Raw genomic sequence first — 71,408 nt, 5'->3', positions numbered from 1 at the left:
AAATTGCCAGGCTGGATTTGCGGGAGATGATGCTCCAAGGGCTGTGTTCCCTAGTATTGTAGGTCGCCCTCGTCACACTGGTGTGATGGTTGGTATGGGCCAAAAGGATGCCTATGTTGGGGATGAGGCACAATCAAAGAGAGGTATTTTGACATTGAAATACCCAATTGAGCATGGTATTGTTAGCAATTGGGATGACATGGAGAAGATCTGGCATCACACCTTCTACAATGAACTTCGTGTGGCTCCAGAAGAGCATCCAGTTCTTCTCACAGAAGCACCTCTCAACCCAAAGGCCAATCGTGAGAAAATGACTCAGATTATGTTTGAGACATTCAACACTCCAGCTATGTATGTCGCTATCCAGGCTGTCCTTTCCCTTTATGCTAGTGGACGTACAACTGGTGAGCAATTAGCATCAGTTATCTAACTGCTTTTTTGGTTAATGTGATAATATTACACTTAAAATTTAGAGAGACAAAAAATAGAAACTCTTGGTAAAAGGAAATATTTGATAATGGATATTTTACAGTATGACAATTTAGAGAGACAAAAATAAATATTTGCCTCTCATGATAAATTTTTTTTCCTGAAATTGATTTGAGAAACAAAATCATTCATGAAAAGAACTTATGTTTTATTGCAATGTGATGTGCCTTATTTTCATATCATGAGCAAGTGCTTTTAGGAATGCATCATGCAATCTTTGGTTTGTACAGAATAGTGAAATCTTGCAAACTTGCTATGAAATTGATACTATGTGTTAATCTGTTTTATGTTTTGCTTGTTGTCTTTTAGGTATTGTTCTGGACTCAGGAGATGGTGTAAGTCACACAGTTCCCATCTATGAAGGTTATGCCCTCCCACATGCCATCCTGCGTTTGGACCTGGCTGGCCGTGATCTCACAGATGCTCTTATGAAAATCTTGACTGAGCGTGGTTACTCTTTCACCACTACTGCCGAGCGTGAAATTGTGAGGGACATGAAGGAGAAACTAGCCTATATTGCCCTGGACTATGAACAAGAGCTAGAGACGGCAAAGACCAGCTCAGCTGTGGAGAAGAGCTATGAGTTACCTGATGGACAGGTGATTACCATTGGTGCTGAACGATTCCGCTGTCCAGAAGTACTCTTCCAGCCGTCCATGATTGGGATGGAATCTGCTGGCATACATGAAACCACATACAATTCTATCATGAAATGTGACGTCGATATTAGGAAGGATCTCTATGGTAATATTGTCCTCAGTGGTGGTTCCACTATGTTCCCAGGCATTGCTGATAGGATGAGCAAGGAGATTACAGCATTAGCTCCAAGTAGTATGAAAATTAAAGTGGTTGCCCCACCAGAGAGGAAGTACAGTGTCTGGATTGGAGGCTCCATTTTGGCATCTCTCAGCACCTTCCAACAGGTAATGTGCTATACAAGGCCATTGCTTTGTGAATGATTATGACTATATAATATAAGTATGAGACAATTTATTATAACTTATTAATAACTTGTTTAGAAAACAAAATATAAATTTATTACAACACAACAGCACAAATTTTGTGTTAAGCTATGACTGCTTGTTAAAAGTAGCAATTTGCCTCACCCAACAAGCCATTGCTGTGGTATTTGGCTGCTTGCTAACATGATAGTTTTGGTAAATTCTAAAATGATTGAAGTATTTCTGACTAAAAAAACCCTTCTTCTGCATGCAGATGTGGATTGCTAAGGCTGAGTACGACGAATCCGGACCATCAATTGTTCACAGGAAATGCTTCTAGTCTTGCAAAGAAAGGGTTGGGCAAAGAATTTACCGGATACATATATTACAGAGAGGCTTCTAATCAAGTGGTTGAAGGATTCCCTTTTTATTTCTTTCCCCCTTTTTTTTCATTCATGTTTGTTTCTCTGTGTTTTTCTTTTGTTTTGCTGGGACAGTGAACATGGAGGCAAGCAAATTAAGTTCAAGATTCAAATTTTTCCTTACTATGTTGTAGAAGAGTTGTGTATTGTTACTGATTTGGTTTGGGTTGAAACGGAAATTCTTTTCATTATAATTTATTTGAGGGCTCTTTTTATAAATTAGAATGACCTATATTCCTTTTTATGTGGGCTGTTTTCTGCAACTTTATATTGTCACAATATCTGATTAAGTATGTAGTCCACGTGGATGGAAATCTATTGGAACAAAAGCAACAATTATTTACAGCATCAGAAGTGTGTAACGCTGGATGAAGTTAAAAACCATGCATTCAGCACACAAAAAAAAGGGTAAAAAACCATGCACACATATCTCTAGATTTTAAAGGTACAGCATGAAAAGCCCGATAATTTGGTCACCATTGTACGGATCTGACAAAGCAAACTAAATAAGCACATAGTCTGAGATTTTAACTAATAACTTGGTTGAGATTCTGATCAAATGCGCAGGCTACACAAATCGGAGTAGTAGTATGTTATGTTTAAAAACAAACAAAAACAAAAAAAAAAAAAAAAAAAAAAAAAAACTTGGATTTCTTGACAAAGCTACGAGTGAAAGCATGGGTTTAGAACTAGTTTATGTGAAGTATCCCATGTACGTAGGGGAAACAAACCAGCTCATGCATTATCACGATACGCCTAGCACACAAACAATTTGTGTGCATTGATAGTATTGGGCTCATTTTCCGATTCGTCATGTCACGTATCTGAACTTGATTGGACTTTTTCGTTGATCTGAGTGTAGATCAAGGATGTAAATCCACCACTCTCATCTGCACAAATGGTATAAAAAAACTAGTCGTGTCTCGGTGCTACGTAGCACTCAATAAACCTGCAAAATGAGGGAAGAATGCTATGACCAGCTTACACAACATAAAATCTTGATGTTAGTTTCAGAATAAAGGATAATCTATATATAAGTTTCCTCACACCCAATCAATTATTAACAATGTTACTAGAGAATTCTCATCCCCAAGTGCTTCTCCAACATTAAAATTGCTACCCCAGTGCAAAAAGTTGAACTGACTGATGCACCTGTTTCTACATCTACTAAAACTGTTAAACCCTCTGCTAAGCCTAGAAAAAAGGGTTCTCCTTTGGATGAGATTTGCAAGGACCCTGATGCTTTATATGCCCTCATCAAGATGATATCAAAGGAAAAAGAAGCTGCTGATTCAGAAGATGAACAGTCCTCTGAAGCTTCTATTACAAAAGACCCTTACTACCCCTACAATCAGGAGTGGTTTGGTCATGATGAAGAAGAAACTCATGATTTAGCAAAAGATTGATTCCCCTATTTGTTTGGCCTGCACAATGGCCAAAATGGTACAATGTTTACCCCTGGTGAAGTTCCCACTATTGTTTCACACCACTGCCCCATGCAAATGATGATGTTTTGAAAAAGAGATTCTTCATGCTTTTAGTCATTTCAAGCTTACTTTCGGCAAGTCTTGGTTCTTTGGATTGAAGAATCATGCTTTTAGTCATTTCAAGCTTACTTTTGGCAAGTTTTGGTTCTTTGGATTGAAGAATCAAACAAGGCCTCGCTGCTAGTGATTTGAGACAAAAAGTAAAAATCACTATTCACTGATTACTGTTCACTTTTTACTATTCATCGATACTGTTCACTATGCTTTTCATGCCTATTTAAGGGGGGATGTCGCTTATGTTAAACCAAGTTTTGCTCTAGAGCCAGAATTCTCTTTAGGACTACTTCTCTCCTTTAGAACATCTCTCTAGAATTTCCACTATTACCACTATTTCCCTACAAAGCCTTGTAACTAGAACTAGTTCAAGCCATGTAACTGTTAAACTGTTGAGATCTTGTAACTACTACTGTAAGTTCTGTTACTTATTTTCAATATTAACTACTTTCAGCTTTCAGTTTGTTCTATACTTTAAATTGTTTTGATCTATACTACTTGGCCGGTTCTACCGCCTTACTATTGTTTTAAATTACTTTGATTATATCTGCAATACCGCCTTCTTAGCTGGTTCTACTTTGCTTACTGTATTTATTTTCAGTATATTATACTGTGCTTTTAGAAACATTTTTCTTTTTAGCATAGAAATCATTGGGTTTAACAAAGTTGGTTTTGTATTTTTTATATTTTTTATGGCTATAATTTTTGTGACTTTTATCATGTTTTTTACCCTTTTTCTTGGAAGGAGTAATAGGGGGCAAACCATATTGTTCACAAAAATTACTCATTTCATACTTAACTTTTCTTTTATTCTTTAATTGGTATTTTAACAATTTTTCATCATTACACATATTAATACCATGTTTTTTAATAGTGCTTAAAATATCACCATAAGTTAAATTATCATAATCAATGGAATCATTTTTACCAATTAACTCTTATTTTACCTTATGAGCAAAGAGAGGAGGCAAACCGTCAATAAACTTTTCTTTCCAATAAGGCTTGTCGCAATCTTTCCAGAGCATTACTCTGGAAATGAAAACATCTTCGTACCATCTGTAATCAAACATAGTAGGACATCTCAAATTGTTCAAATAATCAGAAATTCGAGACGAAATATTAGATGGAGTACCAACAAAATGTTTGAGAATAGTATAGACCAAAGCATTGACACCGTCAAGTATACCTTTGCCAATACTTTCATCAAAAATAGGCAGACCTTCGTCATTCTTTTTAACAGCATGCTTAATAGATTCTCTGGAATCTTTTGTGAGACATGAATCCTACCATCCACGAAGAGTACTAGAAAAACCAATAGCAAGGAGGTCAACAATTTCAAGGTGATCAAGATTATGGTTATTAATATAAGCAATTCCAACCATAGACATATGACCCATTTTATTAATTATTTCTGTTCAAAAAAACCATCAATATTCCATTCATAAATTTTATCAGCGAAAACAGAAAATTGTGTTTGAAAAGATCTTTCTTCAAACTGCATATCAAGAGGAGTAGGTTTTGAATACCAATTTTTTTGTAAAAGACATGGGTTTGGAGTTTCCAACAAATCTTTTAATTTCTAGTAAATCATCATCAAAAACCTTTTTTGCAGAAATAGAAGATAATGAATCAGAATCTGTGTTTTCATCAGAAACAATTTCTTTTTCATTTCTTGAAATAGTACAAGCAGCACTTGTAGAAGTACCCTCAGTTTTTACTTTTAAATCAGAAAGCATTTTCTCAACAATGTCAAGAGTTTTAGCTTGAGAAGTTTTAAACTTCAATTTTCCATCTTGACTGGGAAATCAATCAAGGGTTTCTCAGTTTTTGAAACAGGGGTTTTTTCAACAATTTTTTCTTCAATACGGTCAAGTTGTTGACCAATAATATGCAAGGATTCATTAGTAAAATTGTTTTGTTCAATAATAATAGTAATAGGAGTTTGATCATCAGCAATTTTGAAATGAGAGACCTTAACATCAATCTTCTTACAAGTTATCAAAACTGTCTCAAGAGGCGGATGACTAGACCTGACAATGGTTTTATCTTCTTTAACAAAATTTGATTCTTTTATCACATTCAAATGATTTTTTGAAACTTCATCTTTTGGAACATAATAGTTTTCAAGAAAATCAAAAAAAAAAATATGTTTTTTCAATTGATTCATCTTTTCTTTCCATTTCCTTTTAACACGGTCTTTTTCAGACTGAGTAAAAGTACTTTGGTAATATTTCCTTTTATCTCTGTTTTTAGCAGAAATAAATTCATTAAACAGGGAAACCATATCAATTTCAAAACTTTCATTTAAAACATTCAAAACTCTTAATTGACTTTGGAAAGCAAGGTTTTCAATAGGAGGAAAATCAGAACCAGATGGGGACACAAATCTAGTATCATCTTTTTCTTCATTAGCAGTTCTGCCATATGGAGAGAAAGTTTCAGGTTTAGTAGAATAGAAAATAGTGCTAACTTGGGAGTTACCACTTGAAACTCCTTTTAGCCTCAAATCAAGTTTTTCAAAATTCTTTTGCAAAAATTCATTGAGATCTTGGCTACTCTCACATTAAATTACGTCAACAGCTATGTCATTCTTATCCTCTTTTCTAAATTTTTCCTACAATTTTAAAATAGTTTTTATCAATTTTAAATTACTAATAAAATTAAAATAATTTCCAGCCTATCTCTACCATAAAGCCCACTTCTTATAAATTTAATTCCACCATAAAGCCCAAACTCAAGACTTTTCAACCAAAAACCCTTTGAAAGTCACGGCTATAGCTTTCTGTATTTCCACCGAAAACCCTTTGAAAATCACGATTACAACTTTCTGTATTTCCTTCCCTTTTGTTGCACGGTTTAAAATTCTAGTCTCCCCACGTTTTTTTTCATTTTGTTAGATTTAGTTCCTTCCCCTTCCCCACCTTCTAACAGCAACCTCTCTGTCTTCCTTCCTCCTCTCCTCACAATATATAAATACTGACAAAAGCTGGATGATTCAGTTGAGGTATCTCTAAATCCCAGTTTGTTTTGTGTTCTATTCTTTTGCTTGATGTTTTTTATTCCCTTTTTACATTTTGTTACTGCCTCTTTCATGCTGTGGTGTAGACGGTTTTTAATTGGAGCTTTACCACTTTATGGTTTGTTCATCTTGAGTTTTTGGAATGAGTCTTATCCTGTGTGACTCCAACGACTTTAGTGCGACTTAGATTAATTCGTGTGGTGAGTGAAAAATAGGGCAATGTTATATAAATCAATATTGTTGCAGCTGAAGAAATTTTCCAAATTCCCTTTGTGATAGTGGAATGAGAAATCTGTGTATGTATTACAATGCCAAATATTTGTGTCAGTGTAATTTGATACCCAAGGTAATTCAATTAGGGTTTTCAATATTGTAGCAACTTTCCTTTGTGATAGTGGGATGAGAAATCTATGTATGTATTACAATGCCAAATATTTGTATCAAATTTTATGTGTCAGCGTAGATTGATACCCAAGGTAATTGGATTAGAGTTTTGACTTTGTTGTTTGTCTCCACTTCTATCAAATGTTCTGTGTCAGCGTAGATTGATACCCACAATAATTGGATTAGAGTTTTGACTTTGTTGTTTGTCTCCACTTCTATCAAATGTTCAATTAGCCCTATGTAGTTATATTTCTCTTGCAAAGTTCCCTCAAAAGGTGCCTTGAGCAGTAACACTAGAGAAGGACTAAGCGCATCTCTGTTGCTATGCTCATGGCATTTTTGTTTCATACTTTCCAAGCCAACAATATTGATCTCATTCAAAGGGAAGGTGTTAACTGCAATTATAATAGTTGGAAAATCAATTGTGGAGCAATAAGTTATTTAATGAAATTTCAACTCAAATTCACACGACTAATTAAAATTTCAGACTATCTAATTCCACCATATATTCTAGAAAAAAAAAGTATACAAACCAACTAAAAAGTACAAAAGTCTTTTTTCCCTGCAACAAACCACTATACTAACACTATGAACTACTTAGTTTGCATTCCTTTTCATCAAACAAAAGAACAATTATCAAACTCCTTCGCCAATACCCAAACCTATCCTTTAGCTCTTATAGCATCAATATATACCTTAAGGGCCTACCATGGTGATAAACTTTTGTAACGCACAATAAATAATTGAAGTACATTAGCCATGTGTCTCCTTGGTCCACAAGTGTCAGGGATAGATTCAGAGCTATTACCACTATGGAGGCAGCAATAGCAGTACTTCTTGACAAAAAACAAATATACAAGCAGTCAGAGCTTGATACAGTTGCACATACTCTAAACAGTTTATGTAACCAAAAGAATTAACCAAAAGAAATAGGGCATTGTTGAATGAAATCCCATTGTAAATAAATCTGGATTGTTTAAAAGAATTAACCAAAAGAAATAGGGCATTGTTGAATGAAATCCCATTGTAAATAAATCTGGATTGTTTCTTCAAGTATGTCAAACTCTCAATTATGAATAAAATGAAAATGTTATGCTCAAATATTTTTATATTCTCTTTTGGTACACTAAAATGATTTTAATATTATGTTTTGGTTGTGTAGGCTATTCAGTTTTTCTACCAATTTATTATGGATTATCTATTAAATTACAAGTACAAAAGTTGGAATATTTCTTTAGGTATCTAAATGTCAGTTGTAAATAAATTTGAATGTTTTGCTAAAATAGTCCTCATATTATTTTTGGTAGTGTAGACCGTTCAAATTATCCACCAGTTATTTGAAATGATTTTTAGGTGGGTGTAATCAAATGTCTTTCTATAATTTGACTGAGAAATGAGAATTAAGACAAAACATTTCATGAAGAGATACTCTACTTCTGGAATTGTTTCAAAGAAACCAATTAGAGCTTGAATTTCTAGGAGGTTGAATAATGTCATTGATCAATTAAATGGACAGCTTAGGAGAGAGTAAAAGTTAAAGGGAATAAAATAGTGCAAAATATAAGGGTCCTCAAGTTGTCTTTCTTGGGTTCATAATTTTTGAATTGTAAAAGAAAGAAAAAAAAAAAGCATATAGAGTGTGTAGGTGAGAATTCGAGGCAATTATAAAATAGGCAGTGGAAGCTTTTAATACAAAGTGAAAGAGTAGAAATAGAGGGAGATTAAAAAAAAGGAGGTTGGTCTAAAAAACAAGGTTGGTTTAAGTATTTTCATTTAACACTGTTTTGATTACTATTTTACCCACCAATTGCTCATAAGTTACCTATTAATTTCCATGTTTTAAGCTGGATTGTTTCTTCAAGTATGTGTAACTCTCAAATATAAATAAAATGAAAAGGTCATGCTAAAATATTTTTATATTATCTTTTGGTTGTGTAGGTTGCTCATATTTTCTACCAATTGATTATGGATTATCTATTAAATTGCAAGTTCAAAAGCTGGATTGTTTCGTCAAGTATGTCCAACTTTCAATTAATGAAAAGGCTATTCTAAAATATTTTTATATTATCTTTTGGTGTGGTAAAATAATTTTTGTAAGGGCGGCGTTTTGGATCCTAAGCCCAAAAGGTAGAAGGATTCAGGCCCAAAGAGCCCAACACAATGAATTTGTAGAGAGTAGGCTTAAAAACTAGGTTTCAATGGATCAAGCAACGCACACAGCAGATTAAAGATAGTAAGAAAGAAAAGAAAGACAAACTCTGTGCAAAGAAATCCTTCCTCGGCGAAGTCCAAGGAGAGTGGTTCTTGAATATATTTCTTTTAGACTTGGATACAATTTCGGTTCTTCTTGCTACAGTCTTTTCTTTATAGATTTCACGATCCCCTAATCCCTTTAGGATCTCTCACATTATATATGCTCATTTCACTGATCCTGGCCTTCCATCTGTTGATTATGCAGGTCACTGCTTGAGTGCTTGTCCCATCAGACACCCTTCCCAGTGTTCTATGAGTTGCAGCTACTAAGACAGCAATGTTCAGGGGTCTTCTGCACATAAATGTAGCCAGAGGGTTTGGTGAGGTCCAATCAATGTGGTGGCAACTACCATCCCTCCAATCACGTCAGGGCTAACCCCCTCTTTGAAACTCTTCCTCTACAGTGTGGCCCCCCCTCTGGTAATGTGCCCTTGATGTGGCAATGGCTCACCTCTCCGACTTTACGGTCCAAGCATATGGGCTCCTTGGAACTATACTGGCCTCTTCGGCCTTGGGTATGACACGTGGCATTATCACCTTATTAAATTTTTGTACCCCACAATTTTTATATTATCTTTTGATTTCTACCAAATTATAACGGATTATCTATTAAATTGCAAGTTCACACAAGCTAGAATATTTCTTCAGGTCTCTCTAAAATGAAATGTTTTGCTAAAATAGTCCTTTCTCTCTCTCTTCCCTCCTTTGTCTCTTCCTCTCCTTATATAAGTTAATCACTCCTTCATACCTCCTCTCTATCTCCCCTTTTTTTGCTCTTCATGTCTTTCACGATTTCAAAACTTCAAAATTATTAATACTGATAGAAATAGCTGAAACAATCATAAAACAAATAACCACTTCTTCCTTCTTACTCTATACATATGGTCTTTGAGAAAATTTTCTCCATACAAACTTTGGCTTTTTCACTAAGAAATACTTAGGAACCAAGTCCTTCACTTTACGGCAAGCACTCAATCTTACACATTCAACCAAATGGGGGTTTTGTATGATTATATTTAGATGATTCTGCAATGTCATGATGAATGGGTTGGCCTTATTTTACCATATAATACAAGTAATCATGTAATTTATGAATTAAAAGGGATATATATTGTGGGATTATTTCATACGTTGTAGTTTAAAAAATAATTTGAAATAACACACTGACTTTTTAAAAATATGTAATCTATAATATATTAATTCAATAATAACTATATCAATGCGTGGGTCTGCGACTAGTTTAGTGTAAAAATTAGATTTCAATTAGAGTTTAATTTTAAGCCACATGTCCTATCGAATCTTTTTTTTTTTAAAAAAAAAAATTTGTGCCAAGTGAATTAATTCAGTATAGAAAACGATGAGTCCAATATAAATAAACCTAGGTAATATATACATATATATATATATATATATAGGGTTGAATTCAAGTTACACATGGTGTAACTCTAAGCAATGTTACCCCACTTAATAATTTATTATTGAATTCATATTTTGAAAATCCAATGGTTGAATTACATGTTCTATATGTTCTTAATATATATGCCAAATTTCATGCCACCAGATGTAATTTACCATTTGATCCATAAACTAATCTACTATGCATTATTTCAAACTACAAAAATTTGAATTTAAACAATCGATTAATCACATGGCTATTGATCTTTGATCACTTTGAAATTTTGCAAGCATAGAGAATATATGAAGACAATTTAATCAAACAGTGAATTTGTCAAAATTTGCATCCAATTAAAAACTATTGGTTGATATAACATTGCTAACATTGCTTAAAGTTACACCAGGTATAACTCAAAGTAGTGTTACACTACTCAATAATTTATTATTGAATTCATATTTTGAAAATCCAACTATTGAATTACATGTTCTATATGTTCTTAACATACATGCGAAATTTCATGCCAATTAGATGTAATTTACGATTTGATCACTAATCTTCTATGCATTATTTCAAACTACAAAAACTTGAATTTAAACAATCGATTGATGACATGGCTATTGGTCTTTGACTTTGCCAAGTATGGAGAATATACGAAGATAATTTAATCTAACGATAGATTTGTCAAAATTTACATCAGGTGTAACTCTCTCTCTCTCTCTCTCTCTCTCTCTCTCTCTATATATATATATATATAACCAAAGCTTAGAGAATATTTGATTAGAATCAAAACTAGATTTTTGCTGTTATTTTTTTTTTCTAAACTAATAAGTATATTTTTTATACTGTTTCTATTTAGATATTTTGTATGTGAAGATTTTGAACGTAACAAACTGTAATTGAGTTAAACAATCTCATGCACCTGTCCCCATTCAATTTAGGAGACACATTTGCACCAATTTATTCTTTTATTTTGTGTTCTATTTAGGGTCTATTTAGATACCACTTATTGCTGAAAACTGAAAACACTGTAGCAAAATAATTTTAAATGTGTGAATAGTGCCGTGGAATCCATTTTTAATGAAAATTTTTCTGAAAAAAGAGGTTTGAAAGTCTCATGAACAATGCATTTTTCAATCTTGGGCATGATTTTTGGCTACTGTAGCCATGGGGCCCATGGACTATGGATGCCAAATGCAGACATTGCTTTGAAATGCTGTATCCAAACGTTACCTTAGTAGAATTTCATGTATAATGATAGTGAATTAATATTTGTATATATAGCATCCAACGGTGATTTTCAAAATTATATACTTAACACTAGTGTAATGAGAAACTTGGCTTAACCATTATCATTAAAATTGCAAAAGAAAATCATTTTAGTACCTCCAAATGTCCTGGTCAAACTAATGTCCTATATAATTGTTCGGGGGCCTTTTTTGGTTGCCTAGCCACATGGGGTCCGTTAGAGAGATGACCTTACTAGGCCCGGGTTCTTTTTGGGGAGTTACCTCCAGAACTCAACATTGGGCCACATGGACCAATGGCTACCGGCGTATTTTCAAGCCTACAAAACTATTAAAACCAAAAGTCTAAGAATCACGATAATGGTCAAATAAATATACAATATGCGTTTGATATTATAGATTTGATTAGTAGTTGTAATAATAGTTGAGATAGTATTTATTTAGAGGTAAAGTAATCATGTACTCAATGATGTAAATTTAAAGATATGGAAGCAGAGTCCCTTATATTTGTATGGTTTATAGCTCCAGCTGTGTAGCATCAGTGAGCTGATAGGATTCCACCAGAATGCCAACAGTAGAGGCTAGTTAAGTTTGCCCCTCTTATCATGCATTTAAATGAGTTTAAGCCAATAGTTGTAATAGTAGTTGGAATAAAATAAAATATATTTAAATGTGAAGTAATCATGTACTCAATGATGTAAATTTAAAGATATGGAAGCAAAGTCACTTATCTCTGATGGTTTGCAGCCCCAGTAGTGTAGCATCAATGAGTAAACAGCATCCCAGCAGAATGACTCCAACAGTAGAGGGGCAATTTGCCATGATAACTTCAAGATTGAAGGGGGAAAATGGGTGCAACTGGAGGGAGAGAAAGTATGCCCAGCTGTGTGTAGGGGCTGGTTAAGTTTGTCTGTCTTATCATGCACTTAAATGAGTTTTCCCCTTTAACAATGCTCTTTTAGTTGTTGTAAAGTTATGAACAGCGTTGCCTTCCATGAGAAGGGCTTTTGTATGGAGTACTTGTGCCTTTTAAGAGAAGGGTTTTATGTAAGATAGATTTGTACCTTCCGTGAGAAGGGCTTTGATATGAGATCTTGGTGCCTTCTAGGAGAAGGGCTTCAATATTAGAAGTTTGTGCCTTCCATGAGAAGGGCTTTTATAAGATAGGTGGAGCAGAGTATTGAGATGTGTTTATAGGTAACAAAACAGTAGAATTTCAAAGTGAGAGATTATGAGAGTGAAACTTAAAAGAGTTGTAGTGTGTTATATGTAATGGTGTAATAAGTGTGTATGAGATTGTGTAAGAAAAGTGAAGAAAGAGATGTTTAGAGATATAAGCAGCAAGATATATGTATTTTCAAAATATGGAGAGTGAGATAATGAGTATAAGAGAGTAATAGTATTGTAGTGTGTTTAGCAAAGCCACTGGGATTTATTGCTGGAGGATGTATAAGGGCTTATGAAGGGCATTCATGGGTTAAGGGCTGGAGAGTTTAGTTTCTAATTTGGGAACTAAAAAACTTAGAAATTCATTAAGAGCTTAAGAAGATTATTAGAGGAAGAGAGAATAGAGAAGTTTCATGAGAGAGTTGTTCTTCTCCATTGGTGTCCCCCCTTTTGAGGTGTTGATAGGGGGGGTTCTATTTTAAGCTGAGCTTAAGGGGGTATTTATCAAATAATCTCAGCCAAAATCTGTTCCAACTAGCAATGAATCTTCAGAGAATCCATCCTAAGATTTGGCCAAAAATGGTATGTTTAGGTTTAAGGTGTTCTTGTTGTTTTGGGTAAGAGCTACTGGGGAAAGATTAGCTGAAAGGGAAGGTATTTTGGCAAGAAAAAGATAGTTACTTTAGTTGGTTTTGGTTTTAGCCAAATGTGGAAATTCAACAATGCTAAGGCTGCTGGGTCAGCTGTTACATCTGTTCTGAAAAAAGTTGTCATAGTTGTCATAAGACAGCTGTTACTTTGGGCAAAAGCAGCTGAGATCAACTAGGTGATTTCAAATTGCTAGAGAGGACATTTAGTATTATTTTTTCATGGATTTGGCTGAAAATTGTAAGATCTCTTTCAAGGGTATCTTGCTATTTTGGGTATAGCAACTGGTTGCTAGGATTTAAGCATTAAATGGCTAATTATATCACTTCCAGCCAAGTTTCAAGTGTTGAATACACTGCTAAGGTTCTGTTGGAAATGTTTTCTTTTTTGGGTGTTTGTATTTTTGGTCCAAGGTTCTATTACAAAACATTTTTAGCAAGTAATAGAAGGATTGGTTGAAAGTTAATGAAACTTTAGAGATTTAGTCAAGATCTCATTGTGTTGTGACATAATTTTGATGAGCAAGAAGAGTATTTAATGCTCTGCTCTGACAGCTGGCAGAGAAATATATGGTCTAATTATGGCAAATAGTAGCTGGATATTAGAGATATCATGAATATTTTATATATAGTTGGAGATTAAAGATAGCCAATCAAATTAGGCCATGTGTTTGAGTTGGATTTTAGCTAAAAGTAGTAATAGTAAGATTTATGTAGAATAATATAATGAAGTTTCTAAGTTTGTATAGCAACAGTTGGGGTTTGAATGAATAGTTATTTTCTCAGCAATTAGATGGCTGGAGATATTGAGTATTTGTCACATGATGAATATTAAGTTTTAGGAAAAGAGCAACGGGGAATTTTATCATTTTAAGTGCTATGTGATAAGAGATGCTTACCATATGTTACCCGCTACACACGGACTTGTTAGAGTTCAGGGAGTTGGAGAAGACACACCAAGCAACATGTCTCTTTTATCAACTTTAAATCTCTGGAACTTTACTAAACATACCTCTTGGCCCTCCAAACCACGACTTCCAAAGTTTCCCCAAAGAGACTTATGAGCTTAGATCATAAGCCGAAGATGAGATGACGTACCTCAAGTTTTGTTGTCATTTTATGTAAATATGGGCTCTTGCTAAAGAAGCCGCTTGTCATGAATATGAGAGAGGTAATATGGACCGTGAGTTTTGATTCATTGTGTAAGCCCAATCCATATGTTGATGTTGATGATATCATGGGTTATGATCCCAATTGATGAAAAGGAAATGTGGGCCATGAATCTGCCTCTTGAAGTAAGGATCTCACAAGCCATGTGAGCCTAATCCATGCAATTAAATGAAATATGAGCTTATTTTGGGCTTTAAATAAATTTACCCAAAAAATCAATAATATGTTGATGTGGCATGGGTTGCCATTGAAGTAGTGCCACGTGGGGCAAAAAAAGAGTCCTCAACGATAATTAATAATTTAAATTAATATCAATAGCACCACTATAATTCATTATTTCTGTGCTTAAACACATGTTACATACTAGTTATAAGCAAGGTTTTGAAACCTGGACCAGACCATACGGTCCAACTGGGAAAACCTCGAACTGGTCATTTTTGCTGTTCTTTTAGTCTCAAGAACAGCTCTATGGGAAAAAAGCAAGGACCTGTACGAACCATGGTCGAACCTCACGGTTCTGAGAACCGTGATCAGACCGCTTCTCACAGTTCCCTGCTTCCCTTTGAATTTGAACCTTAAAAAAAAAAAAAAAAAAAAAAAAAAAACACAGAAAATCAAAAGATAAAGAAACACAATTGTTGGGAATCTAGAAAGCACGGGTGCGGCTCTAGGGCCACCGCACCCGCATCGGACTCACGGCAACGCTCCTCCGATGCGCCAACTCGCCATTTTTTTTTTTTTTTTTTTTGATCCTGAAAGCCACTGTCTCTCCTTTAGCTTTATCCTTGTCTCTGAAAGTTTTTGGAAAAGAGATTAGCTTAAGCATTTCTTGAAGAGAATTTTGCAGCACAAGTAAAGGCACTCTTTGAAGCTACTATAACGGGAGAGCTACTATCAGGAAGAAGAGAGAGTTTAGACTGTTTAGAGAATTAAAAAACTAAAAAGAAGAAACGAACTTGAAAGAAAATTTTGAATACACGGCTGAGATGGGATTTGGGAATTGGGATGTGGGAATATTGGGATTTGGTAGAGATAGGACAAAAAAGAAGATAAGGGAATACGTAAGAAAGAGAAGATAGAGAAATAAAAGAATCTGTAGGTGGGGCCGATTTTAGAGTGGAATGACAAAAGAGGGAATAATATTTTTTTTGGTAGAAATAATATATATATATATATATAAATTCTCTGTCAAGTCTTGTTATGAGTAATGATTTGTTATGAAAGTATTGCTAAAAATATTGCAGACTTCTTCACTGCTTCTGAAGACTTCTTCTTTGCTGCTGCGTGCTTTAGTGTCAACTACTAACATGTAATGCTTGCTTGCTGTCAAGCACTTCCTTCTTGGGTTTTGTTATTTATTTAACTTTAACAATTTTTAAATGCATGGACATCTTCAAATCTAGTTTTTGATTTTTTTTTTTTTAATTCATAATAAATGTTGAACAGTGACTATTCAAATGGGCTTGGGAAAAAAAATGATTGGCAGTCAAATGGGCTTGGCCATGAGCAAATAAACTAATTTGTCTCTTAACTATTTTACTGGGTTTTATAAAATAAAAATTATTTGATACTAAAGTGTGCTTTGTCATGACTTAAAAATAATTTAGAAACTCAATAGCTATTTATGTTTTTTTAGAATTTAATAATTTTTATTTGTATTATGAAAGTTATGTTATAAAAAATACTATCTATATTTGTTTTGGACTATTTTAGTTCATTTTTCTATTTTTTTATTAATTTAATGTTTATATATATATATATATATATTTAAATTAATTATGACGTTATCACAGTTCGACCTCAAAAACCTTGAACCTCTCTCTTTTACGGTTCAATGAACAGTCCGGATCTAAAAACCTTGGTTATAAGTAATAAGATGCACAAGAAAGAGAAACTCCTATTTAGTTAACTCAGAAAATATTAGTATTGATATTAGTATGCACTGGCTTTAATTAGTGAAAATTTTCAGAAAGGGCAAACTGATTATTATACCCCCAAAATTGAGTAACCAAATTGACCAGAGGCCTCGAAAACTACTTCCCTAAAGGGAATGGGAAAATTATTAGGTACTCCGGGAGTACCATAAATGTGTACTCCCTCATTTCACATGAATAGTGGGTCCCACCATGAATTTAATTAGTGGGACCCACCATTTATGTGAGAAGAGGGAGTACGCATTTATGATACTCCGGGAGTACACAATAATTTCCCAAGGAAATGTGCCCTAATTTGCCAAATTTGAGGAATCCAGACAAATAACAGTAAATGATGATTGAATCTTTAGAATATGCGTCGGGTGAAGACTGAAGGGTGTATAGTCAGCAGACATGGTGTTCTTCCATGAGCTATGGTGTTTTGCGCATTGAATCCAGCATAGGCCCATTTGTCTCACTAGTGTTCAAAGCCCAATGAAAAGGCAATTTAGAGAGCCCAAACTGGTTGAAAAAGACTCTTTTGCCCTCTAATAGAGAGCCCATTTGTTGGTTTCTCTTCCACAGGTGGGCCTATCCGCACAGTAAAACGGAAGAGATTTTAGTAACTTGGTTTAGTCCAGAGGAAAAATTTTAAATACTTTTAGAGTACGGAAAAATGGTACCCTCTAGTCCCTCCTCTCACATTTATGGTGAATCTCACCATTAATTTAATGAATGAACCCCACCATAAATACGAGAGAATGGAATATTATTCTCTATGCACCGAAAGTATCTAAATATTACTCTAGTTGAAAATCCCCCGTTGACATTGATGGTCGACCTTGTGGGCTTGTCGTGTCTCAACCAATGATTTCTAGGGCATGAGTTTCTTTCTGGGTTCAAAATTTCAAAATGAGCCAAATTCATAAGGGCCTGTTTGGTTAATTGACAAAAGTAGTTTATTTTGTTTTCATTTTCAATGGGATCCATTATAAAAAAAACTTGTTTGGTTTAAGAACTTATATTCAGTTTTCATTTTCAGTATCCTAAAAGCTGAATTTGAATACAAAAAATGAAAACACATTTTTAGTGTTTTCATTTTCATAGAAAACGAATACAGAGACAATTTTGTAAATATTGTAAAAATGCAAAGGACCCCACGTGATTGATGTGAGTTTGTAAGTGAAAAAAAAATATATAAAAAAAATAAAAAAGTAACTTTAAAAAAAATAAATATAGGAAACAATACCAAACCATGTATTCAAAATAACTTACTCAACACCCTCAAATGTAAAAATAGGTCATCTTTTCTATATTCAATTTTTTGAATTTGAATACAGAAAAGAGAAAATGAAAATGAAAAGTGAATACACCGGTTTTAAGACGCAAACAACCTAGCATTTCACGAGCTATTTCGGGCTTCAATTTACTGGCACATGAAGCTTGTGGGCCTTGAGGCTTTATTATTTTTTATTTGTTGTCCAAAAAATGCCGTTAGCAGTTAGAAGAGTCACCTGAGATTCTAGTGAGCTTTTAACTTTGGATTTACTCCAAACAAATAGAACCAAATTCTTCTCTCTTTTCTAAATTTTCTAAAAATGGTTGAAATTACAGTTAAGTACAGCACAATAGCAAAAATACATTTGTTTCATCATGTTACACAAAATACCAAATGCTCAATACTTTATGGCAAATACATAGTTATTTCACTTCTAGAATTCTCCACTCTAATTCTCTTTAATTTTTAATTAGATGTAAGACGTGCAATATTCAAAATTCAAATATATACCATATGTTGCGCATCCTTTGAAAATGGGAGGAAATTGAAGATTCAATTGGAGGAATCCTTTCCCATGACAGCTTCCAAAATAATCAAACCTAAGTATAGGTAGCGCATCCCGCTCTCCCTTGTTTGATTCATTTGTTGCATCTCTACCATCGTTGTCTTTCTTGTATTGTTTTTCTTCTTCAACTTTACAAATCAATGAATTAGGTTTGGGTATATATTTATGTGTGGGAAACGTGTTAAGGTGCCCCAAAACATTATTTTATTCATATCCTTACTCATCGAAAAGAGACATCAGTTTAGTAAAAGTTATTTTAATTATCCAATAAATTCTAGCAATCTATAAGGAATTTATTGATTAAATAGTTTTTAAAAAGCTTGCTAAGGAATCAACGATGGAATCAATTACTCTAGCTTTAGCATAGTCCCGTAACATCTAGCTTTTATTCAGAAGCTAAAGAATAGAAAACTACATTGTTTTAAAAGCAGTGGAAACTGGGCAGACAAATCACAACATGGTATGAAATTTTTAAGGATGAAATTGAACAAAATTAAACAGTAGGAAGCAGATTGAAGATAACCAAAGCTTAAGGATTACAAAATGTAACTTGCCTATTATCAATTTCACAGATACATCCTTGGTTCACCCAGAATCATGACACACTGATCTACTATTATGCTGAAAAATATAAAAGGGTAGCCCAACAACATCTACAAAACTTAATTAAGATATGTTCAAGAAGGAAAAATTTATTCAAACAAATTGTACAATTGCACAACGTTTGAGTGTATACAGACTCCCAACATAGAACCCCAAAAAAGCTTTCCTTGTAAGGATTAATCAGTTTCAAACTTTGCCGTAAAAAACTTGGAAAGGAGAAAATGAAGGCTGAAAGAATCAACAATGAGATGTAGCAAAAAATGTTAAAATGATCTGAACCTGTCTTCTTATACCAGCCCAAGCCATTCCAGTTATCGGGTACTTATTTAAGATAAAGGACCTGACATTCATGTCATTCCTTGAAGAAGACTGAAATTTGATGGTCCAACTGTATCCATGAACCCTCTTACCGAAATCTCTGGTACAGATTGCGTTTTACTCAGCAACTCATGGTCTATAAAGATAACGACAACTGTAATATCATCATGAAAGAACCGCCTGATCCCCTTTTCAACCTTCTTAAGGTCATCATATCTCATCTCCCTTTTCCTAGCTGCTACATTTAAAGCTGATTTGAGAAGTCTTCTTGCAATTCCCTGATAATTCAGGATAAAGTAAGAGCAAATTTATAAGTCTTTCACAGATAAAAGAGCAAAATATAATAAAAGAGGTTCGTTAAAAGATAGAGCATACTTGTCTTGGGTTATTATGCACAATCTCAGCAGCTTCCTGATTTGTCATGTGTTCCCAAAGCCCGTCAGATGCAAATATGATAAATTTATCATTGGGTTGTAAAACTCTAGCACATATAGATGGTTCTGCTGTCAGCACAGGTCGACGGATGGGTTCAGGAAGGTGGAATTTTGGAAATGAAGGATCAAGACAAAACTCTGGCCTTTTCAAGTATGCATCACCTATAGATCTAGATACCTGATACCAACGCAAGGGATGAAACAAGTTGAATAGTTACAAGCATAGTAATTGTCACCGGTCAAAATTGCAGTCAAACAGCTGAAAAATGACCACCAATCTATGAAATTGTACAAATTCTCTTTATGCATACAAGTGAATATTAGCACCAGATGTCACATAGCTTGCATCATATTTAAAACAAAGAAAAAAAAAGGAATCTTAATTGGGGAGTAGAGAGATGTTATGGGGCACAAGAGTCAACCGAGTCCAACAAAACCCTGTAGTGTCATATACTTAACTGATGGCTCCAATAACCACAGAATCTATTTGGAATAAGCTCAGGATTTGGAAAATCTAAAAAAACCATCCATGTATGACCAAGTGTCATGGTAATATAGAGCTATAAAAGAGAAATTATTTGTCATTAAAAAAAATAATGATAGCAATAAAACCTACTAATAGCCTTTCAGAAATCCATAGAATGTAGAAATACTATAATATGGTAGAAAAGATTTTCCTGTAAGCCTAGTTCAATTTGACATTTACATTAACTGATGAATGTCCCTTGCTATAGTGTCAATATGGTTTTCATAAAATCTGAACATAACCTTTCAAATAAATAAACAAATAAAATTTTCACCCCAAATGGAATAAATCCTGAGCGCAATTTCATGTTGTGAAGCTAAAACACAAGTATAACTACATGATTACAGTTTATTTCTTAAAGGGAATGGCATAATTATTGTGCTGGGAACTTTGACTCCTCATCATGTGACACAAGAGTCAATGTTAAGGCTTGGTTTTGTGGATGTGAATATTAATGTTCATCCACATGCACATACATGCATGTTATAGGGTCATGTGCATGAGTGGTAAACAACTACAATATTAAGAATGCAAACAGTTTGGCAAAGTGATCGGGAAAAAAACTGCCTTAAAAAATATATAATTGCAGTAATTTAGAAAAACATGAATCCTTTCAAAATAATATCTTAAAAAACAACAATTAATGTAAATTGATTAAGGCAAAAAGAATTTACATAAGGAGGAGAAGACTAAAACAAGAGCACACCTGAATGATGCCTTTGATACGCCAAACTCCATGCTTCATGACTACAATATGTGAATCATCAGGATGCCTGGACTTGAGTTCTTGTCTAACCTCCTCCATACTTGCATTGTGATCTCTAGTCAACTGCTCAGCAATTATCTCATTATTTCTACCTACAGAACCAATAACAGCTCGAGAATCACCCAAATTGGCAACATATAATGTTCCCCTCCAGATGACCCCAACCAGGCAACAAGACCCAATTGCTGCAATCAGTGGTTTTATTCCCCAGGACCTACGAACAAGAGTAAGAAACCCCTCCTCAGTTGCTGAAAAAGCACTCCTAAGTTCATCTTCAGATATGGTTCCATTTTCTCTAGCATGCCCTGTAAAACAATAAATCAGATTCACCACTAAACATTCAGAACTACCTAAAATCAATAAAGAAACAAAGGGTGACAAGCAGAAAATATGACAGAATGAACACTTAATGCGATCTAAGGTTTCAGATAGAGAACACAGGGACACAATTTTGAAAACATTTCTATTGAGTTAAAGTGAACTCCTTAATGCGTTGAAGTAATACCAGGTGGAGTGGTGGTTACTATCATTAGTTCAGATATACCAACGAAAAATGAAAATCTTGCAAATACAACTTTGTAAAACCACATCAATCAAGATCCTAGCTGAAAGCCTTGTAACTCAGTGGCATTGTCTGGTCTCCATCCACAGGGAAACCTGGGTTCAAATCCTCCATCCCCATCTTGTAACAATTTTCTTGTAAAAAAAAAAAAACAAAAAAATAAATCCAAATCTTATAGTCAAACAAATATGAACACAAGCTCCATGCCTCTGTTAGATATGCTAACGTCAAGAAGGTAGAAACCTCAGGGAAGAGCAAAATGCAATACCATCTTTCTATTCCAAACAACCTGTTATGATTTTCAAATAAGAAATTATATCTAAGCTTTTGATAACAGAAAAAATCCTCAATAAAATCTTACAGAGAGATACACAATGTCAGGCTGAAAAACTGGATGAGAAAAAGACACAAAACATCCAAATTTGCTCTCATTAAGAATGACAAGATAAAATAATGTGAGTGATAAACATTATCATTTTTCATCTCGTCCAGTTGCTTTTGGTTCTCCTTTATACTGACAAAGTGAAAAGAAACAATCACAAGAAATGAAAACAGCTTCTTGCTTCACCTTTTTTTTTTATGGTTAAGTTACACACACACCATGCAGTTTAACCTACAATCTTGCCCTCCACCTTACTCTTATAAGAGAAGCAGGTGTCAATTCATTTGAACAAGAACTCATCGGCACTTCTTACTTCACAATTTTTAGCATTCTCTTTACTTTTCCAAGTAAAAAAGTGTGTTAGCTTGCACATAATTTGAAATTAAGGCCTAAAACCACAATCCTATCTTCCAAATCTGCCTATAGTCACTTCAAGAAATCTTAATAAAATTTCAGATTGAACTACATTTTTGTCTCTGTGGACCAATCAGCATAGGGTCTCAGAATTAAATACAAAACACCCCTAATACACTGCTACAAATCTACACCAAAAAACAAGATAGATCATCCTAATTTAGCAAAACAGAAGACCCAATTACAATAACTGAATTATCAACCCAAAAAAAGAAACCCTCTTTCACAATCACAAAACTGAGTCTCTTAGAAGCAAGACAAGCAAAGACCCACATGGAAATTCATCATAACAAGTAGTATAAATTGGTTTTTAGTAAAAACCAGTACTAAAAAAACCATTAAAACCCATTTGACCTACAACAAAAGCTGAAGTATAATAAAAAGAGCGAAGAGGATCAAAGACTCACTAACTAGATGAAGAAAGAGATGGTCACAGATATAACGAGAGGCATCAGGGCCACCATGGCCATCATAAACGCCAACAAAGGTGGCATTAGGAGCGGTCTCAACTTGGCTCTGATCTTCAATAACCTCATTGGCTTGAACAATAGCGAAAGAGTATTCACCTAAAGAGTGTTTGTGAAGGTCACGGCACCAAATAAGCGAGTCAGCGAGTGAAGAATCGAAATCATCGTCATCATTGCTAGTTCTGTTGCTGCTATTATTATCCTTGCTCATACGGGCATATCTCCTTACTGGTTTCCAACACGCCCAAGCCATCCTTGCCAACCACGACAACATCCCTCATTTCCCAAACTGTAGTTCGATTTCAAGTTTTGAAAGAAAGCAGAGAAAGACCCCAAAAAAAAATGTTTTCTTTTTAGTGTTTTTGGTTTCTTGGTTTGGAATATGGAAGTGGGTTCAGATTAAAGATTGCAAATTTTGATCAGAGAAAGAAAGACTGAAAGAAAATGTGAGAGTTTGGACTAGAGTGAACACTGAAGTGAGAGAGAGAGAGTGCGTGTTTGTGTTTGTGTTTCTGTAGTGTGAGAGGGAAAGTGGGAATTTCTCTGCGTTTTCAGATTTTAGAGAGAGAGAGATATATGAGAGAGAGAAGTTTTACAGTTTTTACAGAGAGAGAGATGTAAGGAAGAAAAGAAAAGAAGAGTAGTGAAGAGAGAAAGGAAGGGAAAGTTGACGAAACCGTGTGCTTTTAGTAATTAAAAATGGGCATGTCCGCGTTGATTAATTACACATTTTGCCATTATTAGTGTGTCCTGGATCTGGGACCCGCTATATTTCAGTGGGTCAGATTTCGGAGTAGATATAAGGATTCAGATTTCGGAGTAGATATAAGGATAGAAAAAATAAAAAAGTGTAGGGCCCAACCGGGTTCGAACCGGTGACCTCTTGATCTGCAGTCAAATGCTCTACCACTGAGCTATGGACCCCTTTTTTGTCATTACCCCAATGAATAATTTTATTTAAAAGTATATAAAAATTAAATAATTTTAATTTGAAATTTAAATGAACTAAAAGTAGCTTTTGCCTCTTAAATTTTGAAGTTATTTTTAGGCTAAAATACAAACTACACCTCTAAATTTTGGGATTAGATTTTATACTCTAAAATTTAAGAATTTGAATTTTACCTTCTAAAGTTATATTCTGCTTACATTGGCATTCTCTACGTCTATATTTTCTATTAAATGCCACAAAAATCTTTCAACACGTATTTAATTCGTTCAATAAAATGATGCCACACGGCATAATGAAAATTATATGTCATTATTTTATTGGACAAATTAAATATATGTGACAAGTTTATGTTACACATAACAAAAAAATATGAATGAAAAGGCTGCTGATCCAAACAAAACATCATTTAAAGGAGGAAAATCCAAATTTTGAAACTTCAAAGTGTAAATTCAAAGACTCCCAAACGTTAGAGGTATAGTTTGCACTTTAACCTTGTTTTTATTTTGATAGTCTATGTTTCAAAATTTTCACTTTAGCTCATGTTTGATTATATTTTTATATTAACATTCATCATTGCCATCTATACTCATTAGTAATCTAATCGTCTAAAAAAAATTTTTTATGCTTACAATAATAAAATTCTTGCATTCTACAATATTTTTATAAAATTGTTAAACATAAAGGATACTTAATAGTCTGATTATTAATAGAAATAGCACGAATGATATAAAAACATAATCAAAAGAAGAATTAAAATGAAAATTTATAAATGTAATCAGTCAAAATAAAAATTAACCAAAATTGTAAGGGAGAAAAGTTTTATTTTTTTAATCATTAAAGGAGAAAAATATACTTTAGTCATTGTAATGAGATTTTGCATTTACAGTTCTTTTACATAACACAATTCATGTCGCGCAACATGTGCTATATGAATACTAGTAGCTATAAAAATTTCTTTTTTAGTCAATATAAATTGTGAATTCCAGTTAACTCAACTGGAAAAATTTATTATAATCCAATAATATATTTGAGGCTTAAATTACGTCTAGATTAAAAACTAATTGATACATTAATATGCTGATAATGAGCAATCATCATAAAACAGACACCCTTAATTGAAATTCTATCTTTAAGGAAAAAAAAAAAAAATCAATAGAAATTGTATTTGATGAGAGGGTATAGGACGCGTGTGATGGAGTAGGTGCGGCTTATCAATTACACACCTTTTTTCCTATGAATTAAAAAGCAGGATTAGTAGTTGTGTTGTTAGAGTTAGAGGCATGTTGTTTTCCTCCCTAACAAAAGGGGCAGCAAACACACATGCGACCCGTGAAGTAAAAGCCTTGCCTACTTTTGTATATCACAAGCTTGTTATTGTATTCACTATTCAGTTTACCTACATTATCTAATCTAATCCTCAAGGGCTACCAATGGTACAGTTAGCATTAAAAATTTGTTGTTGCCAACCCTTTAAATTATGTCCCCACACATCATCCATATATTATGTATTGGATTTTATTGCTATCCAGTTTTCTTTACCATAAATCCATTTAAATTTTGTCTTAGTAACAATAAAATTTCACAACATTTTTGTAACAATTAAGCTATCAATCCATTAAAGATCAAAATAAAAATAAAATATTACTATATAGGGACCAACTCATCAACTCAATTATGAAAATGTTGTGACATTTTATTGTGTTCTTAGACTTTCTTAATCATGTATGGAGATTTTAAAATCATATTTATATATTTTGAAATGAGCGGATTGGACTTTCCACATCATCAATGATTATAAATAATAAAAACTAAGATGATGATAGTCAATATTTGTATTAGTGTTGTTGTAAAATCTAATCCATTATTTATCATGAATAAGAATTTCAGAACACTCTTATGATGGAGGTATCTCAATCTAAATAACTCTAAATCATCATCTTCCTGTAATCATAACAAATGGACTAGTTTTCAATAGTATCTAATAGACATTTCTGGAAAGGTTGAGGAATGGTGTTCCTCGATAATGCTTAGTACATCTATATGTCAATTTTCAACCATGTGTTAATGTTTTCATATACTTTCAGTTTCCTATCTGCTTTTCAAATCAAAACAAATATAATTTATCATTCTTTCAAATTTTTTTTGTGAAACATAATCACTTTATCTTTTATCTTGTTTAGGATGTGCTTCGTGGATATGCACCAAAAAGTGGAAAAGAGAGAAAAAAGTCTTGCTTAGGTAGCAAAAAAAATCTTTTTAATTTCAAGATTGGACCCTCCTGCCTATATGCATTTTGAAATTCTAAGCAGAAATCCATTTCGAGTGAGATGTGGAGAAAAATATGTTTCCACTACTTAGTGTATGTTTAGTATTATTGTAAGAAGTAAAGTTCTAGCTGAAGATTTTAGTAATAGAATTTTTACAATTCGTTAGTATTGAGCAAATTACAATAACTAAAGGGCTTTAAAAACTGTGAATTTATAAGCATGAATAATAATTTATAAATGGTAAAACATTTTTTTTCTTTTAATCTAAAATTTTGGTTTTTTTAAAGGTCACAAAAGAGCTTTATAAGAATCAAAATCTCTTTTCATCCTTGCTACTAGACATTATTTTTTCAATAAAAAAAATCACTTTATAGGACCTTTTCTTTTTCTTTTTTTCTTTTTTCTTTTTGATAGATATAGGGCCTTTTCTAGTTGACTAGCCCTTAGAATTGATCTAAAAACGTGAAATCAGGATATGTATAGACGTGTATATTTTCTACACGTGACTTGTGCATTGGTTCATATTTCCTCGTATATTTTTATGAGTTTGTGAGTTTGAATTGCTTTTGGCTTCCACGCCAAAACCACTTAATTTGTGAATTGTTTGCATGATTCTCCAAATCTTTCCACCGTGCAATTATGTATGATTCATCCCAATTCGTGGACAATTTGACTTTTGGGCTATTTTATAGATGCTCTTTTTTAATTTCTCCTCAGAGAGAGAGAGAGAGAGAGAGAGAGATTGCTTAGAATATGCAATTAATTAATTAAATTGATCTTAATTTATTTCTTATATATGAAATGAAATACTTATAATAAGAACAACTAGTGTCAATTTCCTCTAAAAAAAAAAACTAGTGTAAATTTAATGCCAATATACGACGGCTAAGAATTTCCCCTTCCCATCCATGGCATTAATGCCACATTAAAAAAAGCTTTATAAGAGAGAGAGAGGGAGAGAGAGAGAGTTGAAGCTAGACAGTGTCATTTATTAAACGCTTGTGCCGGTTGTGATGCTTCTCTATAAATACTTTTGAAGCCCCTTCTACAGTTTTACGCCATGTCTGCAAAATTACCACATATATAACTCATTAGAAAGAAGAAATAGGAAGTATAGGCTACAAAAATAGTAACATTTTTTTTAAAATAAAAAATAGAAATTCTACTATAATTTAATTTAAATGTATATCTGTATGAAACTTCCTCCTAAATTGAACTCCGACCATTTACCCTCACACTCCATAAGCACTTATACATGTAAAGTGATCATTATTCTAAGGGTACACAATGATTGTAACATCTATTTTTGGTAAGTAACAACAGTGACATTTTATATAATTAAGATTTGAACCATTACTGGTATTAGCAGTTGCAGACTTGTAGTTACTAGTTATATTTAGTCTCAAAATTATATATATATATATATATATATATAATAAAAATTAAAAATTATTAAAAAATAAATAAATAAATAAAAAGGACTTGCAGTTATAGTGATACCATGAATTCACAAGCTCTTAGCAAAAATAAATAGAGAACCATGTTTGGTTGGGTAACAATCTAAGTTTGGCTATACTTGTGTATTATTGGATTGGACCAAACTCTAAACTTAGACTGGAACCAATTTTAGACAAGTTTTGTATACACTTGATGCAATACTTTATTATTGATTGAAAAATGTTCCTAGACCAAGATTTGGCCTCTCTAAATTGAGGACAGCATTGCCTATTACGGTATTACCAACTCTCACGAATTCCCCTAGAAAAGGGAAATCTTGTGTAATAGGTAAGACTTTTTTAGACTCTCTAAATTGAGGATAGCATTTTTTCTCAAAAAAAAAAAAAAAAAATTTGAGGATAGCATTGCCTATTACAGTATTACCAACTCTCACGAATTCCCCTAGAAAAGGGGAATCTTGTGTTGGTAAGACTTTTTTAGACTTTACGTAAAAGATGACTACATGTGTGTTTGAACATCGTTTATTTTGCTGAAAACTAAAAATAATAAAAAAATAATTTTCGGTTACTGTTCATTTGTCTTAATGCACTGGTCAAAAATATAAAAAGAAAAAAAAAGTCAGACACAGACGCGTGACTCCAAAATGCAAACCAAACGGACACATATAGTCGTGTACCAATGGCCCATGCCGCAAGGACTTTTGCTCTTTTTATATTTTTGTTTTCATGAAAACTTTTTTTTTTTTTTTTTTTTTTTTGAGAAGCTGTTTTCATGAAAACTTGATTGTTGATTTGAAAAATTATCTAGAATTATGATTTTATGAACATCTAATTCTCACTTTTTACAAAGCAAATATAAACGTTAATTTTCACACATTTTGTATATGTAAGTATTATTAATCTACTTTAGGGGAAGACTGTTTATTTTTTACCCCCAAAAAAAAAAATGTTTATCAGTTTTAAGAATATTTTTGTCATGTAGAAACTATTAATAATGCTCAAAATTTATTAATTCTTAAGTTACTAAATGAGTATTTATCTTGCAAACAATTTATTTATTTATTTATTTTGTGAACAATACTGGGGACAAATGTTACACCACGATTTTGTTTCTCAAAAAAAAAATTCACAGATATCTTTTGCTATTTAAAAAATATTAATAATAGTCAAATTATTAATTCTTTAGTCATCAAATGAGTATGGAGCTTGTAATGTAACACATTAGAATTCTTATATTTAAAAACATAGTGTTATAGTATAAATTTAAATTCTAAATACATTGATGATTGAACAATATAAATATCAATTTTTTTTTTTTGGATTTTGAATTCTTATGAATTGAAACTCTCTCAAGATTTGAAATTCTCAACAGCAAGGAGGAGAAAGAAGACACAGTTCCAACCTCCTCATCCTCCGACAAATATAGTGTGGACTGTGGACTAGGGATAGCATCACAGAATTTTATATAACCATACAGAAAAGGTTAATGGATGATAATGCTACAGGTATTAACCTAACTTGACATAATTATTTTTATTTAGAGAATAGACTTTTGTCTCTTTAGATTTAGGACATGATCTAATTGACACAACAACAATGACAAGCAGGACAGGAATCAGGATCATCTTAAGCATATTCTTAAAGAAGATCCAAATGGCTATATAGTGAACTACACAATGAGGTATGTGTTTCCTAAAAGCTTCAAAATAGGGTTGAATTTTGGACGTTGACTTGACCGCAAAAGCCAAACATCTAATCAAGTTATTGAATTCTAGATGGTTTTATATTGATTAACCAGACAATTCTATATTCTTTGATCAATTTCATTGCATTGTAAACACATTGAGTTTTTTATTAGCATTTGAAATCATTGTGTTTCCTTTCCTTCCAATCAATTTATAGAATATCAACAAATGGCATCACTAAAAAACTTAAGTCCTACATTGCCAAGAAAGTGACATGCTCAAATCCTAAATTAACACAAATTAAGAGTAAAAGTATCATTTTAGTTAAAGACCAAAGATAATAATCTGACCTTCTCAATGGTTCCCAAGAGGGACTTGTTCTTGATATCCCTTGCCCTCAGCTTTGTCCTCCCAATCCCAAGTTGCCGAAGCAATTCTGACCTCCTTGTTGGCACTAGAGGAAGAAGAGACCTCCTTTCCACTAAGCTAGTACTATTAGATGGGCTGTCACATTGACCACCTTCTCTTATTATCCTACCCCTTTTCCGGCGTTTCAACACCCTTAACTCTTTCCTCGCCGGGGCCTCATCACCCGAATCCGAACCCATTTCAGCAAACTTTTTAAGTAATTCATCGGAAGACTTCTTGTTAACATGTTGAACTGTAGCAGAGCTAGCAGAGTCCATTATAGAAAAAGTGAGAGAAATGACCGGTTGAGTTTAGGGAGAGAGGTGATGAGTGATGATAGTGAAAATGCAAAATATATTGGGGGGTGAGATTTATTGATTATAATGTTGGGTTTGTGTCTTATTATGTGGAAAATGGACCGTTGGGGTACGTAAATGATTTGAATAATGAAAGCGGAAAATATAGCCGTTGGGAAGACCAAAGAGGTTTTTAAGAGTTCAATAATTGTTAGGCATGTAATATACAGTATACTGGTGGATGGGCCATTAATTAATAATTTAATGTTTCTCAAAAAAAAAAATTAATAATTTAATAACAATACTACAAATATTCCATAATTGTCAAGAACGGCAAAGGCGCGCCCCCCACATTCTTTGCTGACAAATGTTGGTGCTTCCTGGTGCTGGTGGCACTGTGACTGTGGTATCAAAGTTGCATCTAATTCCAACTTTTGCTGATGATGATAGTTATAGACTGTTTATACGAAACATGCAAGTGACATGATTTCAAATAAAATTGTGAAATTGTATTTTTACCATTTTATAATTAGATACTTTATAGAGTCAATCAAGTTTTCAAAACAAGATTTAATACTTGGGTCCGGTTAATATGTGCATTTTTATGTGAAATTATATAAACTGTAAAAAGAATGAATTACTTTTTTGTTTTTTCATAAAAAATTTCTTAAAATGATTTATTAATATATGTCCTAATGGCACACGTTAATGAATCCCTTAATACTTTATGAACGGAAGTTGGAGTGCTTTTTTTTTTCTTTTTTCTTTTTTAATAAGAACTGAAGTTGGACACACGTAAAGTATATAACTCAATTTAATACACGTAAAAGTATTCATATTCGTAGAACTCACTTTGTATAATTTCATTCTTTTCTCCAAAAAAAAAGATCCCAATCTCTTTGCTAGATTTAAGCTGGTCCAAACTTTTTTGTTTCCCATTGGCAATACGAATATGAATCTTGAATTCCATTACAAGTGACAGACTGATTTGAGTAAAATTAGCGAAAACATGAGGCCACTTGCTAATGGATCAATTTATGCGATTTTATTCACAGAAAATATTCGCAGATGGAGGAGAATCAACAGAAATTTAATAGAGTCCACTGCTTTATTTATGGTCTAGAAGGGGGAAAACTTCTTTAATCATGAAATATCATATCAGTCATTTAATCACGTTAAGTATTAAATATGTGATAGGAAAAATACACACCCACAGCCTAAATTAAAAGGCAGAATTCATGAATATAATTTCCAATATCATCAATATTGGCTGGCAAAAAGCATCATTGTATCCTACGTTACAAGATACAACAATGGTACATTAAAGGAAATTCGACAATAATACTTTACAGATGATAACTCAAACAAAATTAGGAAAGGGGGAGAAAACTCTGTTCAGGCTTGAACTTCAGAGATCCATCTCGTTGATTTTCTCTGCCAGGATTCTACAAACAAGGTTGCAATCAGAACTTAACTTGTCATAACCAGTGAGGTAGAGACTAAAGAGTGTAAACAACTTGCAAAACATTTTCAGATCTGCAGATTATTTCTTTCCATGGAAATATGTTAACAAATTAAAGTTCTTTTATTCTTTCGCTGAGGAAATTCAAAGGAGTTTATTGAAAGAAGAACACCAAAATAGAAGCCAAGATGTTCTTATTCTAGGCTCAAAGAACCAAATGTTTAAATTTTAAGATGCCAGAAAATTCACATGGGCTACTTGACAGTGAAATACCATGACAGATTTACAAAAGAAACAAAATGGCCATATTCCTTAGACTTCATTACATACTCAATTCAAGGGAATTGTTTGGATCCATATTGTTCTCTAGAAATGTCTAATAGGAATATGGAAAAAGTAAAATAAATAAATATATATATATGTATGTGTGTGTATGTATATATAATTTTGTAAAAGGAAGGAAAAAGTAAAGGTAAATTTTGTCCTACGTGAATCAACAATTAACATAATTAGTGTACATGCTCCTCAAATAGGATTGGAAGAATCTATTAAGCAAAAATTTTGGGAGGAAAAATGTTAGTCAAATAGATTTTATTTTTACTTGAAAAGGAGATAGTAGATGTTGTAAAGATTGTAAGCTGATACTAGGATAGAGCATAACCACTCAACAAATGTTGGTAATAGATATTGGTATTACAAGATGGTGAAGAAGAGGTATTAAAGAAAGAAACCCAAAGATTAGGTGGTGGGGTTTGAAGGGGGAAAAAGGGTGTGTTTAAAGATAAAATGATCAAAGAAGGCAAGTGGAATTTGTTAGAAGATGTTGATCAGATGTGGAATGAAATGGCTAATTGTATTTAAAAAGTGACTAAAAGACATACTTCAAGAATCTAAAGGATGTGGGCGACCAACTAAGGAGACTTGATGGTGGTATAAAGTGGTACAAGGAGCAATTAGATTAAAGAGAGAAATATAGAAGCTACCTAGATGTAGACACAATGTTGCTTTTAAAAATTATATAGTAGCGAAGATGGAAGCAAAAAGGGTTGTCTAAGAAACTAAATGTAAGGCTTATGATAAATTTTATTTTATTTTTGATAGGTAAGGCTTATGATAAATTATATAGCAAGTTGGGGACAGAGGAGGGCTAAAAGGATATTTCTAAACTTGCTAAGACAAGACAAGGGAAATGAAAACAAGTAAATAAGAGCATATTAAACTTTAAAGAGAGATGGACAAGTTATTTTAATAAACTTTTTAATGGAAATAATATAAAAGATTGGAGTGTGTAACCCAATGGATGATAGAAACCATAGATTTGTTTGAAGAATTAGGATGACTGAGGTAAACGATGGATTAAAGAGGATGAAAATGGGAAAAGCTATGGGGCTGAATGAAATCCCCATTGAAGTTTGGAAGTTCTTGGATGATGTGGTTGTGTGCTGGTTGACCAACCTTTTCAATAAGATCTTAAGTGTTAACAAAATACCTAATGAGTCGGGGAGAAGTACTTTAATATCTATTAACATGAACAGTGGGGATATTCAAAACTGTACATATTACCTTGGAATTAAACTTATTAGTCACATTATGAAACTTTGAAAGGGAATGATTGAAAATAAGTTAAGACATGAAATAACCATATTGGAGAATCAATTTGGTTTTATGCCAAGACAATCTACTGTGAAGCTCTTTTCTTTACTTAAAAGTCTAATGGAAAATTAAAGAAAGGCCTATAAAGATATTGGCTTTGACCTAGAAAAAGGATATGATAGTGTCCCTAAAGGCTATGTGGTGGATTTTGGAAAAGAAAGGAGTTCCTTTATCATATATTAAGTTGATTAAGGATATGTAAGTTGTAACTAATGTGAGAACAAGAAAATTCATTACAAGTGAGTTTCCTATCACTATAGATTTGACTCACAGATTGGCATTAAGTCCATATCTCTTTGCACTAGTGATGGATGAGCTCATTAAATTGATTAAAAGGAAAATCCCTTGTTATATATTTTTTTGCAGATGATATCATGATTGTTTTAGTAGGTGAAACTATAAATGGAGTTAATGTCAAGCTAAATTTGAAAAGATTCTCTAGAATCTAAAGGCTTTCTATTAAGTAGAACTAAAACAAAGCACATGAAATATAAATTTAATAAAAGTAGAAACAAAGCTAGAGGGGTGGTAAGACTCGATGGTCAAAAGATACTCAAGAGCAAGAGTTTTGATATCTTGGATCAATAATTCATAAATATTTAGAGATTGAAGAGTATGAGAATCATAGGATAAGAGCAGGGTAGATAAAGTGGAGATGTGCACTAGGATTATCTTGTGATCATAGAATACCTATTAAGTTAAATTGAAATTTTTTATAAAGACTACTATAAGACCAGTTATGCTCAGTAGTACTAAATGCTGGGTTTTTAATATGCAACATATTAAAAAAAAATGAGTATAATTGAAATGAGAATGTTAAGATGGATATACATGAAAAAATAGGATTCGAAATGAGGACATAGCTTAAAAATATAGGTGGCCCTTATTGATGAAAAGATGAGGGAGAAAGATGGTCATGTTCAAAGGAGAGCAATTAATGCTCCAATGAGAAAGAGTGAATCGATTCAAAGTGACAGAATGAAAAAAGTAGAGGAAGACCAAAAATTACATTAGCAAAAATAGTAAAAAAGGATATGTCAATTGAGAAAGTAACAAAATATGACTTTGGTTGGTGGAAACCTTATAAATCTATAACAAAGTACATGTGGCCAACCTTGAATAACTGTTGGTGATCCATAGCCAACCCTATAATTCTGATTTCTGAGACTAAGACTTGATTGTTGCTGTTATCATCTTGTATGTATGCATGCATATATTATATAAGACTAATCAGTTTTCACAAAGAAAACGCCCTGATTAAGTTTTCTTTCTTCTTGAGTTTCTCATCAACAATAATATATATATATATATATATATATATCCTTTGAAAACAAAAAATGAGACAAGCACAAACCTGCATGGGCATACAGTACATTTTATGCTTGTAGCATCTCCTCTCATCTGCAATGTTACAAGTCTCAACTAATTATAGTCAGCTACCTTCAGTTACATGTCAAACTACAAAAATTGATAATAAAAAAATAATAATAATTGCTTTATATCATCATCATCATTAAATAAGTAGCCACGATGCTTTGATGCTCTTTATTAGGTTACTTGTGACATTTTCAATCAAACCATGATATTAAAAGAAACCTGGTGACATGAAGGGTGGCAGTGTCATGACTGAATCTCTTTCAATATTTATTCACTATTACTACAACATTATTCATAATTATGAGAATAAGCCTAAGTTAAACTTTAAATCTAGAGCTCTGAATACCAGCAGAATTTCTTACCATCATGTTATGAGCTGAATTCAGTCCCAAAACTGAGAGTATGGCATTCAAGATTTCTCAAGTTTAGCTGCAAAATGGGAAAAAAAATATTAATGTAAGCATGTATCCATGAATATTTTTCTGTAAGGATGTATGCACAATATTACCATATAAACTTCAAAGCAGAACTGTAAAAAGAAAAGAAAATCCTCTATTTCCCAACTTTTTTTTTATAATTACCATAGATTTATTGACATTTGACACGCTAAGAATATTGATTAAACATGTTGTATTTTATGGAGAGTATGAAATCTATACTTTATAGTGTAACACATAATATGAAATCACATCAATTAATCAGTCATCTTCTTTAAGCAATTTTATAAGCGTAACATAGGCTCAGTCCAAGGACCATAGATGTGTGACAATTAGTTATTACACACCTAGCTCATAGTTTGAACTATTAGAAGGCTTCCATCTTTCAAAATGGATTGACTGTTGTGAAAATAAACCATTTACGCAAGATTAAAGAAGAGAGAAGAAATTTAGACACAAAGAATTTACATAGTTCGGCAATATGCCTACGTCCACAAGCAACGACAAAGAAAATTCCACTAGAAAATAAGGAGATTACAATAGTAGCACACATGCACTCTCACCCCAGATTCACCCTTGGCTCTCTCTCATAAAGAATAAAGAACACCCTTTTGTATCTGATAAGTCTATTGTGCAGCTACTCTTTCTCACCTATTCGGCTCTCGATAATTAATCTTTAGCAAGACCACAGATATATATATATATATATATATATAGTAGAAAAAACCAACTTGGCAGCTGCCCTTCACCGAGTCCAAATTGGAATAGAATTCTTCTATTCCAAGCCAAATTATGTGACACGCAAGAAGTGAAATCCTTAAGCCAATCTAAGGCATAGTCAGTTTTCCATTGCTAATTGTAATTGGCAATATTGCTTGACTAATCAAGCCACCGACTCAACAGACATCAAGCACGAGTTCCATTTCTCTTTTCTTTTGACTGTTTTTACCTCAGATTATAGAAGGGATTGAAGGCATTGGTTGATTATGGGAGATGACATAAAAGCACATGCACCCTCGTGCAAGTTTAACATGTTTAAAGCTTATTCTTTAGTGCCACCCTGATATAATTAAAAGATTATATTTAAAGCTTTCAACAAGTTTAAAAGCTCACCACAACAGCAACTCCTGTATCACAGAATTTAGGAATGCATATGAGTCTCACCAACTGCCCTTCTGACCCTGCACTCAAAAGTTATCATCAAAGTCGTCATCTAATGAAATTTTTTTATTTCCCTCGGAGGGCTTAAAAAGTAACATGTTATTAAATAGTGATGATTTAATTGAGATTTGCAAGTTAAGAAGAAAGTACCCTTTATTAAGTCAGTTTTGTATTTATCCTGATTACCAACAAAGTAAACATGAGGACAGCTATCAATGAAGAAAGGATCCCTGTCCACAAAAGGATAACACCCTGGAAGATAGTAACAACATGAATATTAATTTAACTAAATAAACAGAAGAGAAACACAACTTCATGAAAAATTATATTTTTCAAATTTACTCAAACTCTCCCAATTTCTTCTATGAATAATTTTTTCTAATATCAAATTAGTCAGCTGCTAAGCCTCTAAGAAATTTTCAGAGCCAAGCAACAGAGTTAACAGAAGAAAATAAATCAGATTGATGGTCAAGTATTATAGATATACCAAGAGTATTAGGTGTTGTCGGTGCCAAATGCCTCCACTTTAATGTCCTTTCCATGAATTCAAGTTTATCCTTTGCCTCTGAATACTTCTCAAGATCATCTATGTTCTGTCCCGATGTTCCAAGAAATCTTAAATCCAGAACACACATTGTCAAAGTCTTATTCTTTCCTATTTATTTTTCCTGTATGTGTTTTTTTTTGGGGGAGGGGGGGGGCGGGGATAAATACTGTGACCATCTTATACCTGATATTGTCAACCTCAAAACAATGAGGGTTAGTACAAGACCTAAAAGTGTTATAAGCTGAAGACCCAGGGAAAAGGCATCTATTCAACGGCTGAAAGGAAAAGACATTAGCAACAAATCAAATGATGGAGAAGATGATGATGTATATTTCAAGGACAAACCTGCTGAGGTAAGGAGAAGTTAGCTGGGTCATCAGATCCTGGCATGATATCTAAAGGCAAACTAGCAGCAACCTAGAAATAGTAAGATATAAGCATCTTCATTCCCAATAAGGGACAGAAAGGAGCTAAACTAGCACGCAAACTAATGATATTAACCTGTGTCAAAAAGATATCTAGCTCTTTAATAGGCTCAGACAGCCTTGATTGATCCTTTGAAGCCAAATTCTGCATATTTTGAATAAAATCACCATTAACGGAAATGCAATAATGGACTATTGTCATGTGTATTAATGATTCTTGACTTATGATCATAAATTTCACTCTTGAAGATTTTAAGAAACAAAACTGAGAACTCCCAGACTTTCTGTTCTCTACTCTTTTTTTTTTTTTTCTTTTTTTTGATAGGTAAGAAAATTTTGTATTAAAAAGAAGCTACCCCATCAAAGAGATGAAGTAAATGAAGGAAATATGTAAAAGCAACAAAGGAAAACAAAACAACTTATGTACAAGAAAAAAGTGAATCTAAAAACAGTAGAATGGATTTCGAAGGAGTAAAACCCCACACACGGGACCAATCAAACAAAGCGGTTGCAAACAACTCTAAAAGCTTATCCCCAGAAAGAACCGAATCTTCAAATATGCTATTATTTCTCTCCCTCCAAATAATCCACATCACACAATGTGGTACCAAATTCCAAACATTTGAAGAATGCTTACCCAACCAATTCCTCCAACCGGCTAGCAAGTCAATAACCCTTTTAGGTTGTACCCAAGAAACACCAAAAGATCTAAGGGCAAAGCTCCATAACCGAAAACCTCACCACAGTGTAGAAGCAAATGATCCACACTCTCGCCATTACATTTACACAGGCAACACCAATCCAAAATAGTGCATTCCCTTTTCCTCAAATGGTCCGTTGTGAGAACCCTCCCCCATGGAACTGTCCAAACAAAAAACGACACACGACATGGAGCCTTCACACCCCAAATACTCTTCCAAGGAAATGTAATAGAGCTTGATCCCCTCAATGCACCATAAAAGGATTTTATATCAACAACCCCCTTCGACCCCAAACACCACCTCATCTTATCTCCACCCTCAATAGGAGGACTCTGTGACTCCAATGTATGGGTAAAGGCCCCCACCAACTCCATCTCCCATTCATTAAAAGCACGTCGGAACCATATATTCTCTACTCTTATCAAAATAAGTTCTAAGAAAATTTGCATAATTTTTTTACTTATAATTAGGAGCCACAATAATTTATCGCTTCAGATGTAAGACATACCTCTTGCAGGCTATAACTCAACTAAATCTCTTAAAAACACTAGCCCTTCCAATTGGCAATGAGGGGTTGAACATGTTGAACTAGGGCCTTCGGAGGAGAGATCCTGCCCTGAACTAAGCAACAAACAGACTAATGGACAAGTGACAGACATACAAAGGCCATTAACCAGGGATGTACATGTCAAAGTAGGGCCTTGGGAGGAAAGATCCTGTCCTAACCTTCAACAACTTTTAATGAACCAACAAACAGACTGATGGAGAGGGAAAAAGAAAAAGGAGAAATCATGAGATCTCCCTTAAAATTTCTAAAACAATTCTCCAAGATTTTTATTCTTGGTACAAACACTCATCTGCTATCCTGAAAATTATTATGTGATATGGCCATCTAATTTTTATTTTCCTCTAATTGATGCAAAAACTGAAGTATCTCCTGTGCCTGCTCCATAAAATGGGCTCAGGAGATAATTTTAGCTTTACTAGACTTACCAGTGAATTTTCACAACAATAGCACATTGAATGAAAGTTTTACAATGAGAGATAAGAGTAAGTCTGTTCAGAACTTGCACAAAGGCTGATGATATAGCAGAGATCATGAGTTAGGTAATAGCTGCTTGAGAAACCCACAAAGAGGTCATTGTTTATTTTTCTCCCAAAAACAATAAAAATGATAAATAAAAGGAAATCACTTATGAGTTCAAGCAAATATATTAGCACATATTGTTTCTGACAATCAAAAGAAAAATAACATAGTTATTAAAAGGAATCACAACAGAAATATGTCGTTATAGAAAAGAATTATTTGATTGGTGTTATAGAATAGAATTATAGAAAATAAAAATGTTGAATCTGCTTATCCACAGAAGAAACCAAAATGAAATAAATGTATTGCCTGTCCATTGAGAAGACCACGAGGAAATTCAACAGAATTCCCAGCAAGTACTACGTGAACTATTTCTGCTGCAATGCCTTGTTCCTGTTCATTTCATAGTTCTATAAATTAGCCATTTAGATTAGCTTGCACTTAAAAAGCAAGTAACTCAATCAACCAAAAAAAATAAACCAACGTAAGAGACTGAAGGAAAAGACAAAATGAACCTTCTCATCTCCTAAATGTCCTGTTATATGATCAATAAGAAGCTGAAACTGAAGAGGATTAGAAGTGCTTCCCCCAACACTTAACCCTGATACAAAAACAACATGCTTGTCTTCTCCTGCAAATTTCAAATTTAATGAAATCAAGGCAAAGCTTATAGAAAAGATATGCCGACTCTGCAGACATGATTGAATAACAGATAGAAAAACGTAAGTCAAGCAAAAAAACCGACTTACACTTCCAAGTAGAAACTTACACATATTGAAGTTAAATTCAAAATGGACTAGAAATATCAGTTAAAATGATGGCATTTGACTTCCACAAGATGTTTTCTTGCCATAAATATATATATATATATATATATATATTCAGAACTTCATCTGTTAATGTGAGTGTGAACTTATTTCCTACTGAGATAATTTAATTGATAGCCAATGCTATCATTTTTAAATGTAGGAGTTTGATTTTATATTCAATATTCATTCATTGTTGGTCTCAATTTGATTTTCTAAGTGGAGCTATTTTATATAATGAACAATTAACATATATTAATTCCTGTTTCTATAATTTGACATTTGATACATATTGCAGAATAGTTCCATGATTTGTTAGAAGTTATTATTCCAAAAATTACATGAATGCATCTGACCAACAAAAAAGTCACTCGTACAGGCAATTTACTGAAAGGTGGAAAAATTAAGAAGAGGGAGGAAGGTAGACCAGATCATACTTGGTTTAAGGGGATGCTCTATCTGGGGTGGTAGGCCAGCTTCTAGGACATCTTGGACCAAGAAATCTCCAGCATCAGTTTCCTTTCCAAGCAAAGCAACAACAACACCTATCACATGCAGTAAGTTAATACAAATAAACATGCTTTAAACAGATAATGATTCAAAATCTTTTGGTCCTACAAGTTCCATTTCTGAGGGGCAACAAGAGACAAGACAGACTAACTGCAGCCCAAATTTTACAGAAACTTCAGAATATAAGAATAGCTGAGTAGATCACTCACTACTCATTCCAAGCATAAATAAGTGAAGAGGTGAAAATAGCATTAAGAAGTTGATATGCATTAAATCTGGGTTGATCATAACCATCCAATGAATTGTACTCCTAAACCAATTATTATGATGATTTAAAAGAAAAATTCAATAAAACTGGCATTCATCAGGCTAGCAATAAGAAGCATTTTTAGGAGAAAGGAAGTTCAAATTCATAGGTTAAACCCCACATAAATTGACTTCACCTGAAAATGGACCAGAGCTCTAGAAAACCAACCCTACTGCAACTAAAGATGATATAAACCACACATGAATAAGCTTGAGCAATTATTTTCATACAAAAATTGAGGTTTTCCCCCAATAGCTTAAAACAAACTAGTGACCTACCATCTGATCCTGACATGAATTTTCTTATGTTAGTATAGTATATTTTTCATTATACAAACCTGTTACGTATATAGATGGTAAGAGGACACTCCCACTAAGCTTAACTCTTCCACTATCGTCTTCTAAAACTAGCGTATCATCTGGATGCATAAAATTATGAGGCTTGACAAGCGGAGTCACAGATCTCTGTAGATTGCAATTAAAAGCTTTTATTTGTAAAACTTCATTCTCAATCATAAAAACCAAAATAGGGGAAAAAAATATGGAAGAAAATATAACACATTCATTGACAACTACAATACCTCCTTGGAGTATTCATCAAGAATGCAAGGTTTGAGTTTCATGTGCTTGTACAGGGTTCCGACAACGATGCATTCCCTGTCTTTTTCCAATTCCAAAATTGTGCAAACTGCAACCCAGCAAAACCCAACACATATCTATATTAGTCCAAAGAACTCTCTAGCTTACCTAATTAGTAACTTGTCAAAACCTCACAAGCAACAAGTTCTCAATTCACTAAATGACTACGTGATAAAAACTGAAATGACTAAGCTAAATTTAAGCCCTGAACATGTGCCCCCACAAAATGAACAATAAACTTTCAAACTAAATTCTCACCCAATAAAATATAGCTACCGTGAGCCAAGGAAACCCTACAAGCAAAAGGTGGGTGTCAAAATATAAGCACTGACTCTCCAAAATCCTCACCTCATCCGTGCTGAAAACACCAAAGACCTCTGCATGTGTATCCTCAATGAGTTGGGAGGAAAAAAATATTTTTATTATAAAATTTTTTTTTTTAAATATCCTTTGATTTTATATATTTTCTATTAATTAATTATCATATCACCACCATATCGTGTCCTAATTTTTTAAGAATTGCCGTGTTGCCATGTTCCATGTCATGTCATGTCCTTACTTCCTAGGTCAAAATCCTGAATTTCATAATACCCCAAAACCTTAAATGCTTAAATTTTTTCTCAATCACAAATTCCCCTCTAAAAAATACAGAAATTTACCAAAAAAATCCACACACACACACACACACCAAAAAAAAAAATCATAGGTTACAACTACAAAATCTCAAATTATCAACCGCAAATGTGCCAATGCATCAAACCCAAACCAAACTAGCCCCACCCAAATTCCATATATTCACATTAAACACACAACACATCAGCTACTTAAACCCCCCGAAAAAAAAAAAAAAAAAATCACAAAGATTATGAAGACAAAATGGCAAACTCAAATGTAAACCCAAACCCAAAGTGAAAATTAACATAATTAAACTGAAATTTAAAAAAACCCAGAAAAGCAAAATGGGCAAAAGGGTAAAAAGAAACGAACTTGGAATAAACAAAAAAAGGATTACCAGGCAAATGGGGTTTCCAATTGGGGGCTAGGGAATAGAGGAGGGTTCGCATCAAGTGGAGACGAGTGAAGTAAATTTGACTGTACTGCTGTCCCCTATATGTCTCTTTGTGAATCTTAAAAGTATCATCCTGCAATCAACAATGTCAGCCTCATCATCAAATAAATTATTTACAAGTTTTTTAAAAAAGAAAAAGAAAACGTTACCCCATGGTTTCTCGGGAAAGTGACAAGTGTTGAGAAAATAAAGAAGAAGTGGAAATTAGCGAGTAAGAGAATAGTAAGTAAAGGGGAAAGAGGGATAGTTACCAGGGAGGTATAGGTAGCTTGTTTTCTCTGGAGAATGTTCTGTGAGTCGATTTCCATGGCTTCCATGGCGGGAAAAATAGCAAGTTGTACTGAATCAAAGAGCTGTAGGGCTTAAGTAGGGATGAGAGTGTGATATTGTTTTAGGTACAAAATATACTTAAAAAACGAAAATAAGAAAAATATGGGGATGTAGCTCACATGGTAGAGCGCTCGCTTTGCATGCGAGAGGTACGGGGTTCGATACCCCGCATCTCCAGTTTTCCTCCTTTTTTGTTTTTTATGGCAAGTGACAATTGCAATAATCGTTGTTGGGATGACACGTGTCTACGTGTTGTTATGCAATAATTTCACAATTGGCAACCAATTTTATCTAAATTGGTTATTGACAATGGCAGAGCTCAAATCACAAATAGACACTTCTCTAAAAATATCCCCATAATATATATGTGTATGAAAATATAACTTTTAATTTTCTTATTCTAAAGTAAGTTATGTACATATGCACAAAATTATCAACTTTAATATCTATATATATACACTTAGACACAAAATATTTTTTATAAGAAAAACTTATAATCTTTTTTTTTTTTTTTTTTTTTGAGGTGAGAAACTTATAATCTTCTTAAACTCTAATAAGTATACAAACATTGTATAATTACAAATATATAGAACAAAAAAAAGAAAAAAAAATGAATATAGTATCTTCCATCAAAATCATGCTTAACAATAATACTTCAAGTAATAAACATCATCAATTATTATTTTTATAGCAAAATTATTCATAATTTCCTTTTTAATACATAAATTGTTTGCAAAACTTCATTTATTTTTGACAAATCAAAATCATAATTTTATAATTGAAGTCTCATATGAGCTTTTTTTTTCTTGATAAAATCTTGAGAATAGGAAATTTCAACCAAATTGCATATATTATCAATGTTGAATGATTTGAATGCATTAATAGGTTTTGACATTGAGCTAAAAATTAGGAGTTCCACACTTCCGCTATTTACTCACAAAACTTACTACTTAATTATTTCATTCTATTGCAATTGTATATTAACTCTAAACTCTCTTTTTTTAAGAAAAATTACTAGAATATTTGATCAATACTTTCTTTTGGGGGGGGGGGGGGGAACTCCTATTTTTGCCATTTAACCTTTAAATATTTATAAAATATACCTAAATTGTAAAAAAATTAAAAATTAAAAATTTTGTATACATATGGCTCCACCACTAGTTATTGACCCCCCATGTGTCATTGAAAAACTCAAGAGTAGTTCATTCTTCTTTGATTCGCAAAAATTGGTCTGACTTTTGTATGGCAAGTGACAACTGCAATAATCAATGCTGGGATGACACGTGTCTACGTGTTGTTATGCAATAATTTCACAACTGGCAATCAATTGTATCTAAATTGGCTATTGACCCCCATGTGTCATTGAAAAACTCAAGAGCAATTCATTCTTCTTTGATTCACATATTGGTCTGACTTGTAATTCACTTATGACTACGTGTTCAATAGTGATGTTAATTGGCTTCTTTTTTTTTTTTCTTTTTTTTTTAGAATCAAGACTATGATTTTATTGAAATGAATTAGCCCAAATCAACTAAGAGTACATAATTGAGGTGCGGAGGAACATCCTCCATCCACACTGAATAACCACTAACATGTCTTGCATGTTTAGCTAAGTTACAAGCAACAGAGTTCCTAACTTGGCAAACATGTGAAAAAGATACATGATTAGGATCTGTCATAGCTTTTGTTGGCTCTAAAATATGGCCTATCTCTGAGAGTGAGCTCTCATCTTTGTTGAGATTTCTAATCACCACTTCTAAGTCACCCTTTAGGATGAATAAGGAGCACCTGATCTCTAGAGCAAAAGAGATGGCCTGAGCAACTATCAGTGCTTCAACCACGTCCGAGGATAAAGACAATGGAATCTGTTCTAACAGAGATGCAAGAGCTTGACCCTCACCATCACTTATGATCACTCTTATTCTTGCTTTGCCGATGTCCCTAAAGGTTGCCCCATCAAAGTTGGTCTTTAAAGAGTTTTATGGAGGAGGGGACTACCTGACTCGTTGAGTTGTTTGAGCAAGGATCTAGGTCAAGGCCATGAAGTTGGCTCGCTTGAAATCCTAAAGTGCCTGCATAGCATTCGTAGTGACCTGTGAGATAGGATAGTCTGAGTTCTTCACCCCTATTTGGTTTCATCGAAACCAAATAGTCCATAATATCATTGCCACTTTTTCCAGTAAGTCTCCTTCCTTTTAACCATGTGTGATGAGGCTCGGGATAGATGAAAAATTCTATGATTGCTGTAACTTTAACTCAGGAAGAGAGCTCCAAATTTGTGACAGTCCAGGACATTTCCACAAGGCATGCAATGCACTTTCGGGTTCTCCATTATAGTGTTCACAGGTGTCCATTGGTATGATTTTCCTTTTCTTAAAATTCACCTTCTTTGGTAGGGCATCTCTACAAGCTCTCCATAGGAAACTCTTCACTTTATTTGACATAACCATACCCCATACTACCTTCCACACTTCATTGCTTGGGTTTAAGTGTTCATTGGGTGGGTTTATAGCATTTTCTTTAGCCAAAACTCTATAACCCAATTGTACAATATACTGACCTGAGGATGTATATGGCTAAATGAGTTTATCTTTGGTGCTGGCACTGCAGATTAGGATGCTCTTGATCAAAGTAACCTCTTGTGGATTAAACAATCTGTGGAGAATATTTGAGCCATTGTCTCACTCTCGAGTCAATGAGGTCAACCACTGTAATTTCCTCAAAATCATCAACTGTAGGAGATAAAATATTTGAGTGATCACATGATGGAAGCCATGCATTGGACCACACCCGAATGGATTCCCCATTACCTACTCTCCATTTAACTCCCTTTAGGAGGGCATCTTGACCTTTAAGGATACTATGCCATGCATAGGAGTCGATACTAGACTCAGAGGCCTCCATTATCATGCAATTGGGGAAGAATTTTGATTTAAAGACTCTATAAAAGAGTGACTCCTTATGGTGTAGTAATCTCCAAGCCTGTTTAGCTAATAGGGCGTCATTAAATAAAACTAGATCCTTGAAGCCCATACCCCCTTTAGACTTGGGTTGACAAAGAGTCTCCCATCTAACCCAGTGAATTTTTCTTTGATCTCCTTTCTGACTCCACCAAAATTTTCAAATGAGGCTTTCAATCTCTAAACACAGACCCACAGGGAGTTTGAAACAACTCATTGTGTAGGTTGGGATGGCCTGAACCACTACTTTAATCAGAATTTCTCTTCTTGCTTGAGACAGAAGCTTCTCTTTCCACCTTTGAATCTTCTTCCACACCCTCTCCTTGATGTAATTGGAGCTTATCTTTTTATTTATCCCCACAAGCGATGGTAATCCCAAGTACTTCTTATATTGCCTAATTTCAAGGACACCCAAGTCTGTTTTGATATGATCTCTAAGCTCTTTAGAAGTGGATTTGCTGAAAAAGAGGGTGGTTTTGCTCTTATTTATCTGTTGCCCCGAGGAATGACCATACTTATCTAGAATATCCAACACCTTTTGGCACTCTTGAATGGTGGCCCTGTAAAACAAAAGACTATCATCTGCAAAAAGGAGGTGAGTCAGAGGAGGGTTATTTCTAGATATGGAATAGCCTCGAATATCACCCTAATTAGAAGCTTTGCTGATGGGACCATGCAAGCCTTATGTACATAGGAGGGAAAGGAAAGGAAAGAGTGGGTTTACCTTTTGGTTGCCTCTGGATGGAATAATCCTACCTTTTGGTTCACCGTTGACAAGGATTGAATATGAAACTGAGGAGACACATAACATAGAAAGTTTAATCCATTGCTCCGTAAACCCCATCTTCCTCATAACTACTTCTAGGTATGTTCACTCCATCCTATCATAGGCTTTACTCATATCAAGTTTAATAGCTATGTAGTCATCCTTCCCTGTATGTCTCTGCATGCTTTGTAAATATTCAAAAGCTACCAAAATATTATTAGAGATAAGCCTACTTTTGGTAAAGGTACTTTGGTGTTCTGTGATAATTTTTGGCAAAAGTCTTTTTAATCTATTTGCCAAAACTTTGGAGAAAATCTTATACAGGACATTACAAAGGCTTATGGGTCCGTACTCTGAAGCATATTCTGGACCCTTTTTTTTTTTTTTTTTTTTGTGGGATGAGAGTGATAAAAGTGTGATTTAAGTGCTCAGGTAAGAAAGCATTATTGAGGAAAGTAAGAATAGATTGGCATACACCATCACCAACTAGATTCCAATAATGCTAATAAAATAAATGGGGCATACCATTAGGTCCCGGTGCTTTGAGAGGGGCCATTTGCTTGATCGCCTGTTGTACTTGCTATGCTTTGAATTCTGATGATAATTGGGCATTCATCTCAACACTAATTATAGTTTGGATGGAATTAGTGGCTGCTCCATGCTGGTGTGATTGGGCCGAAGTAAATAAATCTTGATAGTACTTGATCAGGCATTCAAATACTTGCTTAGTATTTGTAGTCCAGTTGCCAGATTCATCTCTAATTTTTCTGATGGAGTTCTTTCTTTTCCTTTGAGTGGCTCAGCTATGAAAGAATTTTGAATTTTTATCACCATTTGTTGCCCATAAGACTTTGGACCGTTGAAACCACATTCTACTCTTTTTGTTAGTGACCTCATTTTTCTCTTTCTTTAGTTCTCGAACTTGATGATTCTGACTAGATTGCATTGCTTCTTTCTTTGTTTCAACCAGCAACCTCCTCTTCTTTGCTAACTCTTTTCTCACGTTCCCAAAGTGATCACGACTCCACCTTTTTAACTCCATTCCACATTTCTTCATTTTCCTCATAATCTTAGTTGATGGATCAGTGATGGTGTTGGAAGACCACACCACTTCAACCACATTTGTACTACCTAGATCTGAGAGCCACATTTCCTCAAAACGAAAAGGCTTGGTAGTTGTTGCAACATCCAATTCATCGGGAACAATACATAAAGGACAGTGGTCTGATGAATTAGAAGATAGATGGATTATTCTCGTTCTAGGAAACTTCATTAACCAGTCATTTGTTGCTAGGCCACTATCCAATCTCTCCCAAAGAGAATGTCCACCAAAGAAGTGCTTCTACCATGTATAAGGAGATCCCTCATAACCAAGATCTAGGAAGCCACATTTATAGATCACCTAGTAGCTACTTGTTAATTGTTGTTACATTCATAAGTAGCTATATGTTCAAGGATCGGAGATAACTCTTCTTCAATTTTATTCTTAGGATGTGAGCATTCATCAATAATGTTGTTTTTTTTTTTTTTTTTTTTTTTTTTTTTTTTGGTCAAGATTGAAAGTCTTTCATTGATAATAGGATAAACCCATAGAAATTACATCCATACGAATATTCTTTAGAATCATTTGGGGAGTGTCCTCCATCCACGTAATATAGTCCATTACATTACGCGCGTGTCTAGCCAGCGTATGTGCAACTATGTTGCTGTTCCTGTGAATATGCAGAGCCTACCAAGCCATAAAATTCTGTAGCCTGAGCTTAGCACCCTCCACCACCATCTGTATCGAGCTTGGAGTAGCCACAGGAGCTAATTCCGTGAGGGCCACCATAATGGTTTTCACATCTCCCTCCATAACCACCTTGCTTAGTCCTAACTCCCAAGCTAAAATGATTCCTTCCTCTCTTGCCCGGGCTTCAGCCTCCAATGGGCCCAACGGGAATGGGAGTTTCTTACTCATTGCCCTCATCAAACAGACCTCTTTGTTTCTTATGACCACACCCACACCACAGCTCCCTTCCTCTTTAAAGACTACCCCATCCACATTTATTTTATACCAGCCACATTTAGGAGGACTCCATTGAGAACCCAACTAAGGAGGCTGCTTGGGAGTGTGTCTAGTATTGACCATACCTTGCCTGTACTCCTTTGTGTACCTGGATGCTTCACAAACAAGGACTCTTGCTGACTTACATTTTCCTTCATGTTTGAATAAATTACGATTATTCCATAAGCCCCAAGCAATTGTTGCAAAAATATTCCAGTCTAACCCTTTTGCTTCTTCCCCGAGTCTCGAGTAAACATCCAGAAAATCATAATGGGAATTTTTCCAACTAGTGAGCTTCAAACACAATTCCTTCCAAGTATCAGCAACAACTCTGCAGTCCCAAAGCACATGGCTTGATGTTTCCTTCTCACCACACCAAGCACAGTTCTCCCAATTGCCCACCTTCCTTTATGCAAGGTAGTAGTTTGTAGGCAAAATATTTTTGCAAGCTCTTCATAGGAAAAATTTTATTTTACTTGTACACTCCAGCTTCGATATTGACTTCCATGTCTCAACCATTTTAGAAGAATCAGAGCATTCCCCATGGACATCATTCCCCTTTGCCTCACACAACACCTTAAGAGTTATCTCGTACACACTCTTGACTGTGAATCTCCCATTATTAGACCACGCCCATATTCTAGAATCATTTGGAAGGCTCGGGCTGATTGGTATTCCCAAAACAATTTCTGCTTCAAAGGGGAGGAAAGTATTTTGCACCTTCTCAATGTCCCACGAACCCCTATCCCCGTCTAGAAGATGTTCCACTCTTTCTACAGTTGTGCCTTGGTTTCTTGGGCTGACAACTTTAAAGGAACTAGGAGTAGGTAACCATCTATCTTGCCACACATTAACTCTCCTATCATTGCCAATACTCCACCTCAATCTTCTGTCAATGATGCTCTTGGATTCCATCAAGCTTCTCCATGTGTATGAGGGGTTGTTTCCTAACTGGGCTTCCATAAAACACGACCTTTTGAAGTATTTTGCTTACAGCACTTTGTGGAGCAAAGAGTCAGGATTTTGGATTATTCGCCATCCTTGTTTGTCTAAAAGGGATAAATTAAAGGCCTTGAGGTCCCTAAAACCCAACCCCCCATCCTTCTTTTTCTGGCACATCTTTTCCCATGAAACCCATGCCATTTTCCTCTCATTTTCCTTCTGCCCCCACCAGAAATTCCAAACCATTGCATTTAACTCCTTACACAAGGAGTCTGAGATTCTAAAGCAGCTCATTGTGTATGTCGGGGCAACTCGTGCAACCGCTTTGATAAGAATTTCTTTTTCAGCTCTCGATAGCAATTTACCCTTCCATCCCACGATTTTTCTTCCCACTTGGTCCTTAATACGATTGAAGGCCTTCTTTTTCCCTTTCCCCATTAATGATGGCAATCCAAAATACTTTTCATGCTGTTTTATAATTTGTGCACCAAAAAGCTCTTTTACCCCTTCCTTCACATCACTTCTAGTTTCTTACTGAAAAAGAGAGATGTCTTCTCCTTATTCAGCTTTTGTCCGGACTCTTTATCATACTCTTTTAAGACTTGGCTCACCCTATTGGCCTCTTCCAATGTTGCCCGGCAAAAGATGATGCTATCATCCTCAAAGAAGAGGTGGGAGATCTTGGGAGCTCCTCTACAAACTGCTACTCCCTCAATCCGTCCCATGCTAGCTTCATTTTGGATCATCTCCGCCAAAACCTTTGCACACAACAAGAATAGGTATGGAGAGATAGGATATCCCTGACGAAGGCCTCTTGTAGGAGTTATTTTTCTTTTTGGTTCTCCATTGATCAACACCGAGTAGAACACCGTTTTCACGCACATCATAATCAGCTGAATCCACTTCTCTTGAAAGCCCATCTTCCTCATCACCCCTTCCAAGTATCGCCATTCAACTCTATCGTACGCTTTGCTCATATCAAGCTTGACTGCCATAAGACCTTTCTTCCATTTCCGTTTCATGTTTATACAGTGCATCGTCTCAAAAGCTACAAACACATTATCTGTGATCTGTCTCCCTGGCACAAAAGTACTCTGAGCTTCGCCTATGACCCTTGGCAGAATTCGTTTAAGTCTATTAGCAATAACTTTTGCCACTATCTTGTAAATGACGTTACAAAGGCTAATCGGTCTGAACTCCGAAATTTTATGGGGGCTATTCACTTTTGGTATCGGGCAAATATAAGTTTCATTCAAGGAACAGGGCATCAAACTAGAATTTAAAATATCTAAAACACACTTTGTTACATTATGGCCAACAACATCCCAATATTTTTTTTTTGTAGAAGATAGGAGACATCCCAATAATGTTGTTTTTAAATAGTCACAACAAGTGTAAATATTATTGTATATATAATAATAATAAGATAATAACAGGTAACCCTTCCAAAATCAGCAAAACACATCACAACTTTTAACCACCATTCTTTGGAACCTTTCTCTCAAAGTCTCAACCTACCTTTTCAATATTCCCTTTCCCGGTAAGACGTTTGGTGTAGCTTTAAAAAAAGAAAAAAAGACGTTTGGTGTAAATTTAATTATGTCAAAACTACAACCAAATTTGAACTTCACCATTCACTGTTGTTGTTGTTGACCGTTCTATAAAAACCTAGAATTCTCTCCCTCACTCGCTCGCTCGCTCGCTCACTCACTCACTCACTCTTCCTTCTAATTTCAATGGCGTCCGTACAACAACAAGCCTCATTCCCTGCTGCAATCTCTGCAATCCGTACTCGCAACCCGTACTCGTCTTCCTCTTTCACACCTTCTCCGCCGCTGGTTTCATTCGCTGCTAAGTCGCCGGAGACTTACCGGAAACGCGTTGGCCGGAGATTCGACTGCAGAGCTATGGTTCAGCAGGCCGTACAAGGAGCTCCCGCCGCCTATGCCAAGGAAATGGAGAGGCTTTCCGCTAAAGAATCCCTTCTTCTCGCCGTGAGTCTTTCATTTTTTCTAAATTACAAAACCATTGCTTTCTTTTTTAAAATTTTAACATTTGAATTTATTTTGTGCCATGATTTTACTGTTCAAATTGGTTCCTAGATATGTTATAATTTCATTTTGTTCTTCAATTTGATTTGATTTTTTTTTTTTTGGTAATTTATGGTTTCATAAGTTTTATTTTCAGTTCATTTAGTAGGTACAAAATTGCTAGCTTTACTCTCTGCTTGATTGCTTAGAAAATATTTGGAAATGAACTAACTTGAAAATTTTAGGCATACTCTGAAATTGGCACTATGGTAAAAATTTTAAAGGCTCCTATATTAATTTCAATTTTCACATTGGTAAATATTTGATTTTCTGGACATTTGGGTCTTTTGCAAATGCTCAAGCTCATTGGTATTTGTTTGTGGAACAATGGTTTCAGTTTAAAGATTCTGGGGGTTTTGAAGCCTTAGTAACTGGTAAGACGACTGAAATGCAGCGCATTGATGTGAATGAGAGGATAACTGGTCTGGAGCGGCTCAATCCGACACCTAGACCAACAACGTAGGTGCCCATTTAAACTAGGAATTTTCAGTTGTATATATTTAGTGTGAGATGCTAATTCGTTTCCTCAGCTATCCAGGTCGCCCTTTCTGGAAGGTAGATGGAATTTTGAGTGGTTTGGGTCTGGAAGTCCAGGATTATTTGCTGCTAGAATTTTATTCGAGTGAGTACTTGTTTATTGATCAACTTCTAATGTGTTTTCGACCTTTTCTTTTCTCCCTTTTTGGTTGGGGCTTGCCGCCTTGGGATGTGATGGTAAAAACCTTAAATTTTTTCATTTAAAAGTTGGTCAAATTTTATGGTGGCTAATAGCACTGGCTTGATTTCTGCGTTGTTGTAGGAGATTTCCTTCGACTTTGGCTAATTTGTCAAAAATGGACGTGGCGATCAAGGATGGATATGCCAAGATTACAGCAAACTTGAAATTATTGAACTCGGTAAGGAAGTTTGCACAAATTTATTATTCATGCAAGGAAGTTTCTTTGTCATTTAGTATCTAAAAAAGAACGTTTTGCTTTTAATTATAAAATTGATGCCAAGCGTAATTGAGTGCTTAGGGCTTGTTTGGTACATGTGTTTAAACAACAGTTTTCAGTTTTTTTAGAAATAGGTATGGGTAAAAAAGTGGGTGTAAATGTGTGTAATGTTGTTTAAAAACTGAAAATATGTGTTTAAAATGATGTACCAAACAACCCCTTAGTATCTGTAAAATGATGTACCAAACAACCCCTTAGTATCTGTAAGTGTTGTCTATTCCTGAGCAACTCATTCTATGTGAAATATATTACAAATTGGATATGCAGTTATAAGGTAAAGTTCTTACTCAAGTTCTTGCTAGTGGTATAAAGGGAGAAATGCTTGGAAACTCCCAACTTGTAAACAAAATTGTGATTCAACTATGCCCATAATGCACTTAGTTCTTGTCTTCCTGGTGTTTTGAGATTTTAACTTAAGAGTAAATATGGCAGCAAATAAAATTAACATGAATTGACATTCATATGAAGATAAGTTTATCATCTTTCTTGGACTTAATTTGCTCTACTTTAGCGAGAAGATAAGTTTTTCTTGGACCCCATCTAAACAAAGAGGGCTTGAGGTTAAGTCCTACTATAAAGCTTTAGTTCTAGAATAGCAGAGTGATTTTTTCCTGGAAAAGCATTTGGAAACTTAAGGTCCAAACAAGAGTTGTGTTTTTCTTGTGGACAACTTGAGGAAAAAACATATTATCGTGGTAGATTGGTGTTGCATGTGCAAGAGAAATGGGGAAATAGTTGAAATAGTTCTTGATTATTTACTCCTTCAGTTGTTCTTTGTGCTAGAGAGCTGTGTTCTATGGTTTTTAGCCTTTTTGGGCTTCAGTGGGTTATTTCTAAAGGAGTAATAGAGTTGGTTGGCAAGGCGGTTTTGGTGGACATCAGTGCATAGAACATTGGAAGGCGATTCCTCACTGTGCTGGAAAGGAATTTTAGAAGTTTTGAGGGATGTGAACGAACTCTATTGGATCTGAAATTGATGATCCTCAAATCCTTGTTTGAATGGATGGTTGTGTCAAGATTGTTTCCTTTTTAACTTATTATACTTGGGCTTATGCCTTTCTTTTGATTTAATAAAAATTGTTACCTTTTTTAATAAGCAATGAAAGATTGCTGATTATATATATATAAACATAAAACAAAGAAAGTTATTTGCATCTTTGTTTAAGTGGTTTTCTGATATGCATATTAGGAATCAAATCTGTTTGAGCGGCTTAGTGAAACAGAAAGAAGGAAAATGAGAAATAGTGGAATTTGTAAGTAGTGTTTTAGACCAGGACCTTAAAAAATAGTCTATATACCAACAAATATAGGGGGCTTGAATATATTAACTGGGGTCTTTGGGTTTGAGCTTCAAGTGGAACTCATGAAATTAGACATTTATGGCATTCTTTGGGGAGATTATATGATCATGTTATAATTTCCTTTGCAATTCTCATTGGCTTACTTTCTGCAATTATTTTGGAGCAGATTTACAAGATTAGCTGATTGCTTAATGGAAAAATGGTTTGCTTCTTTTTCCTTTTCTTCTTTGGGGCACATATGGGCAATTTTTCATGTTGGTTTATGATTGGGATCATTTGTTTTCCAGTCCATTCAAGTAACCGTTATTGAGAAACTATCAATCAAAGGTGATCTTAAGAATTCCAGTCACCTGTGCTTAGATCTTGTCCTCATTCATAAACTTAGGAAGCTCACTTCCGTTTGCTTTTGCATTCATGGAGAAATAAAAACTTTCAGATGTATACAAGAAATATTATTGATTGGTTGCAATATCCATGAGGTTGTATAAAACCCAATGTTCAGAGTTTTGATTTCTAAGAGTGATAATTTATTTGTAATGTCTAATTAAGAGATGAGGTAATGCAGGCATCTCAATTGTGCCACTGTATGTCTGTATCTAGTCCAAACTCTCTCATTTTCAATTTTTTTGGAGCTTTTATAGTGGACTGCTCTATGATGAAATGCAGATAGAAAGCAAATTTATTCTTTCCACCAGGTTATCTGTGGAGGGACCACTACGAATGAAGGAGGAATATGTTGAAGGGATTCTTGAGTCCCCAACAGTTATTGAAGAAACGGTACCAGAACAGCTAAAAGGTGCACTTGGCCAGGCAGTTAACACAATGCAACAAATGCCTGTTCCTATTCGGGATGTCATTTCCAGTGGGCTGACAATTCCTCTAAGTAAGCTCTTTTTTTAATTTTTAATTTAATTATTTCTTTCTATTGTCATTGGACAAACAAACCTCTAAGGTCTTCACTTCTACAAATCCAATGAATAAGTCAGTCCAGAGAGATTGACAGTTCAACTAATCTGGTTGTTTTAAGTGTAACATATATTACTATAATTGAAAATTGAAGCAGTTGATGATCTGGGCTAGAAAAATGCTAGTGAATGACTTTTATGCTTCCGTTAACAATTGTAGTACTCAACAGTATATCATCTTTATTGTTTAAATCTTCCTACTATCCTCTTTGTCATTCTATGTGTGGCTACAAGTAACCTTGGCTGGGGTTGTAAATAAAGACTTAAACTGAACATGCAAAACCAGCCCGAGGTGTTAGAACCAGTATACATCCTCTGAGATTTTCATTTAGAATGTTATATCCCATTGAAAATGTGATACATATGTATAGACATCCACACATACACTACCGATAAAGCAAACCCATTGACAGTTTTCTTTTGGAGTTCTATCACAAGAAAGCCCTAAGAAACTTTTCCCATTTAACCGATGTTGTTTGCGATTCTTAGTTCTTTATGGAATTGGGTGGTACTCCCTGCAAATGCCTAGTTAAAAATGATAAATTTTTAATTAATTTATATGGAAAAAATAATTCAAATTTCAAATGATGAATTATTATATTTTTATATGTATGTTGATCAGACCCATAATGAATTCATGCTAAGCTCTTCTTTTTACATGAGCAGATGGAGCCTTCCAAAGACTATTTATGATTTCTTATCTTGACGAGGAAATACTTGTAAGTATTTTTATAGGGCATTTTCTCCTTAGATGAATTTAAATGCTATTTATACATGTGCTTCCCTTACAATATTGGCGTACTATGGTGCTGCAGAAGTAGATGATAGTGTGGGTGAAATCAATTTCCATTGAAATTGCCTTACTAAAACAAACTTACACTCTGTTGGTCTTGGTGGAAAATGTTTTCTGTGAAAAATATATAAATTTCTGGAAAAATGACTTGTTTTTAATTGTGTTTCATTGTGATTCTGAAAATGATCTCAAAAACATTTTGCCATTGGCTCACACGGGAAATCATTAATAATTCACATAGGCATGGTGGTGGTGGCTGCAGTGATGGTGTGGTGGCACTGGAGACAGTGGGTGGTAGTGTGGGAGGTGGAATGGTAATCTTGGTGTTGGCAATACGAAGGAGTGGAGAGGGTGAGGGCACAACGGAATGGCAGAAAAGATCTTGAACCTTTTGAATTGTTTTACCTTGACCACAAAAAAATGTTTTTAATTGGCTTTCATATTTTGTTGTACCAAATATTAGAAAATATTTTTCCTGAAACAATTGGGGCATTGCTGCGACATAAAATAGAGTGATTAGAGTTCTTAATCTTTGCTTTAATTGATGAGCTGAATATGGTGTTTTGTATAAAAATGGTTCATTTGCTTCTTCTTTTTTTTTTTTTTGGGTGGGGGGGGTGGGTGGCGCATAAGGAAACACCAAGCCACCCCTTTCTATGGGACCAATCCTGAAGGTAAAATGTGGAGACTTTTTTTATATTTTTTTGATGGATAGGGAAAACAGAGTCATTACTCTTTTTTTATTTTTTTTATTTCTTTCTTTTTTGTTTCCTTTTTCCATTTCCTATTTTGGCTTTTAATATTGTTTCACCTTTTCCTTTCAGCATGATCGAACAATTTCACTTGAATGTTTCCCTTCTTGCTTTAGTTATTATTATTATTATTATTATTTTTTGCCCATGATCTTCTAGAACGATTGCAACCTAAAACCATATCTAGTGAGAATGTAAGAACCTAAAACCGCATATACTTAATTGATAGCAACCTTTACTGTCCAGTTCGTTTTCATATGACAAATACTTCATAGTCAAGTCAATGGTAAATGCCCCACGCTGTGAGCTTGTTGCATCTCTTGTGATTATCGTACATTTAATAATGTTGTAAAAAGAATAAATTAGCCTCATTAGCTTTCATCTTTTTGTCTGTTTTTCTGAAGAAAGTTGATTGCTGTTTGGAGTGCATTAAAAAACAAATGATCTAACAATTACAAATTTATTTTATTTTATTTTATTTTTTTTGTATTTTTTAAATTAGTGATCCAACTAACTACATGATATTAGTTTGAAATTCAATCTAATTAATTATATGATTTATATCTAGTGATGTTATAAGGCCTCAAAAGTCAAAATACATTTGACCCCTTTTTTGCTTCTCAATAATCAGATTGAAAGCCACATACATTTTTTATTTTGAAAGAAAAAGGGAAGTGGGAGATTAAACCCTGGAATGTAGAATTTTAGCTTCCATGCCTAACTTTTTAGAGATGGGGTAGTAACCAATGGCTGTGTGACAGACATAACGTGTATGACCACCATATTCTCTTATTATCCATCAGTTTGCTCAAAAGCTGATTTATTCCATGGCTACCAAGAGGGATTGCTTTTTCTCACAATATGAATTCTTTTGCTGGTTTTGATTTTGACACAGATAATAAGGGATACTGCTGGAGTGCCCGAAGTTTTAACAAGGTTAAGTGCTCCTTTGTCTGCAGAACCAATCGCAGAGTATGAGAGTTAGGAATTCTACCTGTATGACAACTGAAAATTTTCTCTACTTCAATCAGATACCATTTTGAGTTAAGAATTACATTTTATCTCTCTCAGCCGCTTCTAGCTTTTTATTTCCTTGTTCCAATGTATAGATGTTTTTTGATTAAAACAAAAAATAATAATAAATAAATTTGGAACTATATGTCAAATTTCTAGTTAATTGATTGAGATTGAGTGGTGCATGGCTGTAAATATTGGAGAGGTGGTTTTCAGTGTCGGTCTTTTGAAGAACAATTACAACTGGTGTGGGTTTTTGTCTGGCTCTCCATTTCACATTACTATTTTAGCAATTTGTATTTGTTTTTTTTTCATAATCTTTGCTATGTTATTGGTCCAATGCAGTCTGTTCCTTGCTAATAATCAAAGACACGAGGAAAAGAAAAGTCAATTCCTTGCCTCCATGAAATGTGAACATGCTTGAGTGCTATTTCTTGGGGTTGGTTTAGGATTATTTACATCTGTAAGACTCATTTTCTCCTAAGCGTTTCCACTTTTTTTTTTTTTTTTTTTTTTTTTTTTTTTTTTTTTTTTTTTTTTATATTTTTTATTTTTTTATTATGGGACTAAGGGTCTGTTTGGATACAGCTGAAAACTGAAAACTGAAACTGAAAACTGAAAAACACTGTAGCAAAATAATTTTTAAATGTGTAAATAGTACCGTGGGACCCATTTTTAATATTTTTTTATGAATAAAGTGATTGTGGGTCTCATGAACAGTCCATAAACAGTGTACAAACAGTGTATGAACAGTAAAATTTGTCTCTACACAGTAAAATTTGTCTCCCGCACAGTGTATGAACAGTACTTTTACTGTTCATTCGCTGAAAAAAAAAAAAAAAAAAAAAACTCTTAAACGCAAACGTGCGTTTGGGAAGCGCAAAACGCGCTTCCCAAACGCACTCTAAGCGTTTCCACATTATCCAAGTGTGAACAAGCTTGACTAAAACGTGACATGTTGCTTTGACAAACTTTCCACGTGGGTTTAAAGTCTTACCTTAGCCTGGAGTGAGAAATTAGTAATTACTCTCGTAAACAATTTAATTGTTCATGGACAAAGTTTAATTACAAAATTGGTTATAGTTTAAGACTACAACCTTAGTATATTTTTATTGGAGGTAAATTTTAACAAATCTACCATTGGATTACATCTTTTTTTATATTCTCAATACTTGCAAAATTTCTAAAAAATAAAAATTAATAGCTATGTCATTAATAAATTGTTTAAATGAAAAGTTTTTATTTTTTATTTTTTTTAAATTATATATAAAATATAAGTTTATAGATCATATAGTAAATATTATTCGATTAATACAAAATTTGACATGTGTATTAAGAGTAGAACATGCAATTTAACGGTTAGATTTTTAAAATATGTAGTAATATTTATTTTATTGAGTAAGGTTATAATCAATTTTGTAGCTAAACTTTGTTCATTGTTTATTAGTGATTATTTTTCCTGGTCTTTTTATTATACTCCTACTTCTTTTTGAATTTTTAGAATCCCCATAAGATCATCCTCTCCATAGATTTATTTATGACAAAGATACCATTTTATTTTAATATGGTACCATATTGTTAAAAATTGTACATTATTGAATAAAAAGTAAACTGCTTTTAAATAACATGATATTTTTCACCAACTTTATACTCGCAAAAATATAAATATTCACTATTAAATAATCCATCTCTATTCCAAAAAACAGGTAGAGATCCTACTACAACTCCTTCACTAGGTTCTGTTGAGTGCTAAGTATTTAGGGTTGACCCATGGGATTAAAAAATTTCAATTAATAATGGATTGGGTTCAAGTTTAAATCTGCTTAACACCTTACCAAAAATTTATAATAATAATAATAATAAATGCATTACACATTTTATCTGGTAGTGTGGGCATACACATCTTAACATTTACACATCTTTCCCTATTTAATTTTCTGAGATTTCTTTGGTCAAAAATTTTTTCTAAAATTTCTTAGCAATTCAATAAGTGTTTGTGGGGGTGTGAAGGGCAAGGTTTAAGATTTAAGTCTTCAGGAAGGAGTTTCACACATGTATATACTTAAATTATACTAGAGTAAAATTTCTATCTTGTATATAAAAAAAAAAAAAAAAAAAAAAAAAAAAAATCTAACACTTAAGAATTTGCAATGCCAGTATGCCACACACAATTTAAGAATTTGATCCAGTACTATGGGCATGCATAGGATAAATTATATAGTCCTCATGGTGGACCACGTTATTCTGTCCACCATTCCACTAAAAGACTTTCACTTGTTTAAAATTGCTGAGTTAGTAATCAGTTTCTATTTAAAAAAAATTTCTGACTCAACAATTTTAAACAGGTGGGAGATTTTCAATGAAATGGTGGATCACATCACTTGTCTACCATGAGGACCTTATAATTTCTCCATGCGTAGACATCCTAACATTTGATTACTGTAACAATCCCAATGTGTGGAATTTTTTAATAAAAAATATTTCGGTAAATGAATTATTATTTTTATTTTCATAGACTAAAAGACATTTTATTAAGAAAATTGTAGAATATAGGCACCTTTTATATATACTAGCATGTAACTCATGCAAATGCATAGATGCATTTAAAATTAAATACAATTTTTATTATAAACATATAAATAATTAGTCGAATTATTTTTTTTAGAAATAGAATCTAACACATATATATGTATAGATACATTTAAAATTAAACACAATTTTTATAATAAAAATATAAATAATTGGTCAATTTTTTTTAAAGTAAACGTAATTAGTCATATATTAAAATTCTTACCTAAATTTAATACTATTTATGATCATTTTTTTTTCTAATTTTTAATAAGATAGAATGTGTAGTGGTGATTTTTGTTGTGAGGATATTTTTATTGAGTATATGTGATTAGGGATAACAATTTTGCCCCGCCCTGCCCCACCCCTCACGGGTTTTCCCCGCCCCGCAAAGGTGGTGGGGCGGGGTGGGGCAATATTTTGTCCCCGCACCTTGGGGCGGGGCGGGGATGGGTTTAATATTTTTATCCCCGCCCCGCACTAATAAGGACTATAATTGTAAATTTAGTAAACCCTAAATCACTAATATTTAAAGTGAAACACAATACATCAGATAAAATATTTTTTATTCTAAACCTAGTGTTATTGCCGCTGACCCTTCTCCCTTCTCTATAGCTTATACACGTTTTTGAATTTTAAGCCAAACTCCACTCCAAGTCACCAAGTCCAAGACGTTGCTTTTTACTTTTTAGGTTCATCTCATTCCTTTTGTTTTAGTCTTTCTTAAATCTGTTTTTTTCAGTTTGAATTTTGGTTCTTTTTTTCTATCTAAAATTAGTATTTTTGTTTGTAGCTATTAAAGAAGCACAGTTGAAAGGAAAAAAAAGGCTGGTCACTTATCCTTGATGATTTTGTTCATGCAAAGACAATGTTTATTTGGTGCAAAATTGGATTCTAATTTCAAATTTTAATTCAATTTTCTCTAAACTTTACCTATATATATATATATATTGAGTGGTGTAACATTACTTAGAATTATACCATGTGTAACTTGAACCCAACTCATATATATATATATATATTAGTGATAATGCCGAAAAATTACCAGTGAGCCACACAGAAAAGACCTTACAGAGAACATCGGCGTGGTGTTGGCCGAATACCCTCTGAAAGTCAAGTTAGAATCTTTTCGCAACTCTAAAGTGCCAGAGTTGAGATCAATTATGCGTACCTGTTTTCTAAGGGTCTTTGGGTTTTTATAGTAGTGTAGAGCCAAACTTCTGTGCTTGCGTAACAAGTCTTTTCCTTATAGGGAAGATCTCCATTAATGTGCGTATATTCCAGAATTCTCCTCATGTTAGAATTCTATTCATATTGGGACTCTATAGACTAGGGTTAGTTGTGAAACGCAAGTCGCTTCCATTTAGGGTTTCTTGAAGACCACATAATGACCGATTGAGTACCGTGTGGCCTTTTGATCTGTCCATCCTGTGTCCGTTCACATAGGATCTGTTCACTATTAGCCCATTTGTCCAGCACTGTCAAAGTCCATCTAAGTGGATCTGTCACCTCCAGTTTTCTCCCTCTTCAATTAGTTTGATCGAAAGCAATTCAATACTTGCATATACAAATATGTCCATAAAAAGACAAACTATGTCATTTTTGTTTTTACTTTTGGGCAAGATACTGAGTAACAATGTATCTAGGTAATGTAAGTCAAAGTTATTGCATTATTTCTTGCTTCCATGTGAAACCTAAGTAATGTGCTTTGATAAACGAACACATTCTATCGCTTTTCAGCCATTAAAAAAGAAAAAAGAAATGAACACAATACGCCATCGTAGTTACAAAATAGTATATAGTATTAGTATCTGTACGTCATCCTTATCTATTTTTTTTTTTTTCAATTTTGTAATCGCCAACTTAATCCAATTTAAACGCCGCCCAAGAGGAATCAAATTGCAATTTGCGAATAAAGTTTACCAAAAATGTTGACTTCATGCCGCTGTTTCCAAGTCAAGTGTTAAACGTTAAAACTTGGCTGAAAACTTTGCTTTTGGGGAAAAAAATGAAGAAGAAAAGTTCAAGACATTTTTTTTTTTACCTAAATAAGTTTATAATCTCAGAAAAACATCATCAATAGCACTATAATTTGCAGCTTGAAACACACATTTCACTTTTAAAAGTAGATAAATTATAATTTGCTCATTATATATATATATATATATATATTTATATATAGTGTATGAATGTGTCGGTCATGGTTGATTGTTTAAGTTATCTGTCACTATCAAACCTGTCGTTCAAACAAATCTAATGCGTGAGCACATGATTTTATCTCACCCCAAAAAGAAACGGAAAAGGCAGAGAAGATTGTATAATCAAATTCATCCTCTAGTTGTTTCTCAAAAAATAATTAAAATTTAAAATATAAAATATTCTCTAGTTAATTCTCAACCAAAAAAAAAAAAAAAAGAAGTTTTAAATTCATAAAGTGTCATGTTAATTGATGCTCTTTGAGCATTTGTTAATGAACAATATATATTAAAAAACCTTTAATACCACTTTTATAGAAAGTATAAAAAATTGTAACAAAAAAAGTCAATTACTTTTTCATTTTTCATAAAAATTCAGTTTTTTAAAAATTTCCTAAACCACCTTTTAGGCTATCCGTTAACTTTTCTCACCTATAATAAATCAGTTTTACAAATAATAAAATGCAACAAAATGGCTACTGTTACCGGCTAATTAAGAGGTGCAAGCTTTACTTTCAATATATATTATAATGAAAACCCTCCATAAATATATAGTTGATATGTCAAGACTTACTAACAAGGTTTTGGTAGTGCAGTTTTCATAATTTCATTACAAAAAGTGTTTATGTTTTCCAACATTCTTTGATACTGCCATCCCTTTAAATTTACAGAACATATTGAAAAAGATTAATAAAAAAAAAATCACATGCATAGAAATCATGTAATTTAGCACAATTCATTTCTAGGCCTATTATTTTCCTAAAAACTCTAATATTGTAGCTATATATGGTTACTGCATTTTACTGTGGGTATTGGGTATAGTGTGAACTCAAAAAATGAGTGATTAATTAATGCCCACGTACTACTAAAAAAAAAAAAAAATTACATTACATGGGATTTTGATTAGTGTTACTTATGCCAACTCTGTAGCTAGCACTTATCCTCAATAGGGTTTGCCAAACTTAGAAGATGTGCCTGAGATATATATGTTATTGCAAATTGATGTTAGTGGGAGACGACTTTAGTAATAAACTCATATAAATGAAAGATATATCTAAGTCTTGCAAGAAAAGTAATACATTTATATATATATCTAGAACACACATATTTTTTTATGCACGCTCTTGCTTCATTCACCAAGAAAAATTCTCAAAGGTGGCCCACATAGAGAAGAAAAGGGCCAGTCCCCACATGAAAATGAAAGAGACAAAACCCTAATACATTTAAATGCATTTTCCTGAGAAAAGAAAAGAAAAAACGAAAGTCAAGAAACTATTTTCAGTTGCTTCGATTACATCTAAATGTTATCATCATATGGAAATATGGAATCAACTGCAATTTCTTTGCAAAAGGAGAATCCTTGAAGCATAGCCCTTCTATTTACAGCACAGATAAGTAGAAAAATCTCAGAAAATCAAAAAGATAGAGATACAATATATTTAGAGAAACCATCTAGCTAAACACCATCAAAACAAATTTCTTAGAGATCAAACATTGATAGATAAAAAAGAAAAAAGAAAAGAAAAAAAGAAGATATTAAAGAAGAGTCATTTGATTGGTTTGACTAGCTAGCTAGGTAATTTGAGCTTCTTCAATGCTATGCAAGCGAGAAGCATCCAAAGGAAGAAATGGGAATTCATCACCAAGGTCTTGAATATAATCCTCTAGTTCTGAAAGGCTTCCCAAGAACCCACCTGATTGCTCAGCATTCCACAATATCCCTTCTTCCTCGTCCTTAATTCTCTCCCTTGACTGATCCAAATTACTACGAAACCCAGATGGGAGCTCCATTTTGTTTGTCTGTACTGTTGGCTTGTCTGATGAAGCACTTCTTGACTCTTCACTTCGGGGAATTCTGCTTGGTTTCTTGTTGCAACCCTTTTCCATGGGTTTCCCTGTGAGTCGTTGCACTAACTCACGGAAGTTGGCTACGTCGGTTTTGATGATCTCGGGAGCAAATATGTGAATTATGCGTATCTTTGGCTTGGTTTTGGATATTTTTTTTGAATCTCGGTGCATGCCTAGATGGGCTAAAGTTGAACAGGGTTTACAGGTTTGTTTGTTTGTCATGTCATCCATGGAAATGCAGGGAGAGAGAGAGAGAGAGATAGGTGTGGTGGAGAAGTTGGTGTATTTGTTTAGAAGAAAGGATGGGATGCTTCATGCTTATATAGGTGGGAAAGTAATGTTAATTTGAGATTGTTTGGTTGGGAGGACAACATATAAAATTTTAAAAAGGAAAATATAAGCTGTCTGTTGGGAGCAAGTATTGGATGAATCTTGTCTGACAGATTGCAAGTGAAGGGACGGTTTGAGATTAGCTTATTTTGTTGAAATTGAAAATTTTTTTTCTGAAAGTATTGTAAATAAAAGTAAAAATTAGTTGAATAATGCAGTAGAACCCATGAATAGTACCAAAAATTGCAATGTGACCTATGAATAGTAACAAAAATAAGTTGAATAGTAAAATAAGTTGACAAAATTAATCATGTTAAACGGACACGAAGTGAGTGCAAAGTGTTTAGCAAAAATTAAAAAGCTAGCTTATTTTACTATTTAGCTTTTTTTTGCCACTGTTCATAAGTTCTACTGTACTTTTTGATATTATTTATAGGTCTCACTATACTATTTCAACTAACTTTTACGTTTATCTACAGTACTTTTAGCAAAAAAAAATTTAGCTGCAACAAAATACGTGGATCCCAAACAGACCTATGTGCGTTTGGCTCCAACTTAAAAACCAGCTTATTTTACTATTCAGCTTATTTTTGCTACTATTCATAGACTCCACTGCACTTTTTGGTACTATTCATAGGTCTCACTGTACTATTTCAGCTAACTTTTACCTTTATCTACAGTATTTTCAGTAAAAAGTTTTCAATTTCAACAAAATAAACGGATCTCAAACAGACCCATGTGTGTTTGGCTCTAGCTTAAATAAGTTTATTTTTGCTACTATTGATGGGTTTCACTGCACTTTTTGGTACTATTCATGGGTTTTATTGTACTCTTTTAGCTAACTTTTACCTTTATTTACAGTACTTTCAACAAAAAGTTTTCAGTTTCAGCAAAATAAACAGATCCCAAACAGATCCATATATGTCAATGTATTCTTTGTGTTGAGATAAAATTGAGATACTTATTTTTTTATAGAATTAAATGATACTTAAATGCTTACTATATAGTATTCAATAAAATCTTCTTAGCTGCTTAACAAGAATGGAAAATAAATTATCGGATATGCTTCCATGATGGTTTTTGCTTTACATAATTTGCCACTAATCCCGAATTAAATGTCATAAGCTATTGTGATGTGCTTTGTACTATAGGTGAGTATCATAGAAAGAGTAATGTTATGTCCACAATATTTTTCAAAACAATTTGATAATAAATCCTACTATCCTAGCAATCTATTACTGGTTTTAATATGGATTCATCAATAATATTACTTTTTTATTAATTAATAATAGTCTGCCACCCTAGGATTGGGAATGAAGTCAGGACTTAGAGTTAGGAAAGGTGGAAGTATAAACAAAGAAAAAAATTCATTATGAAATTTCAAATTAGCATCCACTTAATATTAACAAAAAGTCAACAAAGACAAAGACACAAAATCATTATTTTTTAAATACATTACAATGTAATCATTTATGAAAAGGGAACTCGGTGTTCATCTTATATGCATGCATCTGCTATTGGGTAAAGGAAAAATGATTTTGTTTAAAATTTTTTAAAGTGCCAAGTTGTTTGTTTGGGCTAAAATTGATTAATTGGACTTTTTTTTTTTTTTAGTTTTGTTATTGGTAATTTTTGTTATTGACCTAATTTTTTTGGGCTTGTAATTTTATTTTAAATTTTAAATCTATGGATTTTTTTATGGCATTTGAAAAAGAATCATATATATATATATATATATATATATTTGAGAATCAGATCAATATATTGTTAAGAGAAGACCAAATTTAATTTTATTGAACTAAATTGCTAAAATTAGTACCTAAATAAATTAGTACAAAAAAAAAAAAAAAAATTGAGGAGGCCATTGCCACTCAAGTCCATGAATAATTGCGTCTCTGTCTAGGATTTTTTGTGAAATTAGTGTCGACATAGTATTATTACTGTGGATTTTTTTTTTTTTTTTTTTTTTTTTTTTTTTTCCCTTGAGACGCTGACCATACCAAGCACATATTTTCTAAAAGTGATATGAATGGAAGATGGAAGATTCCATTATGCGAGACCACGAGCGGCTACGTGGTCCAAGGATTCATTTCATTTATACCTAATATGAAGAAAATATGGAAGATTAATTTTACCAGAAATTTCATTCAATAACACGTTTATTTTTATTTTTTGAAAGTCATTCAATAAGACCTGTCTTACCATTATCTCAAACCATGAGGTCCATGACATATTTTTGGGCTATTAAATCCTGATGGCTAAGGAGGAGAAATTTAAACATCCTTGGATTTGAAGTAACTATGATAATTTATTACCACAACAACTGACAAAGTATTAATTCCACCCATTCAAAATGTAGTTTCTACAAAACAAAAAAAAGCACCATTAATTATTATTACTAGCTTGTAACCCCATGCATATACATGAATATACTTAAAAGATACACATTAAAATACATATTATAATTCTTACATATATAATTTAAATATTATTGATAGTCATTCATATATATTTTTAACTCTTTAAAAGGTTTTGTAAGAATGTTATTAGGAATAAAATGTAAATTGTCCATTTTTAAAATATTTTTATGTTCATTAATTCTAGACTCTTTGGTTTTTGTACATAATAACTCACTTGAATGGAGATTTATGATATGGTCCCACATTTGATTCCAAAATTAAGAAATAAACCCGCTTTAAAAATAATAATTTAGGACACATAACGCAAAATTGGACTTCAATTGTAGAATCTAATTTGATTTTCTCTAAACTTTACCCATTAATATATATATAGATGACTTATAAATTTAAATTGTTTTTAATTATACAAAAAAAGGCTCATAAATATAAAATCATTCAAACTCTCTTTTCCTCTAATTTGTGTTAGATATATAATTATGTTTTTTATGATTTATTTATATTGAACTTCTCGTTTTCTATACTAAATTAACTCATTTGGCACAAAAATTAAAAAATTTTGATTAGATGGGATATATATATATATATATAGATGGCTTATAAACTTGAATTGTTTTTAGTTCTATATAAAAAAAAGGGCTCATAAATATAAAATCATTCAAAAATTATGTTTTTTTTTTTTATGGTTTACTTGTATTGAACTTCTTGTTTTTTACACTAAATTAACTTAATTGGCACAAAAATTAAAAAAACTTAGACTAAATGAAACACATGTCACAAAATCAAACTCTAATTGAAATCCGGTTTTTACATTGAATTAACTCATTTGGCACAAAAATTTTAAAACTTAGATTAGATTGGACACGTGGCGCAAAATTAGACTCTAATTGAATTTCAATTGAAATCTAATTAGATTTCTCTTAGTTTTACCTATTAATATATATATATATATATATATTATTATTTTGACTGAAGCACGATAAATTACCATAAACACGGGAAAACCAAAAACCTAATTTATGAGGACTTATTTGTAATTATCAGATGGAGAGTAAGATAATGAGTTTAATACTTATTAAATGCATGTGTAACTTATTAATAAAACAAGAAGAAATAGACTAGATGATGCTCCAAACAATAAGAGGTGAAAGTTGAGAATTCATACAAAAAATCGGTTTCAGTTAGTTCAATGGGTAAAGTTTCTTATCGTCAAATAAGAGATTTGCAGTTTGAATTCCACTTACATAAAAAATTAATTAGTATCTTGACTTGATGATAAAGAATTAAAGAGCAATCGTCATCGAATTTACGCATTCAAATTCTAACATATCTTTTTTTTAAAATCTGAACAAAAAGACTTTTTATAATAAGTTTCTCACTATAACTTTGTGCAATTAACAAGCAGTTTTGGTTTGGGGGTTTGTTGAAAATTGGAGGGGGTATCTTGGTCACTGGAAGTCATGTTTAAATATATGTATAGCCAACTGTTACGAATCTGCGTAGTTGTTAACAAAAACCCCAATGTCATATTGTCATGCCTTGCACAAGCACAAAGACGAAGAGAGACAGAGTGTATATTCAATGCTCCCTCCAACTGTTTTGTGTTTCATATTTTAGTAACTCAAATATTCTCCCTCTACTATATATCTAAGATTCTCTGTTTCTCCACAAAATTGTTCTATGTTTCCACTTCAGCTTAAGAAAAATGTTGTTGGTTGTTTTGGGCCTTTGGCTTAATTATACAATCTCAAAATGTAGGAACAATAATTCCCAGTGTGTATTTATATAGTTTGTAGAGAATTAACCCGAATTCCCAACCTGTGAGAAACCAAAAAAATAAAAAATAAAATAGAGAAAACAAACGCCAAAAAAAAAAAAACAAAAAACAATCACACGCACAAGACAGTATTTACGTGGTTTAGCAATTTGCCTACGTCCACGAAATTGCAGGGATTTCACTATTATCAAGGAAAAATACAGAGTGCGGCTACAATGTTTTTCTCTCTCTAAAACACGGCAACAACACCCACAATAAAACCCTAATCACCAAAGTCGGTTTCTATATACAAAACGGGCCAAAAAGCTTATCGGCCTAAGCCTCCGCTCCATGGACTAAGCCTCAATAAATTTCCCATTAAAAACCACGCAATATAATTCGGGTTGGGTCGAGTCGGATCGTCGAACTGGATCAAATAAAACTAGGCTCCACAAAGCCCATCATAGTTGCTCCATCAGATTCAAACTTGATACCTCTAATACCTTTTCTTTACGGCCTTGACTCTCAAGGCACATAACATAAACTTTATCTTGCCCCATATGGATATTCACTTTTGCATTTACTTTGACACAACTTGTACATTTATTAATATGTGATTGAATAACATAGATTCTTTCTTGACCCATATGGATATACACTTTTGCAGCTACTTTAACACAATTTGTACACTTATCAATATGTGATTGAATTACATCATTTACACATGGAGACCACTGCTAATACTTGTGAAAATTAATTTAGTCACTACTTGACATGTGTACTAGTTGTTACAAAGGGTGAGCAAGAGGTGGTGGTGATAGTAATGGTGCTATTGGGGGTAGGAGATGGTGGTTCATAATGTCAATCTATTATGGTTCATAATATCACGACCCAAAACCTTTGAAAGAAAAAACTATTTTTAGATGGAAAAAAAGCAAGAGAGTTTTAATCCAAGAGAACAAAAATACTGTTACCTTATAAAAATATTAAAAAAAATGATAATAGGATCTCAACTTTTTTTGTAATAATTTATTCTCATTCGACAAAATTTGTGTATAAATAGTAATGTATGGAGATAATTATATAATAAGTGTTCATAGTATAGTTTAGTATTTTATGAGTCTATATTAACTAAAATATTATAGATTTACATAAATTGCACTTGATAAAACCATTCTATTCATAGCTTGAATCTCAACTTTGAAAAAAAATAGAAAAATTAATTATTCATGTGATTAAAATATAATAGATAAATACCATATAATTAATATGCTATCTATTTATGAGTTTTCTTACATATTAAAATTAAATCAAATGAATAGATTTTAATTTTTCAAATGGGTCCACACCCAAATCCAAATAATGGATATAAGATTAATGGTTTAAAATTCTTATCAATTTAATGAATCATTAATTTATTTAAAATCTTTAATCCAAACACATTCTTGATGGTGGCTCCAATAATTAAGATAAATAGGAAAAAAAAAGGAGATGGAAAAGATGTACCATATGATGAACCACTAAAATAGATCAGATTGCAATATTTAGCCAAAGAAAAAGAAAAGAAAGGGAAATGGTGTTTGGTACATCCACTCAAACATACATTTTTAATTTTTAAATAATATTACACGTATTTTTATACACTTTTTCATCTATATATATTTCTACACGTATTTTCAAATTACAAAACAGTGAAAACACTATATAACAAACACCCCGAGATTGCAATGGTAGATCTGTTGGGTCACCATGGATTCCCTCCTTTTGTACAGACACGTGTTGTTGTAGGATAAAATATTATTATTTTAATTGAAGAGATCATGGATTATTATGGCTTGAATAGTGAATACAAGACAAGGACTTTTGGGAATAAGGACAGATGGGTGAAGACAAATGGAAAATGATTTGTTGGGCCATGGCTATGGATCATAAAATATCAAGAGGGATATCAATCAATCTCAATCTTATTGCAAAATTTCTTTTCAGATTATTATTGTGTGATTTGGTTAAGGCTGATGTGAAGTGATGGGATTTTAAAAGGCGACTGATTTTTTTTTTTTTTTCCTGAATAAAATGGTGATCTATTTATTTTCTTATAGTTTAGTTGTTGGGAGAGGGTTTGGGATTTGACTCTGTTGGAAAGATCGGAACAACTCTTACAAATCTCCTATTATACATATGAGTCTATTTAGGCTTTTTATTTATTATTATTCTTTTTTCTTTAACTTACTATGGGTTACATAACACAGGGATTTATTTAGAATTTTTTTTTTAAAGAAACTATTTGGAAAACCTTATTTGAGAAAGACCATAGTAAGGGTTTTTTTTTTTTTTTTTTTTTTTTTTTTGACACTTAGATTTATCATTTCAATGGAGTTTTTGGTGTACTTTTGTGTTGGAACTTCATTCTTTTTTTTTTTTTTTTTTTGTATGTGTGTGTTTGGTTCTAAAAAAAAAAAAAAGTTTAGATGTTCATTGGCATCATAATTAACTAGCATTAGATTAATACATAGGCTATTTTAATTTAATATGTTTAGGTTAAGAAGAAGCTGCAATTGCAACGACTAATCCAAAAAAATTTTATTTTGGAAAGATTACAACAAGTGAAAAAGAAAAGTAAGAAATTAAATTCAAATTCTTTTTAATGGAAGAATTGAAAAATATCAAGAAACTACGAAACTTTTAATCAACAATACTTCTAATATTACAAACAATCTTGCTAGAACTATAAAATGTGTGGGTAACCAAAGTTAAACAAATACATAAGTTAATGAATGATGACACCAAAATTATGAAGTCACACACATCTCTAAATATCAACTGCCTACATAACCATAAATAGACAACTTAACATCTCAATATCAACTTATTAATTAATTTGTTAAATTATCGGTCTTGTTTATCTTTTCAATTCACACTAATAAAAAACAACTTAACATCTCAATATCAACTTATTAATTAATTTGTTAAATTATCGGTCTTGTTTATCTTTTCAATTCACACTAATAAAAAACAACTTAACAAATTCTATTGTCACCAACCTTGTGACTAAGGGTTTAAGGGATAATCTAAATTATCTAATAATAATGGTTTTTTTTTTTTTTGGTGATGTCCTATATTTGTAGTTTGAACCTCACATCCTCCTCCCTATTTTTGACTGAACAAAGAAAAAATCAAAACCCATCCTTGTGATTG

General features: G+C 33.2%; 6 protein-coding genes and 2 non-coding genes across 11 annotated transcripts in view; 3 read left to right on the top strand and 5 right to left on the bottom strand.

The window, feature by feature from the left end:
* The window catches only part of LOC115953129 (actin-like), a 3,254-nt gene extending 1,158 nt beyond the window's left edge, over nt 1-2,096 (top strand). Inside the window, exons 3-5 of the mRNA XM_031070643.1 lie at nt 11-404; nt 799-1,412; nt 1,705-2,096. Of these exons, the coding sequence (XP_030926503.1) occupies nt 11-404; nt 799-1,412; nt 1,705-1,770 (1,074 nt within the window). The 3' untranslated portion in view covers nt 1,771-2,096. The remainder of the gene's footprint in view (nt 1-10; nt 405-798; nt 1,413-1,704) is intronic.
* A 16,868-nt stretch (nt 2,097-18,964) lies between these two features.
* On the bottom strand, nt 18,965-23,544 carry LOC115953085 (probable protein phosphatase 2C 25). Its single transcript, XM_031070567.1, has 4 exons — nt 22,843-23,544; nt 21,018-21,382; nt 19,727-19,963; nt 18,965-19,629 (listed from the first exon to the last, which is right to left on the bottom strand). The coding sequence occupies exons 1-4, from the start codon at nt 23,174-23,176 to the stop codon at nt 19,381-19,383; spliced, it is 1,185 nt and encodes a 394-aa protein (XP_030926427.1). The 5' UTR covers nt 23,177-23,544; the 3' UTR covers nt 18,965-19,380.
* A 210-nt stretch (nt 23,545-23,754) lies between these two features.
* TRNAC-GCA lies at nt 23,755-23,826 on the bottom strand. The gene has a single exon. It is a non-coding gene; the product is annotated as a tRNA-Cys (tRNA).
* Nucleotides 23,827-26,881: 3,055 nt separating this feature from the next.
* On the bottom strand, nt 26,882-30,069 carry LOC115953724. Its single transcript, XM_031071488.1, has 2 exons — nt 29,611-30,069; nt 26,882-27,182 (listed from the first exon to the last, which is right to left on the bottom strand). The coding sequence occupies exons 1-2, from the start codon at nt 29,944-29,946 to the stop codon at nt 27,093-27,095; spliced, it is 426 nt and encodes a 141-aa protein (XP_030927348.1). The 5' UTR covers nt 29,947-30,069; the 3' UTR covers nt 26,882-27,092.
* Nucleotides 30,070-31,099: 1,030 nt separating this feature from the next.
* Nucleotides 31,100-42,504, bottom strand: LOC115953996 (DNA polymerase delta small subunit). Of its 3 annotated transcripts, XR_004083806.1 has the most exons (17): nt 42,396-42,504; nt 42,088-42,217; nt 41,018-41,124; nt 40,775-40,901; nt 40,058-40,165; nt 39,330-39,445; nt 39,124-39,207; nt 37,103-37,171; nt 36,947-37,018; nt 36,785-36,876; nt 36,542-36,669; nt 36,205-36,306; nt 36,007-36,074; nt 34,819-34,885; nt 34,434-34,480; nt 34,194-34,273; nt 31,100-31,409 (listed from the first exon to the last, which is right to left on the bottom strand). XR_004083806.1 is itself a non-coding variant. In XM_031071847.1 (15 exons), exons 1-14 carry the CDS (start codon nt 42,459-42,461, stop codon nt 34,826-34,828), a joined length of 1,329 nt encoding a protein of 442 aa, XP_030927707.1. In that variant the 5' UTR covers nt 42,462-42,504; the 3' UTR covers nt 34,519-34,537; nt 34,819-34,825. The 3 variants fall into 3 exon arrangements, 1 of the variants encoding a protein (XP_030927707.1); XR_004083805.1 differs by lacking the exon at nt 34,194-34,273; XM_031071847.1 differs by lacking the exons at nt 31,100-31,409; nt 34,194-34,273; nt 34,434-34,480 and adding an exon at nt 34,519-34,537.
* Nucleotides 42,505-42,578: 74 nt separating this feature from the next.
* Nucleotides 42,579-42,651, top strand: TRNAA-UGC. The gene has a single exon. It is a non-coding gene; the product is annotated as a tRNA-Ala (tRNA).
* Nucleotides 42,652-50,668: 8,017 nt separating this feature from the next.
* LOC115953467 (probable plastid-lipid-associated protein 13, chloroplastic) lies at nt 50,669-57,270 on the top strand. 2 transcript variants are annotated; one of them, XM_031071116.1, is made up of 7 exons: nt 50,669-51,183; nt 51,617-51,738; nt 51,818-51,901; nt 52,079-52,175; nt 54,242-54,458; nt 55,207-55,259; nt 55,575-55,874. In XM_031071116.1, exons 1-7 carry the CDS (start codon nt 50,926-50,928, stop codon nt 55,596-55,598), a joined length of 855 nt encoding a protein of 284 aa, XP_030926976.1. In that variant the 5' UTR covers nt 50,669-50,925; the 3' UTR covers nt 55,599-55,874. The 2 variants fall into 2 exon arrangements, with proteins under 2 accessions (XP_030926976.1, XP_030926975.1); XM_031071115.1 differs by lacking the exon at nt 55,575-55,874 and adding an exon at nt 56,981-57,270 and having other exon boundaries at nt 50,671-51,183.
* A 5,930-nt stretch (nt 57,271-63,200) lies between these two features.
* LOC115953927 (VQ motif-containing protein 25) lies at nt 63,201-64,026 on the bottom strand. Its single transcript, XM_031071756.1, has one exon. It carries the CDS (start codon nt 63,939-63,941, stop codon nt 63,435-63,437), a length of 507 nt encoding a protein of 168 aa, XP_030927616.1. The 5' UTR covers nt 63,942-64,026; the 3' UTR covers nt 63,201-63,434.
* Between the last annotated feature and the right edge of the window lie 7,382 nt (nt 64,027-71,408).

This window comes from Quercus lobata, chromosome 7 (assembly GCF_001633185.2).
Source record: "Quercus lobata isolate SW786 chromosome 7, ValleyOak3.0 Primary Assembly, whole genome shotgun sequence".
Taxonomy (NCBI): domain Eukaryota; kingdom Viridiplantae; phylum Streptophyta; class Magnoliopsida; order Fagales; family Fagaceae; genus Quercus; species Quercus lobata.
The sequence above is the reverse complement of the archived record's forward strand: the minus strand, read 5'-3'. Positions and strand labels throughout refer to the sequence as shown.

Bases quoted from the DNA above. Each gene is read 5' to 3' on its own strand.
- LOC115953085 (XM_031070567.1), bottom strand. From the start codon at position 23,176: ATGTTGTCGTGGTTGGCAAGGATGGCTTGGGCGTGTTGGAAACCAGTA. The intron at 21,383-22,842 runs GTGAGTCTTTGA...ATTGTTTTACAG, and splicing joins TCTCTTTCTTCATCTAGTTA to GGCATGCTAGAGAAAATGGA. The intron at 19,630-19,726 runs GTATGCTCTATC...CTGAATTATCAG, and splicing joins TGCATAATAACCCAAGACAA to GGAATTGCAAGAAGACTTCT.
- LOC115953724 (XM_031071488.1), bottom strand. From the start codon at position 29,946: ATGGACTCTGCTAGCTCTGCTACAGTTCAACATGTTAACAAGAAGTCT. The intron at 27,183-29,610 runs GTCAGATTATTA...GTAATTTTGCAG, and splicing joins TCTTGGGAACCATTGAGAAG to ACATGGCGTAAAACTGTAGA.
- LOC115953996 (XM_031071847.1), bottom strand. From the start codon at position 42,461: ATGGAAGCCATGGAAATCGACTCACAGAACATTCTCCAGAGAAAACAA. The intron at 39,446-40,057 runs GTATGATCTGGT...TGAAATTTGCAG, and splicing joins AGAGCATCCCCTTAAACCAA to GAGAAGACAAGCATGTTGTT. The intron at 36,670-36,784 runs GTATAAGATGGT...TCTGGATTTAAG, and splicing joins TTTGAGGTTGACAATATCAG to ATTTCTTGGAACATCGGGAC.
- LOC115953467 (XM_031071115.1), top strand. From the start codon at position 50,926: ATGGCGTCCGTACAACAACAAGCCTCATTCCCTGCTGCAATCTCTGCA. The intron at 51,739-51,817 runs GTAGGTGCCCAT...TCAGCTATCCAG, and splicing joins CCGACACCTAGACCAACAAC to GTCGCCCTTTCTGGAAGGTA. The intron at 51,902-52,078 runs GTGAGTACTTGT...GCGTTGTTGTAG, and splicing joins GCTGCTAGAATTTTATTCGA to GAGATTTCCTTCGACTTTGG.
- LOC115953927 (XM_031071756.1), bottom strand. From the start codon at position 63,941: ATGGATGACATGACAAACAAACAAACCTGTAAACCCTGTTCAACTTTA.